The sequence below is a fragment of the Neoarius graeffei genome, chromosome 14 (genome assembly GCF_027579695.1).
Source record: "Neoarius graeffei isolate fNeoGra1 chromosome 14, fNeoGra1.pri, whole genome shotgun sequence".
NCBI classification, from domain to species: domain Eukaryota; kingdom Metazoa; phylum Chordata; class Actinopteri; order Siluriformes; family Ariidae; genus Neoarius; species Neoarius graeffei.
Genome location: NC_083582.1, coordinates 46,773,203 through 46,835,923, shown reverse-complemented (window position 1 = coordinate 46,835,923; position 62,721 = coordinate 46,773,203). Strand labels below are relative to the sequence as shown.

Below are 62,721 nucleotides of genomic sequence, written 5' to 3'. Positions count from 1 at the left end.
AGTTATTTATTTATTTATTTATTTATTTATTTATTAACTATGCAGTTAGCTAAGCCAACTACAATAAAATTAGCTAACTAAAGTAGAATATGTCAACAGCTCGGTAGCTAATAGTAATTACTTGTAACTTTCTGACAAGTAATCTACTCACTCTCAAGGTAACCTAAACATAATCAATTTTTTTCTAAGGTAATGTTAGAACAATTGAAAAACATTACTTGCATGTATTAGATGGGCAAAGGGCGCTGTGCTGAGCTGTGAAATGTCTGACACAAGCACAATTCACAGTTCCCACCAAACGCTGGAGTAAATGCATGCGGGTCGTTTCTGACCCATGTGTGTAAACTTGATGTAGAATTACAAAAGCTGTGCTTGTTCATAACTTAAGAAAGGAAAAATAAAAATGATGATTTGTGCTAAACAAAAACAAGATATTTACTGCATATTTGGAAAAGTAAATGACAAAATGAATTTATTTCAAAAGTATATCATAGAAACACTCAGCCATACATGAAATAACCTGGAAAATGAATGCAGGTCGTTTTTGACCCATGTTGTGCATTAGAAGGGTAGTGATACAAAAAGGGTTTTTATTCAAAAAGTAAGAAAGGAAAAAATAAAATAAGGATGTATGATGATCAAAAACAAGTTAATTGAGGAATACCTTGAATACTGAATGATGGAATTAATTTATTGCAAAGATATAGAAGATAAAAACTCAGCCGGGTCACTTTTGACCCATGTTTTGCATCAAAGGGTTAAAAGACATTTTAAGCACTTAAATGTTACAAGGACTTACATACTCATCCTCAATATTTAGCCAGGAGTCATTTGTAATCATAATCATGTAACAGGCCAGGGCATTAGGTTTGTATGATGTACTAAGTACAGAATGTTAAGTCTGTATAGAGAGCAATCCAATTTTGGATCACAACACAGTTTTTAAAGAAGTGCGTACATAATAATGTTTCAATATGGTATTTTCTTTCTTTCGTTAATTTAGTGTAGTTTATTTATTTTTATTTTAAAATGGTTTTAAACATGCTTTATTAATTTATTCATCCTAAATGTATAATTTAAAGCTAAAACAAAGTTATGGTCCTACACACTACTGTACATGCGTTTGAGGTGACAAGCCTGTGGCTCAAGCACACATGTTCTTCTGCATTAATGATGGACAATATCTACTTTTTACAGTAGATATGTTGGATTTGTATTCTTTGTGTTAAGAATATGTTCATGTTGTGGCTTGCACATCCATCAGCTGTGGATCATTGTAAGTCATGGAATAATGGACTAAAAGAGTTTGTTTTGTTTGTTTATATGCTGATTCTTTTGGTAAAATATATATAATTTGAGTGCTGACTATGAATTTATATGATTGCTGTCTATGATGTTTATATGTGATAATCAGTAAAGGACACAGGAGTTCTTTCTCTGTCAAAAAAGGAAAGTATTTTAGTGTTTTAGTCATTTTAATAGGAACACATGGACACACGCTCATTCCTGCAATTTTCCAAACAGCCAATCACGTGGCAGCAGGGCAGTGCATAAAATCATGCAGATACAGGGCTAGAGCTTCAGTTAGTGTTCAAAACATAATAATGGAAAAACAAAATGTGATCTCAGCAACTTTGAGTGTGGCATGGCTGATGGTACCAGACAAACCAACTCAAGTATTTCTATAACTGCTGAGCTTCTGGTATTGTCACACACAATAGTTGCTAGAGTTTAGACAAAATTGTGCGAAAAGCAAAAGAACATCCAGTAAGTAGCAGGGCAGACTGGTTTTATGCTTTACAACCATGTTGAGCAGAAAAGCAACTCAGAATCCAGAACACATCAAACCATGAGATGGATGGGTTTCAACAGCATAAGACTACATATGGTTCCACTACTATCAGCCAAGAATAGGAATCTAAAGCTACACTGAATGCATGCATGCTTTCTAAAACTGGGGCAGCGTAGTGGTGCAGTGGTTAGTGCTGTCGCCTCACAGCAAGAAGGTTCTGGGTTCGAGGCCAATGGCGGCCTTTCTGTGTGGAGTTTGCATGTTCTCCCCATGTCTGCATGGGTTTCCTCCAGGTGCTCCAGTTTCCCCCAAAGACATGCAGTTAGGTTAACTGGCTACTCTAAATTGCCCATAAGTGTGAATGATTGGTTGGGAACTGCTCTATGTCCTTTGCCCCTTTTCCACCAAATCAGTTCCAGGGCTGGTTCGGGGCCAGTGCTTAGTTTGGAACCGGGTTTTCTGTTTCCACTGACAAAGAACTGGCTCTGGGGCCAGAAAAACCGGTTCCAGGCTAGCACCAGCTCTTTGCTGGGCAAGAGGAAAGAACCGCTTACGTCAGCGGGGGGGCGGAGTTGTTAAGACCAACAACAATAGCAAGACCGCCAAAGCCAACATAACACCGGCTAACATTAGCTCATAACAAAGGCTAACATAACCATCTCACATTCAGTGTAAGTAAGAGTCAAAACGTTATTAGGTTATTACCTGTCTCCTAGAACGTAATCACCGTCCACTCAAAACCTGTCGATCAACACAAACCTATTGGATCTGCCGTTTTCTGATCTCAGTGAAGCACCGTAAAGCCAAGAGCAGCAGCTGTACAAACGCGAAGTCATCCATTATTGTTGTTGCTGCTGCTTCTTCTTCTCCATGCTGTTGTTGCGTCGATGTTCGCGCCAAGATTTATGCAAACGCAGCGACGTAACTGACGTATACAGTGACGTAATGATGTGGCTCCCCTTAGCACCCTGAGCAATGGAAAAGCAAACTGGTTCTCAGCTGGCTCGCAAGTTGAACGAGTTGTGAACCAGCACCAGCACTGGCCCCGAACCAGCCCTGGAACTGATTTGGTGGAAAAGGGGTACTTGAGGTCCACTCTGGGTAGCTCTCCTAAGCTAGCTAACAAATCTTCAGTAAACAGTCAACTACGACTAAGAGTTGAGAGAAGAAGAAGACTAAAACTGGACAGGTTAAAGCATATATGCAGAACCATGGCCTCACTTTTTGTTTATAAATGCCTTGAGATCTCAAGAATGACACAGGAATAGTTTTAAGCATGAACAATAAATCTAATATAGTAATTTTTATGATTAAAATGATTCATATAAGTAGCGGTCTGAGTGAATGACCTTGACGTCAGTGACGTCACAGTAGGAAGTCTATTGGTCTCATCACCATTTTCGCTATACTAAAACACAGAGCTGACTACAGCTTCGAGCTTCCATTTTGAGCTAATTTATCACCATGCCACATAGATGTGTTGCTAGCGGGTGCAGCAACACGACAGAAGGTGGATTTATGTTGCATTCATGGCCCAAGAATGTTCAAACTGCAAAGATTTGGACGAGTTTTGTGAGACGTTCACAGGCACCTTGGGCGCCTACAAAGTGGTCTCTCCTCTGCTCTGCACAGTTTACTGAAGACTCATACGAGACCTCTGATCTGTTGAGGAGCATTGGCTATAAGCCCGTATTGAAAGAGGATGCAGTACCAACAATTAAAGGAAAATAAAACTATAAGAAAAGAAAGTAAGTTCAGTTGCACCAGTTCTCCCGGAGCGTGAGCCAAGGGTTGTTGCTAAAACCTGGGACGGAACGGGACATATTATCGCTCGGGCAGTGACCTCCCCGCAGTTGTTGCTAAAACCGGTGACGTCCCATCCCGGGTTTTAGTAATTGCTTGAGCCGAGCAGTAATGGCGGAGTACTCAGTATAGAGAAAATGGAGAATGAGTGGACCAGCCGTCTGATTTCTCTGCTGGATATGCTTGCCTCAGCAGCAATGTCTCGCCCTTACGTGGAAGAAGCGAACAAATGGAGAACTGAACGAGCAACTGAAAGTCAGATTGTTTCAAAACAATCGGTCACAAAATCGGCCTTCAAGAAGCGAGAACACAGATCGGTAAGAGGCGACTCTCATTTGGATACAAAACAACAAAAACAACAACACTCGTTGTTTACCTGCATTTAGATTAATCCATGTAACTTGTATTGTGTATTTAAGTTACCGGTATAAGATGATTTAATGTGCTTCAGAATGTGATTGTCTCGGTTCATCTGATTATTTAATTAGCCTTTTACGTTTTATCAGTGAAAATGCATGCATGTACATGTATGTTGCATAAGTTATAACACCTATCCTGTTTTAATGAGAGTCAACCCACAATCAGTGAAGTCAAATCAGTCTTAGTTGAGCAAGTCGGTAATGAGATTTCTTACTTTCAGCATAAATTTTTATTTATATGACTTTGATCTATAGCTGTCAAAGGCCTCGGCCTTAAAACCGGTTACCGCTGTGACGTCTCGCACTCAGGGCTGGCTGGCTCAGCGGGGCAGCTCGAATGCCAACTTTGCGGTTGATTTTAACTCTCAAAAATATACATTTTTTTCCCATTTATGCAGCATACAAGAGACAAGGATGGAGATACTATCCACTCAGAAATGTATTTAAAAATAAAGGTCCTGTCTATCTCCTTTAAGGTTGGCTGCTCTTTTTCCAATCTTCAATACAGGACAGCTCTATCACTGGCTGATTGCTGGATAATTGCATGAACGAGCAGTGGCATAGATGTTCAGACTGGCCCAACTGACTAATACTGTAAGGGCATCTTACACAGGTGTATTAATGCCTGCTCTCAAGTCAAGTCACACATATTATCATATTGGCAGTAGCCTAGTAACAATTGAATGCCACAGGCTATTTGACTAGTGATTGGTATTAACGTACCCAAAGTGTGTCAAGAAAACATTTGCAACACCATTACACAGCCTGGACTATTGACACAAGGCAGGTTGACTCCATAGATTCATGCTGTTGGTGCCAAATCCTGACATTACCAACTGTGTGCCTCAGCATACAGTGGTGCTTGAAAGTTTGTGAACCCTTTAGAATTTTCTATATTTCTGCATAAATATGACCAAAAACATCATCAGATTTTCACACAAGTCCTAAAAGTAGATAAAGAGAACCCAGTTAAACAAATGAGACAAAATTATTATACTTGGTCATTTATTTATTGAGGAAAATGATCCAATATTACATATCTGTGAGTGGCAAAAATATGTGAACCTCTAGGATTAGCAGCTAATTTGAAAGTGAAATTAGAGTCAAGTGTTTTCAATCAATGGGATGACAATCAGGTGTGAGTGGGCACCCTGTTTTATTTAAAAAATAGGGATCTATCAAAGTCTGATCTTCACAACACATGTTTGTGGAAGTGTATCATGGCACGAACAAAGGAGATTTCTGAGGACCTCAGAAAAAGCGTTGTTGATGCTCATCAGGCTGGGAAAGGTTACAAAACCGTTTGGACTCCACCAATCCACAGTCAGACAGATTATGTACAAATGGAAGAAATTCAAGACCATTGTTACCCTCCCCAGGAGTGGTCAACCAACAAAGATCACTCCAAGAGCAAGGCGTGTAATAGTCGGCGAGGTCACAAAGGACCCCAGGGTAACTTCTAAGCAACTGAAGGCCTCTCTCACATTGGCTAATGTTAATGTTCATGAGTTCACCATCAGGAGAACACTGAACAGCAATGGTGTGCATGGCAGGGTTGCAAGGAGAAAGCCACTGCTGTCCATAAAGAACATTGCTGCTCATCTGCAGTTTGCTAAAGATCACGTGGACAAGCCGGAAGGCTATTGGAAAAATGTTTTGTGGACAGATGAGACCAAAATAGAACGTTTTGGTTTATATGAGAAGCATTATGTTTGGAGAAAGGAAAACACTGCATTCCAGCATAAGAACCTTATCCCCTCTGTGAAACATGGTGGTGGTAGTATCATGGTTTGGGCATGTTTTGCTGCATCTGGGCCAGGACGGCTTGCCATCATTGATGGAACAATGAATTCTGAATTATACCAGTGAATTCTAAAGGAAAATGTCAGGACATCTGTCCATGAACTGAATCTCAAGAGAAGGTGGGTCATGCAGCAAGGCGACGACCCTAAGCACACAAGTCGTTCTACCAAAGAATGGTTAAAGAAGAATAAAGTTAATGTTTTGGAATGGCCAAGTCAAAGTCCTGACCTTAATCCAATCGAAATGTTGTGGAAGGACCTGAAGCGAGCAGTTCATGTGAAGAAACCCACCAACATCCCAGAGTTGAAGCTGTTCTGTATGGAGGAATGGGCTAAAATTCCTCCAAGCCGGTGTGCAGGACTGATCAACAGTTACTGGAAACGTTTAGTTGCAGTTACTGCTGCACAAGGGAGTCACACCAGACACTGAAAGCAAAGGTTCACATACTTTTGCCACTCACAGATATGTAATATTGGATCATTTTCCTCAATAAATAAATGACCAAGTATAATAATGTTGTCTCATTTGTTTAACTGGGTTCTCTTTATCTATTTTTAGGACTTGTGTGAAAATCTGATGATGTTTTAGGTCATATTTATGCAGAAATATAGAAAATTCTAAAGGGTTCACAAACTTTCAAGCACCACTGTAAATCGGGATTCATCAGACCAGGCTACAACTTTCCAGTCTTCAACTGTCCAGTTTTGGTGAGCCTGTGCCCACTACAACGACAGTTTTCTGTTCTTGGCCAAGAGAAGTGGAACTCAACATGGTCTTCTGCTGCTGTAGCTCATCTGCCATCCACAATTGTACAGATTGATTGACTGATTATCTGAGTCACTGTAGCCTTTCTGTCAGCTGAAACCAGTCTGGCCATGCTCTGTTGACCTCTCTCATCAACAGTTTCTATCTCCAGAACTGCTGCTCACCAGATGTTTTTTTTTCCTTTATTATACAATTCTGAGTAAACTCTTGAGACTGTTGTGCATGAAAATCCCAGGAGCTCACCTATTTCTGAAATACCCAAACCAACCCATCTGGTACCAGCAATCATGCCATGGTTAAAGTCACGGAGATCAAAATTTCCCCCGTTATGATGTTTGATGTGGCGGCACGGTGGTGTAGTGGTTAGCGCTGTCGCCTCACAGCAAGAAGGTCCTGGGTTCGAGCCCCGGGGCCGGCAAGGGCCTTTCTGTGTGGAGTTTGCATGTTCTCCCCGTGTCCGCGTGGGTTTCCTCCGGGTGCTCCGGTTTCCCCCACAGTCCAAAGACATGCAGGTTAGGTTAACTGGTGACTCTAAATTGACCGTAGGTGTGAATGTGAGTGTGAATGGTTGTCTGTGTCTATGTGTCAGCCCTGTGATGACCTGGCGACTTGTCCAGGGTGTACCCCGCCTTTCGCCCGTAGTCAGCTGGGATAGGCTCCAGCTTGCCTGCGACCCTGTAGAAGGATAATGAGATGAGATGATGTTTGATGTGAACATGACATGAATCTCTTGACCTGCGGTTGCATGTATTTTGACCTGTTCTTTTACATCAAGTGGATAGCTGAGTGTGTGTGCCCTGCTTATTACCTGGGGAAGACATGGCACCAGGATGCACTATGGGCAGAAGGCATGTGTACAACTCTGGGCAATGTTTTGCTGGGAAGCCTTGGGTCCTGGCATTCATGTGGATGTTACTTTGACGTGTACCACCTATTAACCATTGTTGCAGACCAAGTACACCCCTTAATGGCAACAGTATTCCGTAAAGGCAGTGGCCTCTTTCAGCAGGATAATGCACCTTGCAACACGGCAAAAATTGTTCAGGAATGATTTGAGGAGCATGACAAAGGGGTCAAGGTGTTGACTTGGTCTCCAAATTCACCAGCTGTCAATCCAGTTGAGCATTTGTAGTATGTGCTGGACAAACAAGTCCGATCCACGGAGGCCCCACCTCACAACTTGCAGGACTTCAAGGATTGTCTGCAAATGTGCCAGATATCACAACACACCTTCAAAAGTCTTGTCGAGTCTATGCCTTGATGGAGCAGAACTATTTCGGCGACAAAAGGGGGACCTACACAATTTTAGGCAGGTGGTGTTAATTTTATGGCTAATATAATCTTTCAGTAGACCATCACACCCTTATGTAGTTGAAAACACAGTTGTATAGGATGTCTTTGTATGCTGTAGCATTACAATTTCCTCTCATTGGAAATATGAGGCCCAAATCCATTCTAGGCATGTGCCCCTGTGCATGAAGCAAGGCCCATAACACCATGATTTACCAAGGTTGGAGTGAAAGAACTCAGGTGACCTGAACAGAGCCCTGACCTCAACCCCACTGAGCACATTTGTGATAAACTGGATCACAGACTGCCCCTCAGGCCTTCTTGCTCGACATCTGTACCTGACCTGTCTACTGATCTTGTGGATGAATGGGCAAATCTTCCAATTTCCATATGTTGAAGCAACACTCCAAAATATTGAATGGAATGGGATGTTCAAAAAGCGCACGCAGTTGTGCTGGTTTGGTGTTCACAAACTGTTTGTCATAAAATGCTTTTCCGTGAGCCCTTGTGCCTTGTGTATGGGTACATTGCCATCCTGATAGAGACCACTCTCAGGATAGAAATGTTTCATCATAGGACAAAATGATGCCCACGCAGAATAACTTTATATTGATTTGAAGTGACACTTTCCTTTAAGGGAACAAGTGAACACACCATGTCAGCAAAACGTTGCCTACACCCTAGCAAAATTACCACTTTTCCTTTAATTTGTCGAACTTAAAATGTGTCCACTTGCAAGTATTAGCAGTTTTCCATTAGGTAACATGCTAAAAATATCAGGTCCAACATACTTCAAAAATATCATATATTTTGATCAGTGCATCATTCAGGAACATTTTCTTAAGAATACAAATCAATCACGTTAGAGGATGAATTTATGTGGGAGTAGCAAATAGGAAATTCAAATAAACGTGTTCCTTATTTAAAAAAAAAAAGTGCTTTGAGCTTAGTTGTTTTTCTTGTTGATTATGGTGTAATGTGGCCTGACGGAAACTTATTATAATGAACAGTAGTAAAGAGCAATTTAAGAACCATCTCTCTTTAAAATCAGTTGCCGCTAAAAGGTACACAACAACTGGTAAATAAAAAATGCTTTAAAATGTAATTTTCATAGAAATTTAAATTTCACACAAGTGGAAAACATGCACATATTATAAAGTAAGAAACGTATCCTTACATTTTAAAAGGTTTCAAAATGAGTACTACATATAAAATGCAAATCAGTAGTTATTGACAGTTAAATATAGATTATTTACTATATTCTGCAACAATAAGCAGTTAACATGGAACAAACATTTTATAGGTTACAGGTATGTACTAAGGTTGTCTACAGTAGCCAGGTGGAAATACTCAGGCTGCTCACTGTCAGTCATCTCTGCGTGAGCTCTGAGCTTCCTCTGACGTGCTGAAAGTGTCCTCCTCTTCTTAAGACTTGGAGACCTCTGCTCAAGACAAGTCTTTATCAACTCTGCCAGGTCTTGCTGTAGACGCTGGAAGTTTTCACTACCATCACCAGTGGAAGAATACAGCAGATTAGCTATATTTGTAACTTAGCTTAACTTCAATAAACCCCCCCCCCAAAAAAAAACACCGAAGTTCACTCTTAGTTTTTGAGCACTGAGCAGTAAAAGTGAGAATACAACAGACAAGCAAACTTACTCAAGATCAACAGACAAAAAGATTTACTCAATATCTTTTAGGTATTGTGAGTAGCTGCAGGCTAATAAAACTTCTGTAATGTCGAATTGCAAATAATCATATTTTTAACATGATATGCTAGCTACAACAAACTCCAAATAATAGCTTGGTGCAGTGTATAACACCTGAACAACCCCTTCTGTGTGTGCACATGCATGTTAACATATTCCAACAAGGTCACAAACTATGTTTGCCAAAACAGTGCTGCCATTCAACAGTCATTCCTTATAACCTTTCTGTTAAACCAGTGCAATTTCTGAATATCAGGAACCCAGGTTGGTTCATAGAAACAAAGTTACAGAACCTTTTCACACTGAATAAATGAACTTTATTTGACTGAGACGGCTGAATATTCATCTCATCTCATTATCTCTAGCCTCTTTATCCTGTTCTACAGGGTCGCAGGCAAGCTGGAGCCTATCCCAGCTGACTACGGGTGAAAGGCGGGGTACACCCTGGACAAATCGCCAGGTCATCACAGGGCTGACACATAGACACAGACAACCATTCACACTCACATTCACACCTACGGTCAATTTAGAGTCACCAGTTAACCTAACCTGCATGTCTTTGGACTGTGGGGGAAACCGGAGCACCCGGAGGAAACCCACACGGACATGGGGAGAACATGCAAACTCCGCACAGAAAGGCCCTCGCCGGCCACGGGGCTCGAACCCGGACCTTCTTGCTGTGAGGTGACAGCGCTAACCACTACACCACCGTGCTGCCCCGGCTGAATATTATTGGCTGCTAAATGCTAGTTGTAATCTTTAATAAACATTATGTAAAATGTTAAGTAATGAATGAATGTGAAAAGGTGTCTGACTCACGCTGTTGGGGGTGTAGGCAAGGTGTAGTTTTGTCCATGAACTCCTGTTAACCAGTATGTTGTCTCTTTGCCTTTACCCTAATGATGACAATGGGGTTGTCATAAAAATAATGATGTAATGGTAGACACATTCACTTGTGTGATCTACATTAAAAAACAACAACAACAACAACTATACCTTTAAATACGTCTCTCCTCGCTTTGTATATTCAAACTTGCAGTTAGCACGCTCGATGATGTTGATTGTTGACTGACTTACATGGATCCTCATGGCTGTTAGGTATGGACAATTAATAGCAATCTATAATCAATCTCCCAGACAGTTTTTAAACACATTTCTAGACATTTCCATGCGATAAATGGGAACATAAGAAAATCAGAAAAATATAATAGCAACACTAAATAATGCTTTTAGTTATGGTTTATTGGTGATACTTGCGTGATCCTGTAGACTCCATGCGAGAGGCAGTGTTCACTGTGTCTCCAAACAGACAATATCTGGGCATCTTAACCCCCACAACACCTGCAGCACAAGGGCCTTTGCATGCAAGAAGTAGTAGTTATTTAATTTAATTTAATTTAGTTTAATTTAATTTAATTTAATTTAATTTAATTTAATTTAATTTAATTTAATTTAATTTAAATGAACACCACCTAAATCAGAACTTGAGTGAAGAGTCAGAACAATAAAGCTCTGCACTATAAATCAGTTTGTACATGATTTAAAATTAAGTATTAACTATCTTTTTTTTTTTAATTAATAATGAAGTTTTTTAGCCTAAGTGAACAAATTATGAGTCCACATACATAAATAGTCACCTCCTGTCCAGCAAGGCTATCTTTAAGTGTGTATGAAAAGGGAAATTTCCCAGTGCCTTAAGCTTGGAGAGGCCCCACACTTACTATGAATCAGCAAGTTAAGATAAAATTGTGTAATTAGCAAGAAAAATGCAAAACAGCAAATAGTTTCCCTGATGGAAGAAAGTGGCAACAGTAAACAGAAACTTGGCAGATCTGTTATAGCGCATATGAGAAATTAGTGAATTGTGTTATAGATCACAGCAAATGAACTGTCAATAGAAAGAAATAACAGTGATATCAGTAATCACCTGCTGGCTGCTCTGTTGTATGTGATGTAAAGCTTAATTGTATTCATTTACTTATTTGTAATGCTGTTTTAAACTCAAACAATAGAAATGTTCTAGAAATATTGGGGATATATATATATATATATATATATATATATATATATATATATATATATATATATATATATATATATATATACACACACACACACTACAGTTCAAAAGTTTGGGGTCACTTTGAAATGTCCTTATTTTTGAAAGAAAAGCACTGTTCTTTTCAATGAAGATCACTTTAAACTAATCAGAAATCCACTCTATACATTGCTAATGTGGTAAATGACTATTCTAGCTGCAAATGTCTGGTTTTTGGTGCAATATCTCCATAGGTGTATAGAGGCCCATTTCCAGCAACTCTCACTCCAGTGTTCTAATGGTACAATGTGTTTGCTCATTGCCTCAGAAGGCTAATGGATGATTAGAAAACCCTTGTACAATCATGTTAGCACAGCTGAAAACAGTTTAGCTCTTTAGAGAAGCTATAAAACTGACCTTCCTTTGAGCAGATTGAGTTTCTGGAGCATCACATTTGTGGGGTCGATTAAATGCTCAAAATGGCCAGAAAAATGTCTTGACTATATTTTCTATTCATTTTACAACTTATGGTGGGAAATAAAAGTGTGGCTTTTCATGGAAAACACAAAATTGTCTGGGTGACCCCAAACTTTTGAACGGTAGTGTGTATATATATATATATATATATATATATATATATATATATATATATGGGAAAATATTTGTTCTTTCTACTGTCTTCATCCTGATCATGACATGATTATAGCTATTCACGCTCATGCACATATCTACATATTTCTGAGCCTTTCTTTTTTTTCTAAACCATATTGCAATTACAATATACAATTCTGCACTCAAATAGTAGCTTCTGCAAAAGCTGCACATCAGCATCCATGCATACTCAGTGTATTTCATTTAATATGCACATTGTTTACACCATTTACACCACGAAATCTGAGCAGAATGTACAGCTCAGCAGCCAGCTGACAGCATGTGAATAGTGTTCAGTCCTGCTATGCTGTCATTCACATGCTGGTTATCTCTACAACTTTGTATTTATATTTGCACACCACACGTAAGTCACCTTCCCTCAGCCTGTCCCCATAACAAAAATACCACCCTGAGCCTGGACACCTCTTGAGACAGACCTGCAGTGTGTTTTAGATGTCTGAACAATACCTGAGTGCACTCCTATACGGATCCATACAGGCAAGCCGGGCAGGTGGCGCAACTCAAAAGTGCCCATGAATGAGAGAATGTCAAGCGCCATATGGCAAATATCCATCACGTGTCTGTCTCCGTTCCGCCGTGGAAGACCCGACACCACCATGTATGCATCGCCTATAGTCTCCACCTGAATCAGAAACAGGCGAAGAGATAATGTCATTCAGTAGTTACTAAAGCACAAAATGGATTGTGCACAAGTACTGTCTGAATGTGATATAGATTCATCTGCAGAGGCACCTTGTAGACATCATGATGGTCAAGGATGCTGTCAAAGTTTTTGTAAATGTCACTGAGCATGTCCACCACCTCCATGGGTGTGCTGTAGTGGCAAAGGGTGGTGAAACCTACAATATCACTAAAGTAGATAGTAACCTCATCGAACAGCTCAGGCTCCACAATGCCAGTCTCCTTCAGAGAGTGTACCACTGGCCTAGAGCATACACATGATTTTAGCTCATGACTGTCATCATAAACTTTACGCAGCTACAACTACACACAAAACACTGAAATAGTAAGGCACACTATATCCGAAATAGAGGAAATATATCATTGGCTGTGTTCTGAACATGCAATCTGAGAACAGTCAAACTCTACAGTGTTGGACCTTACCCTGGAAGAAGCATGAAGTTGAGATTGTCTGCTCTATCTCTCTCTGCCTTGTACAGAGCGGTGCGCTCTTCCACCAGGTGCTCTAGGTTACGGGAATACATCTGTAGCCGCCGAATTAGGTTCCCCATATAACTCTCATTGGCCTGGTTGTGGAGACTTTGAACAAATTTAAAAACATGTCTGTTAAACTACATCAACCTCTATAGCAACTCTCATTTAGCATAATAATCAAAAGTTACTTCCTGTATCATTATGTAATCAAGACTTGAATGTGAAGTACGATGCCAGACTATACATTACCATATAGACTGTAAGCTATAAAACATCTACCTCTACCTCTTTTTTGCTACTAAAGAATAAAATAGTTATTTGTCATGTCTTTTTGCACTATGTACACTGCCTTACTTTCTGAATTGCAGTGCATGCTGTCTTGCACTACCTTTAGTTCTGCATCTGCCCCATCCTGTCTCTTACTGTGTATTTCAAGTTTGTTTTACCAGAGAGAACAGCTCTTACCTGACAATCTTTCCCAAAGTGCTTTCAATCTTTCTGAAATCTGGTCTTTTCTCAGGATCTTCATCCCAACAGGATTTGATAAGCAAGTACACCTGAAACCATGGATTATGAACAAAAGACACTGTAGGTCTTTTTTGTTTGCCCTGACGTTTATCAGAAATGTATGAAAATACCATCTTAACATAAGATACACAAACACACATATACAGTTGTGCTCATCAGTTTACATACCCTGGCAGAATCTATGATTCTTTGACCATTTTTCAGAGAATATGAATGATAACACAAAAACATCTTTTCCACTCATGCTTAGTGGTTGGGTGAAACCATTTATTGTCAAACAAATCATAATGACAACAGAAACTACCCAAATGACCATGATCAAAAGTTCACATACCCTGGTGATTTTGGCCTGATAACATGCACAGAAGTTGACACAAATGGGTTTGAATGGCTACTAAAGGTAGCATCCTCACCTGTGATCTGTTTGCTTGTAATCAGTGTGTGTGCATAAAAGCTGAGTGAGTTTCTGGGATCCAGACAGACTCTTGCATCTTTCATCCAACCACTGACGTTTCTGGATTCTGAGTCATGGGGAAAGCAAAAAATTGTCAACGGATCTACGGGAAAAGGTAGTTGAACTGTATAAAACAGGAAAGGGATACAAAAAGATATCCACGGAATTGATAATGCCAGTCAGCAGTGTTCAAACTGTGATTAACAAATGGAAAATCAGGGGCTCTGTTAAAACCAAACCACGGTCAGGTAGACCAACAAAAATTTATGCCAAACAGCACAGAGACAAGCCTCAAAACTTCTGGAACAAGGTAATTTGGAGTGATGAGACCAAAATTGAACTTTTTGGCCACAACCATAAACGTTACATTTGGAGAGGTGTCAACAAGGCCTATGATGAAAGGAACATCATTCCTACTGTAAAGCACGGAGGTGGATCGCTGATGTTTTGGGGATGTGTGAGCTACAAAGGCACAGGAAACTTGGTCACAGTTGAAGGAAAGATGAATGCAGCACGTTATCAGCAAATACTGGAGGCAAATTTGCACTCATCAGCCCAGAAGCTGCGCATGGGGCGTACTTGGACATTCCAACATGACAACGATCCAAAACACAAGGCCAAATCGACCTGTCATTGGCCACAGCAGAACAAAGTGAAGGTTCTGGAGTGGCCATCTCAGTCTCCTGACCTCAATATCATCGAGCCACTCTGGGGAGATCTCAAACGCGCAGTTCATGCAAGACAGCCCAGGAATTTACAGGAACTGGAGGCTTTTTGCCAAGAAGAATGGGCAGCTTTACCATCTGAGAAAATAAAGAGCCTCATCCACAACTACCACAAAAGACTTCAGGCTGTCATTGATGTTAGAGGGGGCAATACACGGTATTAAGAACTGGGGTATGTAAACTTTTGATCAGGGTCATTTGGATGTTTATTGTTGTCATTATGATTTAAAAATAGAAAACACAGTTGTTTATCAATAAATGGCTTCACCCAACCACTAACCATGAGTGGGTAAAAAAGTTTTTGTGTTATCATTCATATTCTCTGAAAAAAGGCCAAGAAAGCAAAAATTCTGCCAGGGTATGTAAACTTATGAGCACAACTGTACATCCATACATGCGGCGCACACACCTCCAATTCTTTTTCACTTGCAGTTTCAAAGTTTAGGTCAGGCCTGAAGAAATGCAGCATTCGGGGATACTGCACACAGTCCAACTTTTCTGTTCAAAGAGAAGAATAGTTGTATATTTTGTACTATGTAAGAATGGGTTACAAAGAAATATTTTCCTCTACCATGTAGGAAGACAATTACTAAAACCTCACTGAAAACTGAATAGTGTATGAACAAATCTAACTAGCAGATCTAACTAATAATTCTCCAGCAGGGGTCAGTATGTGTATGTTGAGGTGCAGCTTAGACAGCCTCACCAGCTTTGTCAGAACAGGCCTTGGTGTAGAATGTGCACTTTCTCAGCATGATTTCCTGTGCAATTATGGCAAAACTATAAACATCACCCTTCTGAGAAATGCCGTCCTTTCGTAAGTGCTCTGGAGCAGTCCACAGATCTATGAGAAAGAAAATATTTGAGGAAAGATGAAGAAATAATATTCTGGTCAGTGTGAACGAAATAACTGAGAGATCCTTACCTCTATCTGGACTTTGGATAGTATTAAAGCCAAAGCCAGTAATTTTTACTACCATTCGATTATCAATGACACAGTTGGTGGACTTCAGATGGCCATGGACTTCAATGTTGCTTGAATGAAGATAGGACATGCCCTGCATGGCACTATGTTAAAGACTTTTTGCCACACAAAACATTAAAAAATATGAACTCAAACAATAAATAAGTGTTAACATACCTTTGCAATGTCATACATGACAGAGATTTTGAACTCCCAGTCCATGAAGGTCTCCTCTGGGTATGAAATCCTATCATTAAGTACATACTGAAAGAATATAGATATCAAAAAAATGTGTGTAAATCTGAGCTAAACCAGTGGAATGTCAACTTTAAGGTCATGTGATTTGTGCTGCTCAACACACCCTTAGAGATCCTCGCTCTCCGTACTCAAACACTCCAAAGACTTCATGATCAATCTTTACCGTACCATAGAATTTTATTAGGTTGGAATAATCTATTTGTAATATCTGAAAAGAAAGAAGACCAAAGACAAAGTTATCTCCTGTTTAAAATGCATTTGATAGTTTCAAGACATATAAAAACAAGTGTTTACAATTGAGGCCAAAAGTTTCCATAGACCTAGGCTGAAGACTTTCAAAAGTTTCACAACTCCACCCATTTCATCTTACTTCAAGTCAAGTCAAGTCAAGTTTATTGTCAAATATGCTATACATGCTCGACATACAGCACAGATGAAATATCAGTCCTCTCTGACCCACGGTGCAAACAGGCAATGCAATAAATAAACATAGAATAATTGAAAACAAACAATATAAACAGTATAAACACTAGATAAGAACAAGACATAGACTAAACACTCAGACAATAATAAACAGTGTAAACACTAGATAAGAACTACACACAGACTAAACACTCAAACAGACAATATAAACAGTATAAACACTCTAGATATGAGCTAGACGTAGACTAAACACTCATATATATATATATATATATATATATATATATATATATATATATATATATATATATAAATAAATACACACACACACACACACACACATAAATTGGTTCAAATAACCAAACAGTCAAGGGCACTTGAGGTATAGCAGGTAAACATGAAACATGAAATAAGCAGTATAAACAAACTAGCAGCTGTTAAGATGAGGTAGTGCGGAATAGTGCAAATGAGCGAGGTAAAGTGAGATGTGCGGTCCCTGAGTTCAGTGTGTTAATGAACGATGAGATGTATGTATGTGTGTGTATATGTGTGTGTGTTGGGGGGGAACTGTGAGGATGACATGTCAGATGCTGAAGGGGGGTGTACAGGCAGAATCTGTGGCAGGGGGCAGAGGGGGGAGGAGGGGCAGAACAGGGAGGAAGTTGAGCCTCCTGACCGCCTGGTGAAAGAAACTGTTCTTGAGCCTGGTGGTTTTGGCCCGAAGACTCTGCAGTCTCCTCCCCGACGGCAGCAGGCTGAAGAGGCTGTGAGATGGGTGGGTGGGGTCACCTGCAATCCTGATGGCTTTGCGGGTGAGGCGGGAGTTATAAATATCCATTACAAAAGGGAGAGAGACACCAATGATCCTCTCAGCTGCTCTCACGATGCGCTGCAGAGTCTTGCAGCAGGACACGGTGCAGGCGCCGTACCACACGGTGATGCAGCTGGTCAGAATGTTCTCGATGGTGCCTCTGTAGAAAGTGTGCATGATGGGGGCCGGGGCTCTTGCTCTCCTCAGTTTGCGGAGGAAGTACAGACGCTGTTGGGCTTTTTTGGCCAGTGATGCGGTGTTGTTGCTCCAGGACAGGTCTTCAGAGATGTGCACACCCAGAAACTTGGTGCTGCTCACCCTCTCCACTGCAGCACCGTCGATAGATAGTGGAGCATGCTGGGTGTGCTCTCTCCTGAAGTCCACAACAATCTCCTTCGTCTTCTCCACGTTCAGACGGAGATTGTTGTCCTCGCACCACATGGCCAAGCGGCTCACCTCACTCCTGTAGATTGTCTCATCGCCATTGTTGATGAGACCTACCACAGTCGTGTCATCCGCAAACTTAATGAAGAGATTTGAGCTGGATGTTGGTGTTTACTTCAGCTCTTATGGAAATAAAGTAGATAACATACATTTCCTGTGTTGAATCAATTAGGGTATCTATTTTATTTCCATAAGGTCTGATTTCAAAATAATAGTTAAGAGATTTAGAGATTTATTTCAGCTTTTATTTACTATATCAGATTTTCACTGGGTCAAAACACTTTTAGTGGGTTTACACACACTTTCATAGTATATGGTGACATTGCCTTTTAATTGCTTAAATCTAGATGGCCTTTTGATTTCATAAAATTGGTGAAATTTAGTTCCTTCTGAAATTTGGTCATTCTGATATATGTTTATTTCTGTAATATCTCAAAAAAAAAAAACCCAGGCCATTCTGTGGCTTTGAAATTATTTGAGAGGATTCCCTAGCAAATAATGTGCATGAAATCGCCTGCTTCGTGCAGTCAAGCAGACAGAGGAAGTCCATGTTCGCATGCGCAGGTTTACCCTGACTGTGCACTGACAGTTATATCATTTTGTCGCTAAACAAACAACTGATCACACTGCAGGTGCTCACTGTCCGCTGATATATATTAGTTTGGTCCTGCGTTTCCTTTCCTTCGCAACATAATGTCTTTTCTTCTTACGGTCCATTACTGTAGTCGGTCTTTCACGTTTCATTCGCACACTCACGTCCTCCATTTTTCTCTCCTGCTTCAAATTTGTATCCCACAATGCCTTGCGAAAACGGGGAAAGTCCACCACATGATGCATGATGTAGTATCTTAAATTGAGTCATGGTGAAGCAGGAAAAAATGGTGGAGAAATTAGGGCCACGTGACCCTAAATTCATTAATTGTTCTATTTTTAAAAAGCTAATAAAATTGGAAGTCTGTGATTCGAATTCAGTAGCCGTCGGTCCACTAAACAAAAATAATTGGGTGTCAGGGAGAATTCTTTTTGTGACCTACATATGAAAAATCTGAAAGGCAGTCTACCTTTAACTTGAATAAAACACTTGGGATAGCCTTCCACAAGTTTCTCAAACCAGAATCACCAATATTTCCTGACAGATCTGTTGTAACTCAGTCAGGTTCATGGGCCTCCTTGCTCAGACACCCTTTTGCTGTTCAGTCCACTAATGTTCTATGAGATTCAGAGCCACTTTGTGATGGCCACTCCAATACTTTCACTTTAGAGGTATGCTTAGGATCATTGATCTGCTGGAAGACCCAGTTTGAAACAAGTTAACTTTCTGGCTGATATCTTGAGATGTTGCTAGTATTTCTAGATAATCCTCCCTCCTCATGATGCCATCAATTTTTCTGAAGTGAATCAGGCCCTTTTCTAGCAAAACACCACCACAACATGATGCTACCACCCTCATGCTTCACAGTTGGGATGGTGTTCTGAGAATGAAATCTTAAACTTCACCACTCAGCATTCATAATGCTGATCATTATGGCCAAACAGTTCCATTTTGAGAGTACTCCTTTGAAACTGGTGATCACCTACAAACTTCAGTCTAGCTTTTTTATGTCCATCTTGGAGGTTTTTCCTTTCACACAAACCTCCAGGCCACAGCATTGTAGATCTCCTAATGGTGGATGTCTTTACCAGTTTCTTTGTTTGTATACAGGCTCATGGTATCTTTGGTTGTTTGGAAATTGCCCCTAAGAAGGAACTGAACTTGTGGAGGCCCACAATAATTTTTTGTCTGACCTCTTGGCAGAGTTGCTTGGATTGCCCATGGTATCAGGGGCAAAAAGGTACTGGCTCTAAAGGTAGGGCATTTTACAGCCAATGTGACACTACCAATTAACTCCTAAATATGACAGTTGGCCAATCAGAAGCTTATGTTATTATGCAGATGTTATTACATCAATTTCTAGAGTATTCCAGACTGGTTTTAGAAACAGACAGCTTGGTGGATATAAAATTTTAACGCACTCATCAGAATTTTAATTCTGATATTCTGAATTAAAGACTGGCCAAAAAATGTTTGTAATATGAAAGGTGTGGAGTTGTGGAAAAACTGACATTGAATGTCTTTAGCCTAGGTGTATGTACAACTTTTGGCAAGTGGTTGTCGCAAATGGAGTCCAAAGCATCACAGAAAGGAAAAATAAAAAGGACATGCTTGCTTACTGCATTAAGTGCTATTCTCTGTCTTTCACTGAAGTAGCCATCAGAGTGCTTTAGCTGCTTAATGATTACAATCTACAACAAAAAACATACAGTTATATTGAAATAAAGTTTTTATCTGAATAGGCAAGTTGATGAGAGAGCTACTAGATGAATGACTAAGCACCTTTTTATCGTAGCGTGCCCAGCGAATCTTCTGACTCGTATCTTTCCAGGCATCCTCATCAATCTGAATAGATAGATCGATAATTATTAATAGTCTATTACCTTTATATGAATGATTAAATGTGATTAAATGGACTGAGTAGCTGTTTCTGTTCTGTAATTGTCATGTCTGCACCGGCTTGCACTCAAGACTCCAGTTCCCAGCATTCGCAGCAGTCTCCAAACATGGCCATATGATAACCAACCTGCACTGCCCTTCACCTCCGGAATACTGATTCGTACTACACCTGTTCCCCATCTCACATAATCACCACTGTGTAAATTATAAGGACTCTAGTTTGCAATTACCAACTGCAAAGTAAACATTCAGTGTTCCCTTGCCTGATTTTACCAAGCCTTATGTTATCGTGTTGATACTCTGGTTTTTAACTTTATTTGTACTTTGGATTTTGCCTTTTGTCTTTGCCACTGATACAGTATTCTGTTTGCGCCTCACCTGACTATTGCCTGCTCCTTGACATTGACATTGCTTCACAAATTAGAGTTGTTTGCCAATTTGCCCTTGTAAACACTCTGCCACTTACATCTGTCTGTCGCCTGCATTCCCGATAGTAATGTGTTGGGTTATAGGTATTATAAAAGCAAGTTATATGAACAGATCAGAACGGAAACCTGGTACTGTAAAAAGATAAACATCGTTCCTTCATAATCATTTCATCACTTACAGTACTTTGCTATCCAAACTTTGTTATAGATTTCTATTTGATGACTTCTACATTATCGAGTCGGTACAAAAACATTTTAGAGTTCCAAATTTTCGTTTTCCAGCACAAAATTAAATGTTACAGGAAAAAAAAAATGTTTGTATCTGAGCAGCATATTACATAAGAGACCACTTTTCAGATAAAAAAAAGAAAACATAATGAAAGCTGCTGGGTTTTGGTGCAAAATGAAGAAGCTAGAGTGACAGTCAAAGTGTCCAGAAGAACTGTGGCTGCTTCTGCAAGATGCTCAGTAAAACCTACAGCTCACTTCCTTATAAAACTGCACTCATTGTACCCGAGACTAGTATTGTTTTAAGCAAAGGGTCGTCTCACACCAAATATTGACTTCATTTCATTTATTATGGCTTACTGCTGTTTATAGTATTTTTTAATGTCGAAACATTTCATTTCATTATTTTTTAAGCCATTTTTGGTCTATAGCATTTCATTACATGTGCCTAAGACTTTTGGACAGGACTGTATATCTATAGCTATTTGGTTGATGTGCTTCAATGTATGAACCAATTAGGCCCAATGGAAAGGTACAAAGAAATTTTCAGTGTAAAAAAAAAAACTGTGAGAAACGCTTTGGAACAAATCATGTCTCATACAACGATGCGTTTGCATTATTTTTTTTATACAGATTTGTGTCGTTTGCAATGTCAAAATGACTAGAGCAAAGTAAATGAATCAAGGTACAAAAAGATGCAAAGTTATAAAGCTTAAGGCCTGAATAGATGGCAAACATTACCTTTAGAGACACTGTATTTCTCTCACTGGACTCTACAAGGGTAATGAGCTCTCCAGGGATGTGGGACCATCTCTTCTGTTTACGGCGGGAGGACCTGTTCTGCCTGGGAAAGCAGAAGTGTATATTTATTTATGTTCTCCAAACACAATTAAAACACTAAGTAGACAAGGAAATAATAAAATATGACAGCAGGGAGGAACTATGGTGGTCATGTCTGACGTTCTCACCGGTAAGAGACAAACGTAAATGTGACTATCACTACCAACACTAGGGAACACAGTATGACAATGACATGCTTCACCGGCCGACCTGCACATAAAAAAAGTGAGTTAGAAGTCATTGCTAAAGTGTCTGCAAATAATAACATTCATGCAGTTTTGCTGTTTAAGCATGGTTAAATTAAAAATTCATACTTTGTGCCTACTATATGTATGACTTAAAGTGTGCAACCTTCACAGTATTGAATATCATGCAACAGTGTCAAACTGCTAACAGCAAAAGCAACTAAATCAGAAAAGCCGTAACACCTGCATTATCAACAACAGGCTGATCATCAGGAAGTTGCTGTTGAGGCCAGATGAATGAAGGATTGACGTCGACCAGTGTTGTGTTATTATTGCTGGTGTCAAACTCATACAGGACTTTATACTGAAGAACAGAAAAGGGAACTTCAGCTTTTATGTCTGATAACACAAACTGATTGCAACCAGTTCCTAAGGTACTGTGTGCTCTCTGTGAGAATTAGAGTAGTGACTTTATAAACTATTCCCTCATTTCCATAATTCCCTTAGCAAATCAGTCTAATGTGTTCAACTGGAGGAGGTGAAGATTTATTGCTTACCTCATTGTTAGTGTTGGTATAAATCAGTGAAAACACCACATCTCTATCCCCATACTCATCTAATACATAATCTCCTGCAATACCTGTGATCATAAACACAATATAAAACAGGTTTATTTTACATGATGCTGATGTTACTAACTGTAACTGAAACTTAATAAGGAAGTCAACATTATTTTAAAGTCTCTATTGCATAAACCTTTAAATGATACATTTCTGAAATAGGTAATGTTGACACTGTTGACATCCAAGACAGGAGTCTGCCAGATTTTCCTCATCACCTGCCCGAACAGCAGCACCGCATCATGATATGCGGCAATATAATCATTCATCTACAGACAGCAAGACAGAAGAACAGACATGAAGAGACAGATACAATAACATCAATATAGTAAAGCTTGTGGCATATGGACTGGCAACAAAAAAGTGTGTAATTACTCTACACAGTACAAAACAGACATATGCATGATAAAGAAGCACAGAATGACAGACTTGGTGCTAAAAAAGAAAAGTAGAAACCCCCCTGACCGTGTTGTTGGTTATGGTGTAATTTCGAGTATTGGGCATTGTCAGGACCAAGACGTTCTTCATAGCATCATTGGATGGTTCAAGGTAATACTTGTCACTAAAAAGAGATGTATGGCAATGTTTAGTTTTCTATGTTGTTCCCGAATAAGCACAATGACAAAGCAAAAGACTCAAAGAAAAATAAAACTAAAAAAAGTGAAACAGCAGTGACTGGTGGATGACTGACTTGTACATATCGATGAGAATAAAAGCAATGTGAGGATCAGCATCCAGAGAGCCGTTCTTCAAATTCATGACATCATCAGGAGTTCCGCATAAAATAAACACTATGGGGGAAGCAGACACTGCTTAATGATGGACAAAAATGAGCCTGTTTAAAAGAGAAGGCAAGAAAACAAAATAATAAAACATGGAATGTATCCTTACAGTTACTTTCTCGATTATTTTTTAACGCAGTACTGAACTCGTCTTCTTTTCGGAGCACCACTCTTTTCTCAATACTGGAAGCAAAGGAGCCTGAGCCAACCTCTAGAGCATTGATGTACCTAGTCAGCAGGAAAAAGTAATATCTCATTAGCTTTTAAGCACTATTGTTACATGATAAGCTAATACATTCACTGTTAAAGCACAAATAACTAAAAACATTTGCAGGTCAACTTTACATGAATAGAACCAAACCTTCCATTAAAGTCTAGCTTATTTCATGCAAAGAACATTTCAGGTCACTCACCAAAAGCAATCCTCTGTGTTATTGTTTTTTTTGTAGATGTATGTCTTACTCCATGAAGGCTTAATATTGTCAGAGAAGTTCCAGAAGTTGATAAAGAAGTTGGAGACCTTGCGAGCTGGAGGCAGTAGGCGTGTCAGGTTAGCCTTGTAGTCACAGGACAGGCCAAAGCTCCCCGCTGAGATGACGGGCATCCTGAGATCCAGACCAACGTGAAGGCTGCCAAAGACCAGGTAACATACACAATAAAAGTAACTGCTTTCATGAAAACAAAGGAGTTGCAATCTGTAGCAATACTTTACAGAACTTGGAATAAAAAAATGTTACTAATGTGAAAGGCATGGAGGCGATACTCGGCACAACATAGTTTCAACAATAATAGTAAAAGAATGCCTTTCTTTTAAAGAGCATAGGGCTACATGGCAAGTCTAGCTATTTTCAAGTCATTAATTTCAAGCAAAGGGCCATATTTATTACCTTGCCTGCGATGGAGTAAGCGGGTGAGGTATTGTAATCAGTGCGGTTTGTTTGGTTGTTTGTTTGTGTCTGCCTGTTAACAATCTAGTGTCTAGACGGTTGCACCAATTGACTTCAAATTTTCAGGGTAGGTGGGCAATGGTCCGTAGATTACCTGATTAAATTTTGGGGGTAATCGGGTCAAGGTGACAGTCAAGGTCACTGGAAAGGACAACCTTTCGGTCAAAATAACATATTTTTCATTATAACTCAAAAACAGTTGCCGATAGACAAATGTTTACTGTTATGAGCATATAGGAACTCCCATATGGGCTTTCATTTGGCACCATGATCTTTGACCTTGAGTGACCCTGAAAGGTCAAACTCAAGGTCATAGATTTTCAGAGGGCTGTAACTTGAAAACGGTTGATTGTAGACAGATATTTACCAGTATCAACTTATAGGAAGTGCCATATGGGCTTTCATTTGGCACCATGATCTTTGACCTTGAATAACTTTGAAATGTCAAACTCAAGGTTATGGATTTTCATCGGACTATCACCTGACAGCTGATGATTGAGAAATATTACCATTATCAACATCACATCTCATCTCATCATCTCTAGCCGCTTTATCCTGTTCTACAGGGTCACAGGCAAGCTGGAGCCTATCCCAGCTGACTACAGGCGAAAGGCGGGGTACACCCTGGACAAGTCGCCAGGTCATCACAGGTCGCCAGGTCATCACACATAGACACAGACAACCATTCACACTCACATTCACACCTACGGTCAATTTAGAGTCACCAGTTAACCTAACCTGCATGTCTTTGGACTGTGGGGGAAACCGGAGCACCCGGAGGAAACCCATGCGGACACGGGGAGAACATGCAAACTCCACACAGAAAGACCCTCGCCGGCCACGGGGCTTGAACCCGGACCTTCTTGCTGTGAGGCGACAGCGCTAACCACTACACCACCGTGCCATCCCATTATCAACATATAGGTATAAAATAAGTGCTGCTGGGCGAGGTTTGTTTTGCCTGGCAGCACTTGTTAGTGTGGATTGGGTGGCAGTCGAAGCCAGGGGCCTCGACGACCTGATCCCCGGACACAGCGGCTAGCTGTTGGGACATGGAATGTCACTTCGCTGGGGGGGAAAGAGCCTGAGCTTGTGCGGGAGGTTGAGAGGTACCGGCTAGAGATAGTCGGGCTCACCTCAACGCACAGCTTGGGCTCTGGAACCCAGCTCCTCGAGAGGGGCTGGACTCTCCACTTTTCTGGAGTTGCCCATGGTGAGCGGCGGCGGGCTGGTGTGGGCTTGCTTATAGCTCCCCAGCTCAGCCGCCATGTGTTGGAGTTTACCCCGGTGAATGAGAGGGTCGCCTCTCTGCGCCTTCGGATTGGGGAGAGGGCTCTTGCTGTTGTTTGTGCCTACGGGCCAAATAGCAGTATAGAGTATCCGGCCTTCTTGGAGTCCCTGGGAGAGGTACTGAGGGGTGCTCAGACTGGGGACTCCATTGTGTGACTGGGGGACTTCAATGCTCATGTGGGCGACGACAGTGACACCTGGAGGGGCGTGGTTGGGAGGAACGGCCTCCCCGATCTGAACCCGAGTGGTGTTTTGTTATTGGACTTCTGTGCTAGTCACAGTTTGTCCATAACGAACACCATGTTCGAGCATAAGGGTGTCCATAAGTGCACGTGGCACCAGGACACCTTAGGTCGGAGGTCGATGATAGACTTTGTTGTCATTTCATCTGATCTCCGGCCCTATGTCTTGGACACTCGGGTGAAGAGAGGGGCTGAGCTGTCAACTGATCACCACCTGGTGGTGAGTTGGATCCGCTGGCAGAGGAGGAAGCTGGACAGACCTGGCAGGCCCAAACGTATAGTGAGGGTCTGCTGGGAACGTCTGGCCGAGCACTCTGTTGGGGAGGTCTTTAACTCCCACCTCCGGGAGAGCTTTTCCCAGCTTCCGAGGGAGGCAGGGGGCATTGAGTCTGAGTGGACCATGTTCTCTGCCTCCATTGTGGACGCAGCTGTTCAGAGCTGTGGCCGCAAGGTCTCCGGTGCCTGTCATGGCGGCAATCCCCGAACCCGGTGGTGGACACCAGTAGTAAGGGATGCCGTCAAGCTGAAGAAAGAGTCCTATTGGGCCATGTTGACCTCCGGGACTCCTGAGGCAGCTGACTGGTATCGGCAGGCCAGGCGTGCTGCAGCTCAGGCAGTTTGCTGAGGCAAAAACTCGGAACTGGGAGGAGTTCGGGGAGGCCATGGAGAAGGACTGTCGGTCGGCCTTGAAGAAATTCTGGCAAACCGTCCGGCGCCTCAGGAGGGGGAAGCAGTACTCTGCCAACACTGTTTACAGTGCGGGTGGGGAGCTGTTGACCTCGACTGGGGACATTGTCGGGCGGTGGAAGGAATACTTTGAGGATCTCCTCAATCCCACCGTCATGTCTTCCATTGAGGAGACTGAGGCTGATGACTCAGAGGTGGACTCGTCCATTACCCAAGCCGAAGTCACTGAGGTGGTTTGCAAGCTCCTCGGTGGTAAGGCACCGGGGGTGGATGAGATCCGCCCTGAGTATCTCAAGTCTCTGGATGTTGTGGGGCTGTCTTGGTTGACACGCCTCTGCAACATCGCGTGGCGGTCGGGGACAGTGCCTCTGGAGTGGCAGACTGGGGTGGTGGTCCCTCTTTTTAAGAAAGGGGACCGGAGAGTGTGCTCCAATCACACTTCTCAGCCTCCCGGGGAAGGTTTACTCCAGGGTACTGGAGAGGAGAATTCGACCAATAGTCGAATCTCGGATCCAGGAGGAACAATGCGGTTTTCGTCCTGGTCGCGGAACACTGGACCAGCTCTATACCCTTCATAGGGTGCTCGAGGGTTCATGGGAGTTTGCCCAACCAGTCTACATGTGCTTTGTGGATCTGGAGAAGGCATTTGACCGTGTCCCCCGTGGTATTCTGTGGGGGGTGCTTCGGGAGTATGGGGTTCGGGGCTCTTTGCTAAGGGCTGTCCGGTCCCTGTACAAACGGAGCAGGAGTCTGGTTCGCATTGCCGGCAGTAAGTCAGACCTGTTCCCAGTGCATGTTGGACTCTGGCAGGGCTGCTCTTTGTCACCGGTTCTGTTCATAATTTTTATGGACAGAATTTCTAGGCGCAGCCAGGGGCCGGAAGGAATCCTGTTTGGGAACCACAGGATTTCATCTCTGCTTTTTGCGGATGATGTTGTCCTGTTGGCGTCTTCAAACCAGGACCTTCAACATGCACTGGGGCGGTTTGCAGTCAAGTGTGAAGCGGCTGGGATGAAAATCAGCACCTCCAAGTCCGAGGCCATGGTTCTCGACTGGAAAAGGGTGGCTTGCCCTCTCCAGGTTGGTGGAGAAGTCCTGCCTCAAGTGGAGGAGTTTAAGTATCTCGGGATCTTGTTCACAAGTGAGGGAAGGATGGAGCGTGAGATTGACAGGTGGATCGGTGCAGCCTCCGCAGTGATGCGGTCGCTTTACCGGTCCGTCGCGGTGAAGAAGGAGCTGAGCCAAAAGGCGAAGCTCTCAATTTACCAGTCGATCTACGTTCCGACTCTCACCTATGGTCATGAGCTTTGGGTAATGACCGAAAGAACAAGATCACGGATACAAGCGGCCGAAATGAGTTTCCTTCGCAGGGTGACTGGGCGCTCCCTTAGAGATGGGGTGAGAAGCACAGTCACTCGGGAGGAGCTCGGAGTAGAGCCGCTGCTCCTCCACATCGAGAGGAATCAGCTGAGGTGGCTCGGGCATCTTTTTCGGATGCCTCCTGGATGCCTCCCTGGGGAGGTGTTCCAGGCATGTCCCCCCGGGAGGAGGCCCCGGGGAAGACCCAGGACACGCTGGAGGGACTATGTCTCTCGGCTGGCCTGGGAACACCTCGGTGTTCTTCCAGAGGAGCTGGCCGAGGTGTCTGGGGAAAGGGAAGTTTGGGCTTCCATGCTTAGACTGCTGCCTCCGCGACCCGGTCCCAGATAAAGCGGAAGAAGACGAGACGAGACGAGACACTTGTTAGAATTGAGAAAGCGCATAATGAGGATGTTATATCAAAATTGTACACACAGGCATTCAGACCTAAAATGTAACTACAGACTTAAAAGCTATTTAGAAATTGAGTGAGAGTTACTCACACAAAGTGAATTTTAAGTAAAACAGAGACATGTCTCGGTTATGCCTGATTCTGAACTTGAACTATAGAGCAATTCTGGCTTGAAAATGGCTCAAGCAAGGAGCAAGTGTTAAATCCAGTACCACTATCTGACAGTTTCATGTAACCACAATGCGACATGCTGAAATTCATTTAATTTCTTGCTTGTAAAAACACTCACAAAAGTATGGAATGCCATTTGAGGACAAGATTAAATACATAAATATGACCTTTGTAATTAATCGATAGCTATCATCCTTTAAAGAGCAGGAGAAGGTCCCCCCCCCCAGTGAGGACATCTGAGAAGTAAGCATCTGAATCAGCTACCTTATCTGGAGGACTACATTTTTTAATAAAATTATGAATGACACTTAAAGTGAGCTGTATGCATAGCAAATGAATACTTTGTCAGTTTATCCTTTGACCTGTTGCCATGTTTTCTTTCCAGGAGAACACAGTGAATTAAAAACACTGGCATGATTTTATTAATTCTTGGCAATTAACAATTCAAAACAGCAAATTAAATGTGCGATAAGAGAGATTATATCACATGCATGCTTTACAATTTCATGACATCAATTTAGTATCTCATGGCTTCAATAAACTGTGCACAAGTGGAATAATAGGATGAGCTGAATCAAGTGTTATTTTATGAGCTTGTGAATAATGAAGGTGGGAGCCATATTGTTAAATTAAATAAAATTTTAACCAAATAGTATATTTACAATATACTACACTCCTGTAAAATGGTTTACTGAATACTTGCCATCTTTTCATTCATATTAATCATTTTTCATTTTGTCTTTTATGTTTCATCAAATTACAGCTGACAGTAAGTAATAAAAGCCATTTTCTTCAGCCCATATTTTATATACCTAATTGTTTTAGGTTCAAAGGCTAGTTCTTGTGTTTATGGTCCATGGACTAGACACTATTGAAACCAGTTTCAGATGCTTCTACTCAAAAAATACTGGCAACCACAGATTCATGAACTAAGTGCAGATCATTTACATAATCTGAATGGGGGCCTAGGAAACTGATTTATGTAGATGTATCCATACATGTCAATTTCTCCACATAAATAGTCACCAACTCTGAATACAGCACAAAGTTAGGAATCTCAGTTGAACTCACTCCACCAGATTGAAGGTTGCAGTGGTACAGGTTGGTCCCAGCAGAGCACAGCCAATCATTTTTGAGTTCTACAACAGAATATTGGCTATGAGATTTACCAGTGTGAACAGAGTGATGACCATGTCTCAAGGTTAGTATGATCTGAAATGAACTCTCACCGTAAGATCTATCAGGCTCTCTATTCCTCCACAGGCACTACTGTGACAGCCTTTCTGTTGGTAATAAATAGTTTGAAACCCATTGTAGCTGGCAGTCAGATTGCGAGCCACCCCTAAAAGACAAAACACCAATGAATTTTTTTTTTTAAAGAAGCAACAAAAACATGACCTTATCTGTGTTTTTATCCCCCACCCAAACGAAGTTTGGTGGGGGATATAGAAACGGGTTCCATCCGTCCAGTCATGTTTTCGTTTCCGGGCCATATCTTTAAAACTACTGAAGATATCTTCATGAAAATTTGTATACATATCAAGCAACATGTGAACTGCTGCCTTTTGCTATTTTGGATTTTTGAAAAAAAAATTAAAATTTTTACATAAAAAAATAGATTTTGACTTAGTTTCTAAGAGCAATGTTCATTTCCGGAGCATATATCCAAAACTATTCATGATACGGATTTGAAACTTGCTATACATGTTAACAAGGTGATGTAGATGTGTCTTTTAAAAACGGGTTCCATCTGTCCGGCTGTCCGTCCAGTCACCTTTTCGTTTCCCGGCCATATCTTTAAAACTACTGAAGATATCTTCATGAAACTTTGTATACAAATCAAGCAACATATGAGCTGGTGCCTTTTGCTATTTTGGATTTTTGAAAAATAAGTAATTTTCAAATATTTACATAAAAATATAGATTTTGACTTAGTTTCTAAGAGCAATGTTTGTTTCCGGAGCATATCTCCAAAACTATTAATGATAAGGATTTGAAACTTGCTATACATGTTAACAAGATGATGCAGATGTGCCTTTTCATACTAAGAAATTTGAGAAATTTAAAATTTTCCATGTTTCCATGGAAACAATTTCAGACTTAGTCTCTCAGGTTAGTCTTAGGGGTAGGTTTTGTTTCCAGAGCAGAACTTGAAAACAATGTGTGGTCTTGAAAGTTGGTATATGTGCCTTTTGATACTAAGAAATGTGAGAAATTTTAATTTTTAGCTCACCTGGACCAAAGATCTGGTGGGTTTATGTCATGGGCTGCTGAGGTCAGTGTAAAGAGGGTAGGGTTGGTTTCCTACAGCAGAACTTGAAAAATGTGACAAATAATATCTTGAAACTTGGTATATAGTTGGCATATAGGGTGGGGGATATAGATGACTCTGTCTTCTTGTTTATTTTAATAATGCCCAAGTCTAGTTAAAGTTGATGTACCTTCTCCAGCATATCTCCCGAAAAGTTGAGAGTTGATATTATACTTCAGTATGGGCATGACTTATTTGACTGACAAGCTTTTAAAATGCATTCTTGTGTTCGCTGATCTGACAATAGTTATTGAGTAATAGTGTATAGCTAGCAGAAATCAGCTGTATTTTCTAGGGTTCATACAGCTGTATGAAAAAACTACAAACAGAAAAATTATGTAGTTATTTGAAAACCATAAGAAATCTGCTGCACTTTTCTGGGGGGCCTAGCCCATTAAAGTTCCTCTCTAGAATCACGTCATTTAGATCAAAAGCATATTTGGTACTTGCAAATGAATACATTATGCAAAAAAAAAAATTCAGAAGTAATACAAATTAAACATATCACAACATAGTAAGTGTTGTGCCACCAAGAGCCACCAGAAGAGTTTCAATGCTCCTTTGCAAAGATTTTACAAATCTCTGGAACTATACTGGAGCGATGAACACTATTCTTATAAAAGATATTCCTTCAGTTGGTATTTTGATGGTGGTGAAGAGTGCGCTCCAATGAAATGTGATAATCCTACATGATGCTGAAACACTAATACCAAATATCATAACCGCTACACTGGAATATTGTAACGTGTTGCTGGCTGGCATCCCTGCTGCCTGCTTAAGGAAGCTTCAGCTAGTTTTTCTCTGTTTATCTCAGTAATAACTGTTTCTAAATCCAGATTAAAACAAATTTGTTTAACTACGTCTATTCTTAGTCTCAAGACTTATTTTGTTAAATTGGTTCATTGAAACAGATTACTTCAAAGGTCATCGCATATCAGGGATTCTTGAGATGAGGGACAAAACCTGTCCGGGAGATAAAACTCATTGTAATGATTAAAATGTGTTTAGAAAATGTCAAATAACTTGATTAAACAATAAAACAACAACATATATATACTACAAAATGTTAATTAATTTTTTTTACACATATATTGTATTTTAAATAGCCTAGTGTGCTGCCTGAACCTAAAAATACCCATGTCCGAAAGCACGTTTCATGACTTCACAATACTTAAATAATTGTTTAAAGTACATTAAAACAAACAAAATTGCTACTGTGATCATGTATTTTAAATGAATATTCAACCTGCGTAGGAACCAACCATTTAAAAAATATATTTATGTACTTTTTACGGGATTGAAATCGTGTCTGGACTTTCTGTCAACACCATAAGATTTTTCTAAAAACGCAAAAAATCAGGCATTATAGTGGCCAACTCACATTCTAAGGACCCCTTTTCTGCTCCCTGTGTGGTGGACATGCCATGAGGGCTCTGCTCTGGTAAGTTAATATTTCACATATTTGTCTTAAATTATCTTCTTTTACAAAACCACCTATGTCACAACCATAGAGTGTCAACACCATGGTCGATAAAATTCAAGGTTTATGTGATTTTATTCAGAAATAAAAGTTTAATCTAACTTTATTTTGGAGGCCATAAGCAGCTGGTGAAAAACAAGATGGCTCCTGCAAAGAAAACACGTGTTATGATGAAAAGTTGAAGATTTCGTCAACTCCGTAAGACTCCATCAGACGTCAACTCCATAAGAAAATTTGTCTTATGGAGTTGACCACTTAACTTATGGTGTTGACAAATGGGACTTGAATGTATTATTTACCCATTTAATTAAATTTTATACATTGACATTGTAGTTTTATTATTTTATATTTTAATAACATACATTCATTCAATATGAAATACACAGAAGATAATTATTTCTTTTGTAATACTGAATTCAGTCTGTATGTACTGTGTGTGTGCGTGCACGTGCGTGCGTGTGTGTGTGTGTTCATTATGTGAGAAATAAGTAAGTTACAATACAATACACATTATGTTTTCCATTTAAGGTGCTTAAATAACAAAGAGCTTTTGTATTATTTGAACAATCATATTTGTTGAATATGGTATAATTATTATTATGCTGATTTCAATCTGCCTATTATAAGGAAAGTAAGTCAAGTACACACATGTATACATGTACATGTTTTGAGTCTCTCTCTCTCTCTCTCTCTCTCCCTCCCCCATCTCTCAGAGATGTTTACATTCAAAGGCTGAATTACTGAATGTTCTGAATGTTCTTTGTCCATGATCCACATATTTGATGAGATGGACTGTTCAAGAGATTAGAAAAGTCTACTGCCCAGTTACTGTTTTTAAAGTGGGTGTGAGTGCAAAAAAAATGAGTTTTTGAAGTTCAATGGTCATGGTAAATGAAGTTATACCCTGTTCTCTTCTAATCCGTCAACACCGTAAGATGTGTGTCAACTCCGTCAACAGCTCGTCAACTCCATAAGATGAGTTTTCTTTTCATTTTTGTTTTTAAAAGGAGATTTTATTATATTGTCTCAGATTCTCAATAAAAACACTGCATTTCCTAAATGAATTTGTAATTTTTATATAGCTGATGTATATTTACCCACTAATAATAAGCGATAGCTCCATAATTTATTTATTTTAAGTAATCGTAGTAGTTTGAAAATGTGGATAGATCAGCACAGATTAAAATTATCTCCAATATTCAAAAGAACTGCAATAATTTTATTCAAAATACATATTTTCTAGGTTTCTGTGTGTCTTATGGTGTTGACAAAATTCCATGCTTGTCCAGCAATCATGACAAAAATGTTAAAAATGTTAAACCTGGGAGATTGCATTTTGACAGCATTAAAAGGCCAACATCTGGGGCAACTATAATATATAAATATATTTTGGAAAAATCAACATTTTATTTTTAGAAATTAAAAACCCATTTTATCCCTTGTCTCAAGAATCCCTGATATGATTTACATCATTTTCATGCTCAGTAAAACATAAGTGACCATCATTCCTTGTGGAAGGTGAAACTATCATGAGTGCTCCAATCAGGAAAGAAAGGTTTCATCACAGAAAAAAATCTGATTAATAAAAATAACTTTGCAGTGACCCTTCCCTATAAAGGAACATGTAGACCAGCAAAAAGCCTCTTGTAGTATAACAGGCCCAACAGTTTTTCCTTTAGGTTTAACCACTTGTACAGATTAAATTATATGAGACTGTCATTTTTTAAATAAAAATTGTTTAAATTTATATTTCATTTGAGTCATGTAAATACAATGCAGATACCTTTAGCTACTAATCATACAGTGTCTTGCAAAAGTATTCATCCCCCTTGGTGTTTGTCCTGTATTGTCGCATTACAAGCTGGAATTAAAATGGATTTTTGGGGGGGTTAGCACCATGTGATTTACACAACATGCCTACCATTTTAAAGGTGCAATTTTTTTTTTTTTTTTGTGTGTGTGTGTGTGTGTGTGTGTGTGTGTGTGTGTGTGTGTGAGAGACACAAACAATAATTAAGATGAAAAAAAAAACCACCCAGAAATCTGGAGTGTGCATAGGTATTCACCCCCAAAGTCAATACTTTGTAGAGCCACCTTTTGCTGCAATTACAGCTGCAAGTCTCTTGGGGGTATTTCCCTATTAGCTTAGCACATCTAGCCACTGGGATTTTTGCCCATTCCTCAAGGTAAAACTGCTCCAACTCCTTCAAGTTAGATGGGTTGCGTTGGTGTACAGCAATCTTCAAGTTATTCCACAGATTCTCATTTGGATTGGTGTCTGGGCTTTGACTTGGCCATTCCAAGACATTTAAATGCTTCCCTTTAAACCACTCCAGTGTAGCTTTAGCAGTATGTTTAGGGTCATTGTCCTGTTGGAATGTGAACCTTCGTCCCAGTCTCAAACCTCTGGCTGACTCAAACAGGTATTCCTCCAGAATTGCCCTGCATTTAGTGCCATCCATCTTTCCTTCAGTCCTGACCAGCTTTCCTGTCCCTGCAGATGAAAAATATCCCCACAGCATGATGCTGCCACCACCATGCTTCACTGTAGGAATGGTGTTCTCAGGGTGTTGGGTTTGCGCCACACATGGCATTTCCCATGATGGCCAAAAAGATCAATTCTAGTCTCATTTGACAAGAGAATCTTCTTCCATGTGTTTGGGGAGTCTGCCACATGCTGTTGGGCAAACTCCAAATGTGTTTTCTTAAGCAACGACTTTTTTTCTGGCCACTCTTCCATAAAGCCCCACTCTGTGGAGTGTATGGCTTAAAGTGGTTCTATGGACAGATACTCCCATCTCTGCTGTGGATCTTTGCAGCTCCTTCAGTGTTATATTTGGTGTCTTTGTTGCATCTCTGATTAATGCCCTCCTTGCCTGGTCTGTGAGTTTTGGTGGGCGACCTTCTCTTGTCAGGTTTGTAGTGGTGCCATGTTCTTTCCATTTTGCTATAATGGATTTAATGGTGCTCTGTGGGATATTCAAAGTTTGGGATATTGTTTTATCACCCAACCCTGATCCATACTTCTTCACAATTTTGTCTCTGACCTGTTTGGAGCGCTCCTTGGTTCTCATGTTGCTTGCTTAGTCGTGTTGCAGAGTCAGGGTCCTTCCAGAACTGGTTGATTTATATAGACATCATGGTGCTAATGATAAATGGTGCTAGCCCCCCAAAATCCATTTTAATTCCAGCTTGTAATGCAACAAAACAAGACAAACACAAACGGGATGAATAATTTTGCAAGACACTATATGTGTCCATACAGCAGTTTTATCCCATTCGACTGGGTAGCAGTTTTAATCAACTAAGTACTGGTAATTTAACAGATCCATGGCCATATTTAGTTTTGAAGCTTCATATAATTTCTGCTCTCAACAAAGAGACACTTAAGACAAATAAAAATACATGTATACATCATTATTATAAAACTATTATATTAGTTTTATTGTGGTTATTGTTAAGTTATAAACTGACTGGACAATTTATTTGAAAAGGTTTTTAATCCAAACCTTGATTCCAGGTACACTGAATTCTGCTATAGATAGTGATCAGATTAGACAAAAATAAAATCTGTTTAAGAAAAAATTATCTCCATAAAAAACGTTAATCACTGATATGGTTCAGGAAATGATTATGGACCTATAAGGACCTCACAGGAATATACAGTACTGTGCAAAAGTCTTAGGCATCCTATTTTTTTTCATACAAACTTTGTTATAGATTTCTATTTTATGACTTCTACATTATCAAATCAGTACAAAAAACATGTTAGAGTTCCAAACAGTTGTTTTCCAGCACAAAATTAAATGTTACAGAAAAAAAAAAAATTGTATTTGAGCAGCATAGTACATAAGAGAGCACTTTTCAGAATAAAAAAGAAAACATAATGAAGGCTGCTGGGTTTTGGTGCAAAATTAAGAAGCAAGTGTGACAGTCAAAGTGTCCAGAAGAACAGTGGCTGCTTCTGCAAGATGCTCAGTACCTTATAAAACTCATTTCCTTATAAAACTCATTTCCTTATAAAACTGCACCCATTGTACCTGAGAGTACTATTGTTTTTTGTTGTTGTTGTTTTTAAAGCAAAGTGTCGTCTCACACCAAATATTGACTTTGTTTCATTTATTATGGCTTACTGCTGTTTATGGTATTTTTTAATGTTGAAACATTTCATTTCATTATTTTTAAGCCTTTTTTGGTCTACAGCATTGCTTTACATGTGCCTAAGACTTTTGAACAGTACTGTATATACTGACAGCTGACTATATGTGCTTGTTCATGAACACTAACAATGTGTAGAATATCTAGACTTCTCTTGGTCATATAGTTCTACAAGAAGAAAAAAGTCTACCAGATTTGTAGTTGATCTCCGTGTCGGTTTCAATCGCTTTCATCACCGCTGGCTTAACAAACTTTATATTCCAGGGGGACACGTCGTCCTGCAGCAACACCACGTTCATCAGGTATGAACTGTTTAGGCAAGACTGGTTAATCAAGTGACTTCCACTCGGAAGGGTCCACAACAAACACACAAAAAACCAGTAACGCATTATTCATTAGCAGCTGTTACAACACGACTTGTGTTAAATAAAAACGAATGATCCAATTCTCTCTTAAAAAAAAAAAAAGAGTCTAAATTAGCTCGACTGTCCCCAAACTGTCTTCATGGGATTTACCGCAGTGTCATATTTGTAGGAAGTAGGCCCCTCAGTCTTTTGAGGGTTAGTATCGTAAGTGGCTGGAAAAAAAAATATTTAAAACACAAGTTGAAGTGTTTAATGAGCAAAAAAAAAAACATTAAAAAAAAAACATTTACAACCTAATGCCAGTTTAGTCCACTCTGTGTCAGGTTCATCGTCGACTATTAGCCTAATCCGAGGACTACGAGAGAAGATAAAACAAATGGGGGGAAAAACCTCCTGCTTGTTACGATGTGAAAGCGAGTTGTGTCTGCTTTCTGAGACACCTCTGCTTGTTAATGAACTACAGAGGGAATGAGTTCTCGCAGTAATAAACCAGCTCTGTGTCTGAAGTGATTCTTAGATAAGAGCATGGCTCTCTGTTTGAACGTGTATCTCTTCATGCTCTCATCTGCTCAATCAGCTGAGCAGCACCACTGGCTATGCAGTTATAATGTAAGAATTAGCCTGTAGAGTGACACCCGGTCACCTGCTGGTGTGGCCTGTCAGTGAATACAGACCCAGACTATACTTGTGATTTATTCAGTCAGATACTACCTGGCTTGTACACTACCGTTCAAAAGTTTGGGGTCACTTTGAAATGTCCTTATTTTTGAAAGAAAAGCACTGTTCTTTTCAATGACGATCACTTTAAACTAATCAGAAATGCACTCTATACATTGCTAATGTGGTAAATGACTATTCTAGCTGCAAATGTGTGGTTTTTGGTGCAATATCTCCATAGGTGTATAGAGGCCCATTTCCAGCAACTCTCACTCCAGTGTTCTAATGGTACAATGTGTTTGCTCATTGCCTCAGAAGGCTAATGGATGATTAGAAAACCCTTGTACAATCATGTTAGCACAGCTGAAAACAGTTGAGCTCTTTAGAGAAGCTATAAAACTGACCTTCCTTTGAGCAGATTGAGTTTCTGGAGCATCACATTTGTGGGGTCGATTAAATGCTCAAAATGGCCAGAAAAATGTCTTGACTAGATTTTCTATTCATTTTACAACTTATGGTGGTAAATAAAAGTGTGACTTTTCATGGAAAACACTAAATTGTCTGGGTGACCCCAAACTTTTGAACGGTGGTGTAGTGAGAAATCAGCTCATCTGGATTGATTTTATTCAAAATGATTAGCATTTTACTTGCATTTGTGTAACAAGCCATGATTCTATTTGCAAGCACATAACGTCTCTAACATTCTTACAGTATAAAACTGTCCCAAGGTATTTGAAACACGGTTCCCTACTTTTCTACTATTTTGTAAAGTAGGATCATGTAAAATCATCTTACATTACCTTTATTTGTCTTTATTTATACCGGTAGGTGCCATTTCATTAGATATTTTAAAGTAGAAATACTTTCTGATAAAGTTTGCAGAAACCTTTCTGCGTAGCTTGCTCGTAGTCCGAGAGAAATTCCTGCTTACATCTCGTCCTGCCAATCTGTGATGTTAAAATCTGTGCTGTGATTTCAATAACATGGAATCACTACTGAAGTGTCCTACATTAGCCGACTTGAGTCAACTTAATTTCTTTGCCAATGACTGCAACCCAGCCTTGCAGCTCTGAGGGAAACAGCTGCTAGTTCTTTAGAAGGCAAATACTACTGAAAAAACAAATGGCTATAAAGAGAGATAATTATCTGCATGCATCATTTAACAGGACATATTTGAGTCCAGTTTTGATGCTCATGCACAACTTGATGTTTTCATTTTTGTTGTACAAGGTAGGATAAGTTGTTAATAAAAATTTGGAAACCTGTCATTTAGGAGGCTAAAAAAACAGCCTCATAGGTTTATTAAATATTCATATATAAAGGGAACACAGATTTTTATAAGTGGCAGATATAAATTAACATAGACTTTTGCTATTGTGGATTCTAATGTGTTCAGTTTGATATGCTTTTCATTCATTCCCTCATAAAATTTTCTTGCATTATATCTAACTTTTAATATTTATCCTTGTGTTAAAAAGCTTGGTAGAAAAAATATAGCAGTAAAGTAAAGAGAGAGTGAAACTCAAAGTCCAAAGGTCGATGTGCTGTAAAACCACTGTGCTGCTGATTAACTAAATGGTCATAAAATCATACGTGGTTTGCTGTTTTCAGAACAACTACTCCTCCTTATCTTGCTAAGTGAACACAGCTTTTGAAAACGACTGAGACAAAATTGATGAATTTGTTAGAAATCAAATTCATTGTACAAAATGTAGTAGTTTATAGATACAGTTGGATACAAACGCTTGGGCACCACCAACCAAACCAAATCATATATTTTGTTGATTTGACTATTTTTAAAAATATTTTTCAAATGTTAAGGCCCAGCTACATTACAGTGGTGCTTGAAAGTTTGTGAACCCTTTAGAATTTTCTATATTTCTGCATAAATATGACCAAAAACATCATCAGATTTTCACACAAGTCCTAAAAGTAGATAAAGAGAACCCGGTTAAACAAATGAGACAAAATTATTATACTTGGTCATTTATTTATTGAGGAAAATGATCCACTATTACATATCTGTGAGTGGCAAAAGTATGTGAACCTCGAGGATTAACAGTTAATTTGAAGGTGAAATTAGAGTCAGGTGTTTTCAATCAATGGAATGACAATCAGGTGTGAGTGGGCACCCTGTTTTATTTAAAGAACAGGGATCTATCAAAGTCTGATCTTCACAACACATGCTTGTGGAAGTGTATCATGGCACGAACAAAGGAGATTTCTGAGGACCTCAGAAAAAGCATTGTTGATGCTCATCAGGCTGGAAAAGGTTACAAAAGCATCTCTAAAGAGTTTGGACTCCACCAATCCACAGTCAGACAGATTGTGTACAAATGGAGGAAATTCAAGACCATTGTTACCCTAACCAGGAGTGGTCAACCAACAAAGATCACTCCAAGAGCAAGGCGTGTAATAGTCGGCGAGGTCACAAAGGACCCCATTGGTAACTTCTAAGCAACTGAAGGCCTCTCTCACATTGGTTAATATTAATGTTCATGAGTCCACCATCAGGAGAACACTGAACAACAATGGTGTGCATGGCAGGGTTGCAAGGAGAAAGCCACTGCTCTCCAAAAAGAACATTGCTGCTCATCTGCAGTTTGCTAAAGATCATGTGGACAAGCCAGAAGGCTATTGGAAAAATGTTTTGTGAAGGATGAGACCAAAATAGAACATTTTGGTTTATATGAGAAGCATTATGTTTGGAGAAAGGAAAACACTGCATTCCAGCATAAGAACATTATCCCATCTGTGAAACATGGTGGTGGTAGTATCATGGTTTGGGCCTGTTTTGCTGCATCTGGGCCAGGACGGCTTGCCATCATTAATGGAACAATGAATTCTGAATTATACCAGTGAATTCTAAAGGAAAATGTCAGGACATCTGTCCATGAACTGAATCTCAAGAGACGGTGGGTCATGCAGGAAGACAACGACCCTAAGCACACAAGTCGTTCTACCAAAGAATGGTTAAAGAAGAATAAAGTTAGTGTTTTGGAATGGCCAAGTCAAAGTCCTGACCTTAATCCAATCAAAATGTTGTGGAAGGACCTGAAGCAAGCAGTTCATGTGAGGAAACCCACCAACATCCCAGAGTTAAAGCTGTTCTGTATGGAGGAATGGGCTAAAATTCCTCCAAGCTGGTGTGCAGGACTGATCAACAGTTACTGGAAACGTTTAGTTGCAGTTATTGCTGCACAAGGGGGTCACACCAGATACTGAAAGCAAAGGTTCACATACTTTTGCCACTCACAGATATGTAATATTGGATCATTTTCCTCAATAAATAAATTACCAAGTATAATATTTTTGTCTCATTTGTTTAACCGGGTTCTCTTTATCTACTTTTAGGACTTGTGTGAAAATCTGATGATGTTTTAGATCATATTTATGCAGAAATATAGAAAATTCTAAAGGGTTCACAAACTTTCAAGCACCACTGTATATTTGATGAATGTAAATTATTACTAGAGCGGTGGCTACAATTATTGACAGTTCATAATTATCGACACCTTTTCAGATTTACCAATAAAAAACAGTTTTACAAAGGTGAGTTTCAGTTACAACAGTTATTATTGGTTAATTAATCAACCGGAAGACCCCCCTCGCGCTTTGATCTTGTCGTCTGATGACACAGCTCGTTACTTGAGATGGAATTTTTTTAGCATGATCAGCAATTTGAGGAAAACCCGGACGTTATCATCGCAGGTAAGCATGATGGAAAGATCATGGACATGTTTTTATTTATCAAATTCACCGATATTTCATGATATCCTTGTCGAAACCTACTTTATTTCTTACTCTTTCATTTGACAGTCCCCATTTTGTATCTAAACGCTCGTTTGAGAAGTCACGTGAGATGTCGATAATAGCGATCACTTTCACCGGTGTCCACCATTATCGACACCCTGTGGAATTAAGTGACATTTACAACCGTTATGGATCGATCTTTGTGTAACGTTGTTGAAGTAGATGAAGTACTTTAAAAAAGTGAAAGTGCTGTGATTTATAATAATTTTCTTTTCTGATTCATAACAGAATGGAATGTTTATAGAGTATTTGGAATCTGATTGCAATAAATAAAATTAGACCAGAATTAAATTCTGAGCATATAAAAAAATTACATGCTTGAAATATTCAGATTTTTCTATTCCATTCAGAAAATATATTTTTTTGCAGTTTGTTAGAAATATCTACTACATATTACAATATCAGTAGAGATTTTATATTTTTAGATGTGAATTTAAAATCTCAATTTAAAAAAATCGACCTTTGACCTGGATTTTCATGTGGTTACAATGTCAATTGCCTGTTGACATTTATTGGTAAACTACAAAACTAGAAATTAATACAAACAACAATGAATGATGAACAAAATGTGATCTACGAAAAACACTTAGAAAGTGGAACAAAAAGATTTTCTGACAGGTTAAACATTATCAGCTCATTTGTTTACAAACATTAGAATTACTTCCTCATTTATGTAAGCACCGACATCGATATATTTCTATAAAATATATTTTGTACTAAATATAAGTCTATATAAAACTAATTTTAAATAAAAAACTGTCTTGTTAACTTAATACCACATACCGATTCTTTATATATATATATATATATATATATATATATATATATATATATATATATATATAAAATCATCTGTGTGTCAATAATTGTGGAATGGTGTTGATAACTGTGGACAAAGGTGTCAATAATTGTGGAACGGTGTCACGTGATCTGATACACTAAGTAATTGGGAATCAACTCTTTTTTTCCCAGTGTAAGTTTGAGTAATTATTCATGCACAATTTACATATTGAAAGTCTGGTCTACTTTTGCAATGGCCAAAAGATTGTTAAGGTGTCGATAATTGTAGCCACCGCTCTATTATTATTATTATTATTATTATTATTATTATTATATGTGCAAATGTTTGGATATCCTTTCCAGTTGTCTCAGAATTTACTTGTTAGGTTTGAATTGGCTGTTTAACTCTTTACCCCTTAATGACGACATATGATGACCCCGTGTATATCCCTAAATGATGACATATGATGCCTTGTCTAAAACCTTGTCTTTAGACTTTTTTTCTTGTAAATATGTTCTCAGGGTGAACAGTATATACATATACAGTACAAGGGTGGCTGTAGCAACTGCTTTAAGGGGTAAAGAGTTAAGACTCATTTTCAGGTTTACAGTTCAATTCTCTGACTCTTTAAACATTCTGCTAACATTCAGCAACCATAGACTCCTCTGAGCACCTGACTGATCTGTAAATGAAGCTAACTAATGCCTACAAAGCAGAAGAAGGCTATTTAACAGTTATTCCACAAAATCGAGTCGTACATAACCTGATAGCTGACGAGGCGCATAGCACCGAGTTGGCTATAAGCCATGTATGATGAGACTGAGTGGAATAACTGGGTTTTTTTTAAAGATATTTTTTGGGCTTTTTTTCACCTTTATTGGATAGGACAGTGTAGAGACAGGACAGGAAATGAGTGGGAGAGAGAGAGAGACGGGGAGGGATCGGGAAATGACCTCGGGTCGGAATCGAACCCGGGTCCCCGGATTTATGGTATGGCGCCTTAGCCATGACGCCCCCTGGAATAACTGTTTTATTCTATCCACATTCACTGGATTTCGAGAAACAGAGCTTTTTTTTGCAAATTTGATAAATAAAAACTTTATACAAAATGTCCGACAAAATAATTTCCGCTTAGAATATAAACAAACCGGCAAAATGACAGTAGCAACTGGTGAAAAATACTATAGAAATAATTATTGAAAAATAAAAAAGATATGTTTTTACCATGAAATACGTTCATTCCATATTTTGTTGCTTTTTTTGTATTTTTGGGGATTTTGTTTTCGAGTAGAGTTTTTATTTTGTCCTCAGTTGGTTCAGTAACACGCTCCACCATTTCCTTCTTCTCTTTAGGGTATTTTGGCGGCTGGCAAACCAACTTAAAGGTGCATTACCACCACCAACTGGGCTGGAGTGTGGAACAGGAGATAGTGAGGGGGACTATATTCTTTTAGCTATTTCTATTTCTTTTAAATACTTCATAACGAAGTGATATATCTGACTTGATGCACGCCGCCATTCTGTTTTTCTCTACTCACGGTATATGAGCTGATAGCCTAGTAGTTGTCAAGTGTATGTGAGCATCAGGGTTTCCCACACTTGAAAGGGAAGGACTCGGACACAGGATTCCACTCATCTTGTATTTTATTGGTTTTCAGTGGAACTGACGTTAGAATCAGAAGTAGAATCAGAGGTAGAATCAGAAGTAGAAGCTAGAAGCTTGGAGCTTGAAGCCGAAGCTAGAAGGTGAAAAACCGGTAGCCTTTTTTGTCCTTTTTTCCCTGATGTGCTGTAAAGTTTGTGTTAGTAGCGAATTCTCTTTGCAACTGCTGCGCTGCTGCTTCGTTACAAACTGAATGTCAATTCTGCCTATCGTTCTAGAACGACCGCTGCCCTGCTAACTAGCGTTGTGATTGGCTGCCTGTTCAGCGCAGCGTGCGTGCGCTGGTAGCGCAGCGATTCAGCGTAGCAGGAAGTGGCGGAGGCAGCTGTCAATCATGTGAGCCTGCGTTCAGGCACTCCTTGTGGCAGGTCACCGCAACACCTCCCACTCGATCTTGGTGTGGCGCGACACGGGAAGATCGCACCCATCAGGCGAGCTGGTCTCTGCTGACTTGTTCCTCCACTGGGAGGAGGACAATGAGGCGTCGCACATCCCGATGCAGTGTGGTACCCTGTGGGTCCCAGGACTTTTCGGTTGGCTTTGGAGTCTTCACCTGAGCACGTCCACCTAGGGGGACTTTCACATGGACATCCCGGACAATGCCTTTGGAGTCTGCATTCACGCTGACCACTCTTGCAAGCTTGAATTGCCCCCTCAGTGCGTTTTGGTCGCAGAGCCACACCATGTCTCCGACGGCAACATTCCTTTTTGCAGTGTGCCACTTGCTGCGGATGAACAGGTTCGGACCTGCAAGTTGGCTCCAGGACCTCCAGAAGTGGCTAACTTGTGTTTGCATTTCTTGCAGTCTCTTGAAGGGGTAGGTGGTGTAGTCTACTGTTTTGAAGTTTCCAGTTTGTGTGGCTTGGCCAAGCAACAGTGTGTTTGGGGTTACGTAGTTGATGCGGTCCTCACAGCTCTGAACTCTGGCATCGATTGGCCTTTCGTTGGCAAGGTTAGCAGCTAGTTTAAGCACTGTCAGGAACTCACTGAAGGTAAGGCCTCCTCCGCCACCGAGGCTTTGCAGAGCTCTTTTCTTCTTGCAGATGATGCAGTTGTTGACAACTTTTTTGGGCCAGAATTCTTCGTCTGATCACCCAGGCTCTCTTTCGCATCCGCAGCAGAGTTCCTGCCACTCCGTCATGTCCCTCACTGTGTGCTTCACAGGCCAGGAGAGTGGAGACCCAGGCTTGGTATGGTAGCAGGGGAACAGCATTATGGTCCTCTTTGAAGGCCTGTATCCGCCCTCCACACATCAGGATCCCAGTTACTTGGTCTTTGTATACAACAAGCCTGTCAGTAGTTGTATTTGGGAAGTTCACACCTTCTTGCGCTGCCAGACATAGTTTCAGGAACACGTTTTTCCTTTCGCTGACAGTGATGACGCCAGATGAGGGTATTGCCTCCCACTTTGCTTCATCTCCCCTCTTGGCATGCAGGAACTTCTTAGCCACCCTCCAAATCCATGCAACCATCCCGACCAGCTGTCTTAGACTGCTGAAGCGCCTTTCGTCCAATAGATTTTGGACTGCTGCTACTGTTGGTGGCGGGTTTCTGGACTTGGATTGTGCTTCGTCCTGGACTGCAATTGGGCTTTGTGTCTTCAGCTGACTTCAGGTGAGTACAGCAGTGAATGTTTTCTTCTGCATTTTTGTGACGTTGTCTCTTGCCTGTGCAGCAACATCTTTCACTGACTTTTTTGGCCACTCACTCTCAGGAAGCTGAAGGAACCGCGGACCTGACTGCCACTTGGATTTCTCGATTAGGTCATCAGGACTGGCCCCTCGGGTGATAATATCTGCAATGTTCTCAGCACCTGGAATCCACCACCAATCTCGGATGTCAGTGCTGCTCTGGATCTCACCAACTCTGTTTGCGTAGAAGGTTTGGTATCCATAACTTTCACGCTGTATGGCGCCCAAGATGGTCTGGCTGTCGACTAGATGATACCACCTCTTGACCTCGATTCGGCAGTGCTTTTGGAAGTAATTCTTCAGCCGTGCTGCAAAGACTGCTCCGCACATTTCTGCTTTCACAGGGTCACCTTTATGGTCAAGGGGGGTCAGCTTAGCCTTGGCCTCAACTAGCCTTACTACGACACCATGGCTGCAGCTCCAACGCAGGTACAGCACAGCACCATATGCACACTCACTGCCATCAGAGAAGGTGATTGCACATGGTCTTTCACCTGGATCTGGCGGTGTGAGAGTTCTGGGAAATCTAACTTGGCTCAGCTCAGCGTACTCTTCGAGGAGCTTTATGGCATCGTCTCTGAGCTCTCTGGACAAGGCAGCATCCCAGGTGTCTTCTACGCAGTACATGACTTTTGCCTCTTGGAAGGCCCTGCGGATCAGGATGGCTCCCTTCTGTTTTGCTGGGGCCACAAGGCCGAGAGGGTCATAGAGACCAGAGACTTGGCTTAACAGCTCTCTTCTGGTTAGTGGGTCAGGGGTTTGTTCTCTCACTTGTTCTTTCAACAAGTCCTGGCCGAGGCGCATTTTCTTCTTCTTCTTGGAGAAGTTCACTGCAACCATGACATGTAACTTGTCATCGTCGACGGTGTAGCCGAGGCCCAGGGCTTTGTTATCCTCTTCGGTGAGTTGGTTTGGCAGGATCATGGTGTTTGACTCGATCTTCTCACCTCTCGACTCGCTCCTCCCACTTTGATCCGAGTAGATCCAGGGCTTCATGAAGAACCCTCCTGCTTGAAGGATCTGCTCAATGTTGGATGTGAGGCATTTCAGGTGGTCGAGGTTGTTGTGGGAAGTCAATATGTCATCGACATAGGCATCCTCTTCGAGGACACGTCTCTCCTCTTTGAAGTGGTTGAATGAAGGCAGGCTGGCGGTCTCTCGCATGGCAACTTGGGCTATGCAACCAGCAGGCTTGTCTCCAATGACAGCTGCAGTGAGCATGGATCTTGCAAAATGAGTCTTGGAGTTGTGGGCCATTAAGGTGACTTCTTCAAAGAGGTTCGGGTGTGTGCCTCCAATGGTTTTGCCAAGCGGGCCATCCCAGAGCACCAAGTCACCGACGGAACGAACCTTCTGGGGTACCAGCTGCCCTTCTTTGTGGCTGATGAGGAGTTGGATCTCCTTTGGTCTTGCCAGATCTTCCAGGGAGATGTCTGAGAAGATTTTCTGCAGTTTTTTCGCCGGGACATGTCTGTGGACTTCTGCTATTTTGTCAAGTCCATAGCAGATGAGTTGGTGTGCTTTGAGTGTCCCTCTTGGGGTGCTGACTCGTATCTTCAGCAAATAGCGCTTGGTTGCAACAGACACCTTCATCCCTCCAACGCCATGAACCTCCAGCGTAACGTCTTCACTTCTCAGGTTCAACTTGCTTGCAGCTTTGTGCATTATGTAGTTTGTGTCTGATGCCAGGTCGATGAGGGTCCCGACACTCTGTCCGTCATTAGCAGTGACATTGAGGAGCATTAGGATGACTGGGTACTCGGTGAGGCAGTGTTCATCTAGAAGACCTCTCTCAGCAGCACTGGAGTTGAATGCCCTGGACGCTATGTTGCAGAAGGCATCTCGACACTGTTGTGCCAGCTCTGGTGTGAGTTTGGAGAGGAACTGCTCCTGGGTTTCAGTGAGTCTTCTGCCCTCAGCCCTCACTGGACTGAACTTGGGTGTTCTTTGGGACTGGGGTCTGGCAACTGGACAGAGGAGGAAGTGGTGTTGATCTTTGCATTCTGGATTCCCGCACAGGTAAGTGGTTTTCTTGCAGCTTTCACCAGTGTGGACTTCGAGGCATCTTTTGCAGGCACCGAGTTGTTGTGCTGCATCCCTCTTCTCCGATGGCTTTAGGTCGGTTCTAAACTTTCTGCAGAAGTACAGTTTTCTTCTGTGCTTTGGGTCACCACAGACGATGCAGCCTGCTGCGTCACTGTTGGATGACACTGCCGGACTGTTGGTTGCTTTTGTTCTGGCTTGCTTCAGGAACTTGGTCTTGTCCTTGACAGGTTCAACGCCATCTTTCAGCTGGTCAAGTTGCTCATATATGGCTTCCTGTGATTTTAGGTAAGCCAGCAGCTTGTCAAAGCGGTTGTGACGGTCCACAGCATTACTCACGTCAGCAGCATAGGTGAGCCAGTCTTTCTTTAAAGTTTCTGGAAGCTTGCCCTCAATGGATTTGGTCACAATGGGGTTCTTTATGGCCTCAGCATTGTCCAGTTCATTTAAGTCGTAGAGAGCTTTTTCCACTGTTTGGATGAGCTCGATGACTCTTCTTGGCTGGCCGGCTTTGACTGCAGGAGTTGCTTGTAGATCTTCAATGATCTCGAGAGCAATGTTGGCTTGGTTCCCAAACCGGTTATCCAGGACTCTGAAGATTTCGTTTGAGGAGCTGTAGGTCGACAGGTGTAGGTTTCCGGCCACCTTTTCATCGATGCTGTCGAGCAGCTGGAATTTCTTGACCTCTCTAGACCCTGTCGGTTCACCCTGCTTCTGTAGAGCTTCCCACTCCTTCTTCCACCTGTAGTAACTTCGCTGGTTGCCAGCAAACTTTGGAAGGGCTGTGGCTTTCAGCTTTATTGCTGGCACTGGAGCTGTACGGTGGACAGTGGGCTCTTCAGATTCTGTCTTGATTTTTGCAGCTTTGATGAAGGCGGCCTTGCGCGACACCAGCTTGGGAAGTTGCACTTCGAGCTCTGTCATGCGGTGATCAAAGTCTCTTTGCTCTGCAGCGGGAGCCCAGCGGTTCCAGTCACGGTGCGCTTCTTTTGCCTTCAGCACCAACATCTCAAAGTGCTTCAGCATGAACTCATATGCCTCCAGAGTCACGTCGAGCTGGGCAGAGGAGACGCTCTTGCAGTCAGCTTCAGCGATGTATAGAGCAAGGGGCAGCTCTTTCTCCCCATACGATTCCCAGAGTGTTTGTTGAATTAGGAGCTTTGCTTCTTTAGTCCTCTGCTTACAGTATGCCTCTATCTTCTCCAGGTCGGCTTTCTTCTCGGCGCCCAGGTCCTCTACAGCGGCTGCGGCTGCTTCTGCCATGTAGGCGGCCTCAATCTCTTCGTTCGCCTCCATGAGTCTCGAGCTTTCTGCTGTAAGCTTGTTGAAGTTTTGCTTTAGCTCCTCCACAGTCATCTCCGAGTGTGTTCTTGCAGTGCAGTTAGCAAGACGGGAGAAAAGTCTTTTGGCTGTGGTTCGCTCTGTTTTCAGTTCTTCTAATGACTTTGCCATTTCGTTTCTTTTTTCCAGATGACTTCTAGCTTTATCCTCCAGGCCCCCAGGTGAAGTGTCTTCCCTCTCTGTTGGGTTGTGGCACGAGTGGAGTCTTGCTTCTTGGTCACTGGTTTCGGTTTGATGCACTGGTGCAGCGGTGATTCACTGGCAGTCGTCTGGCAGTCGTCAGTTTCCACTGGTGCATCGGTTTTTCACTGTCAAGTGTATGTGAGCATCAGGGTTTCCCACACTTGAAAGGGAAGGACTCGGACACAGGATTCCACTCATCTTGTATTTTATTGGTTTTCAGTGGAACTGACGTTAGAATCAGAAGTAGAATCAGAGGTAGAATCAGAAGTAGAAGCTAGAAGCTTGGAGCTTGAAGCCGAAGCTAGAAGGTGAAAAACCGGTAGCCTTTTTTGTCCTTTTTTCCCTGATGTGCTGTAAAGTTTGTGTTAGTAGCGAATTCTCTTTGCAACTGCTGCGCTGCTGCTTCGTTACAAACTGAATGTCAATTCTGCCTATCGTTCTAGAACGACCGCTGCCCTGCTAACTAGCGTTGTGATTGGCTGCCTGTTCAGCGCAGCGTGCGTGCGCTGGTAGCGCAGCGATTCAGCGTAGCAGGAAGTGGTGGAGGCAGCTGTCAATCATGTGAGCCTGCGTTCAGGCACTCCTTGTGGCAGGTCGCCGCAACAGTAGTAGAGTAGCCAATCACAGCGTGCGACTGCTCATATCCAGTGAATGTGGATAGAATAAAAAAAGATATCAAAACACTTCCAACTTATAATTTTCACTGTCTAAAATCTCATTAAGAATGGAAGTTAAGCAGAACTGTGGAAGTACAGGCAAGTTCTGGATGACCAACTAAACTATCAGATACAAATGCCCATATGCTCACCAGAAAGGCAAAACAAAACCCTGTATGACATTAAGGACCTGTAGGAAGGTTTAGCTGACACCAGAGTGGTGGTGCACTGCTCTATACACTGAAGTATTGCTTACACAAACATGATCTGCATGAAAGAGTCATCAGAAGGAAATCTTAACTGCGGCATCATCAAAAAAGTGAATGTCTGATGTATGCAAAACAACATCTAGAAAAGCCAGAGGCATTTTGAAAACAAGTGCTATGGACTGATGAAGTGAAAAACTGAACTATTTTGCCACAATCATGAAAGGTATGTTTGGAGAAAAAAGGAGCAGCATTTAATGAAAAGAACACCTTACCAGTTGCACAGGAGATATTGCACAGATAGATGGTAGAATGGATTCCAGTAAATATCAACAAATGTGACACAGTCAAGGAACTGAAGCTGAAGAGAGATTCTACAACAGAACAATGATCCAAAATTTACCTCAAAATCCACCATGAACTACTTCAAGAAATGCAGATTAAGACTTTTCGATCAGCTTTCATATTTCACTGACAAAAAAAAAAAATCTGTATGTAGATCTTAAACATGCTGTGTATGCAAGGCAGCCCAAGAAAATCTCAGATCTAGAAGTGTTCTGCAAGAAAAAGGAGGTTAAAAATCTCTAAACAAGAATAAAAATAGTCCTAGCTGGCTACAAAAAGCATGCACAAGCTGTGATATTTGCCAAAGGTGTTATTAAGCGCTCACTTAGTATAGTGTCCAGACTTTTTCTCATCTTACGTTTACTATTTTATACATATATATTTCATGATAATAGCACATTTCACGGGAATGTACAAATCTATGTGAGCTAGTTAGTTACCTAGCCGACATGCTCACTAACTGAACGTTAACTGAAGCTCTTGACCTCTAGTTTCATGATTTCACGCATTGTGCTGTTGCCACTTGATTGGCTGATTGGATAATTGCATAAATGAGTCGGTGTACTCAGCGGCGTAGCTAGGATTTTTTTTTTGGGGGGGGGTGTCACACACTGACTGGCAGCCTGAGTACATTATGTAACAAAAAATAATTACCATTGCTAGTTTTAGGTAGCTTAGAAACCGGTTCTTTCATTATTGCTGTTTCTTGCACGTTTTCTTGATGTTGTGTTCTAGAAACGGCACTGAAACTTAGCTTCGAAGCCACAAAATGCAACTTTGATGGAAAAAAATATATAGTAAATTGCTTACCTCTCTTCACGTCGAAAGAAGGAGGAAAGTTACGCTTGTTTTGACAGGGCGAATTATTAACACAAGAGGAAATACTCGTAATTCGCAACTAAAAAGACTGCAGCGACACTGGCAGGTTGAGCATGCTTTCTAGTGCGATCATGTTGCGCTTGCGCAGAATTGGGTTTTCGCGCCCAAACCACAGGAAGTCCATACAAGGTTATAGAAACCCTAATGAGGCTGAGGTGACAATCTAGTTTTAAAAAAATGTTAGATAAATTGCAGTGGGCACTTTTCTAATATTCTTATGCGGCTATTGAAAAAATGTATGGTCCAACAAAGGGGGGGGGGGGGGCTCACAGGCACCCCAGGAAACCCCAGCTACGCCCCTGGTACTATATACTGTGTATATATAGTTTGTATTTACTCTTTTTTTTGTAATTACAGAATTTGCATTTACTTCTTTCCACTTCCTGGCCATTAGTGACCAAATTTTGCATACAACTGTATATATTTATAATTAACTTATGTTCTGTATCTCTCAAATACGGTATATTTTCCTAATATCTTGATTTGATGAATTTGAGAGTTCATTGGGTCAAATCCAACACCCATTAATTTACAAGAAATGTTATTTAAGGTCTTGAAAACTGTAATATGGCTTTAAGGCTTTCCAGCAATTTGCAAGTTTATGAAATTATGCTTGAACATTCATCTCCTTATGGCAACCTTTGCCATCTAAGACTATATTTGCTCATTTACAAGTTGTTGTTTGGTCTTCTATGCAGAGTTTGTTAGAAATTGAGCAGTAAAGACAGATGGCAAGAGCATACTAAGGATGTATAGCATAAGGTTTGATTTGAAGTATCTGATTTGTCCATTGGTGCAAAATGCTTATAGAATTTGGTCAAAACACCTAAAACAATGTTGAAGTGAGTTAGCATGAGCAAAATATTCATTAAAGGTCATATTCTGAGCTGATGATTTAAGTCACCCTAACTTGTGAAGAAATTTACACACAATTGCTCTTATTCATGAAAGCTGTATGTGAACAAATTGGAATATAAAATGACCACTAGCAAATTTTACCCCCAGGTTCAGTATTCAACGGTTATATCTTCATTGTATCTGAATGATCAAACTCATGTATGGTCAGACAATTATAAATTCAAACAACCATTTTTTATTACATTGTAGATAATACAGTTACAGTTACACTGGGAAAGAAGTGAATATCAATGGCGCATTTACTCAAATGCCCATTGTTTATTTAATGTTCTTAAAATGCACAGTTTGTGACAGATGAAGACAATGCAATGTCAAAAAAACCCAACAACTGCTTTTCACTAATGAACAGCCCATTGTCAGTGGATGAGGTCTGTGAGCATTTCCAATGTTCTTAACAATCAACAAGTCTTTATTTTGAGCAGGGGTGGACAATATTTGAGTAGTTGTATTTTGTTACGATACTTAAGTATTATTCTGGTGTATTTATACTTGATTGTTGTTGAAATTGAATACTTCTACCCTTACCTAATTACAACCCCGATTCCAAAAAAGTTGGGACAAAGTACAAATTGTAAATAAAAACGGAATGCAATAATTTACAAATCTCAAAAACTGATATTGTATTCACAATAGAACATAGACAACATATCAAATGTCAAAAGTGAGACATTTTGAAATTTCATGCCAAATATTGGCTCATTTGAAATTTCATGACAGCAACACATCTCAAAAAAGCTGGGACAGGGGCAATAAGAGGCTGGAAAAGTTAAAGGTACAAAAAAGGAACAGCTGGAGGACCAAATTGCAACTCATTAGGTCAACTGGCAATAGGTCATTAACATGACTGAGTATAAAAAGAGCATCTTGGAGTGGCAGCGGCTCTCAGAAGTAAAGATGGGAAGAGGATCACCAATCCCCCTAATTCTGCGCCGACAAATAGTGGAGCAATATCAGAAAGGAGTTCGACAGTGTAAAATTGCAAAGAGTTTGAACATATCATCATCTACAGTGCATAATATCATCAAAAGATTCAGAGAATCTGGAAGAATCTCTGTGCGTAAGCGTCAAGGCTGGAAAACCATACTGGGTGCCCGTGATCTTCGGGCCCTTAGACGGCACTGCATCACATACAGGCATGCTTCTGTATTGGAAATCACAAAATGGGCTCAGGAATATTTCCAGAGAACATTATCTGTGAACACAATTCACCGTGCCATCCACCGTTGCCAGCTAAAACTCTATATTTCAAAGAAGAAGCCGTATCTAAACATGATCCAGAAGCGCAGACATCTTCTCTGGGCCAAGGCTCATTTAAAATGGACTGTGGCAAAGTGGAAAACCGTTCTGTGGTCAGACGAATCAAAATTTTTAGTTCTTTATGGAAATTAGGGACGCCGTGTCATTCGGACTAAAGAGGAGAAGGACGACCCAAGTTGTTATCAGTGCTCAGTTCAGAAGCCTGCATCTCTGATGGTATGGGGTTGCATTAGTGCGTGTGGCATGGGCAGCTTACACATCTGGAAAGACACCATCAATGCTGAAAGGTACATCCAGGTTCTAGAGCAACATATGCTCCCATCCAGACGACGTCTCTTTCAGGGAATACCTTGCATTTTCCAACATGACAATGCCAAACCACATGCTGCATCAATTACAGCATCATGGCTGCGTAGAAGAAGGGTCCGGGTACTGAACTGGCCAGCCTGCAGTCCAGATCTTTCACCCATAGAAAATATTTGGCGCATCATAAAACGGAAGATACGACAAAAAAGACCTAAGACAGTTGAGAAACTAGAATCCTACATTAGACAAGAATGGGTTAACATTCCTATCCCTAAACTTGAGCAACTTGTCTCCTCAGTCCCCAGACGTTTACAGACTATTGTAAAGAGAAAAGGGGATGTCTTACAGTGGTGAACATGGCCTTGTCCCAACTTTTTTGAGATGTGTTGTCATGAAATTTAAAATCACTTAATTTTTCTCTTTAAATGATACATTTTCTCAGTTTAAACATTTGATATGTCATCTATGTTCTATTCTGAATAAAATATGGAATTTTGAAACGTCCATATCATTGCATTCCGCTTTTATTTACAATTTGTACTTTGTCCCAACTTTTTTGGAATCGGGGTTGTACATTTTCATGACAAAAACTTAGTTTTTGCTCCTTACATTTTTATTTAAATCTTCAAAGTACAAAAATCTTCAAAGTTGTTATAAACCTCAACATTCTCATCCATCCATCCATTATCTTTAACCGCTTATCCTGTTCTGCAGGGTCGCAGGCAAGCTGGAACCTATCCCAGCTGACTATGGGCGAGAGGCGGGGTACACCCTGGACAAGTCACCAGGTCATCACAGGGCTGACACATAGAGACAAACAACCATTCACGCTAACATTCACACCTACGGTCAATTTAGAGTCACCAATTAGCCTAATCTGCATGTCTTTGGACTGTGGGGAAAACCAGAGCGCCTAGAGGAAACCCACGCTCGACATTTTCATGTTACACAAATAAGTTAGTGCTATAGCTACCTTTGTGTGTCTGAATATGGATACAATAATGCCGTGTGGAACTTGAGGATGCACACCGCTGGCCCTAATTATTTGACTTTCACTTGATTACATTTTTTGGCAGGATACGGACAATTTTAATCGAGTAACATTTTGACGCATTATCTATATTTTCATTTAAGTATAATTTCTCAGTACTTTGTTCACCCCTGACTGTGAGGTAAGATAATTAAAATTTCCAGTCACAGAAATTTTTCATTTGTTCTATAATTATTAAGAGTTCAATCATCCATAAGACGATGACATTTTGGTTGTCAGTAGTATGTAATTACAATGCACCAAAACAATGAAATCAACTTCACCCTAAAACAAACAAACAAACAAATAAATAAATAAATACAGACAGACATACAAACAGACTGACCAACGTCACTGCTAACCAGATGGAAACTTTATATTATTTCTACTGCCATTTTAAAACCTCAGTCAGACCTGCCAAACTAACATCTAACTCCAGTTAGTTAGACCACCTTCAAAATAGTTTATACCACATATTTTCCAAACTAAACACCTGGGAGTTACATAACCCCAATTCCATCCATAACCTACTTACACATAACACCATTCATTTCAAGCTTTTGTTCATAACTACTAGTATATGTATATTTAAAGCCTCCAGCTATTTTGTAAAATTGCATTCTCCTTCTCCATGTCAGAATTCAACCTGTCCAAATGTCTCTTCTTCATTCTAGCAAGAGTAAATGTCTGAGCTATGAACTGATAACTTGTCCAGACCATGTCTCATGCTTTGTTCCTGGTGTAAGGTTAGTGATTACCACTTCTACAGCCTGGAACTTCAGATTCTTCGGTGGAACAGGGCACACTTTGTAGGTCACTTCATCTCCCTCAACTGGTACATATTCACCCTCAATACTGATAAACAGAAGAAACATATAATTCTTCAGTATTCAGATACTGGTGAGCATTGCATTGCACAAAGAGTGCTCCGTTGACTTGTATATTTTACAAAATTATAAATATGCATTATTCTAAAGTCCGATGCAGCACAGTTATAATCATTTCTCTGATGGTGCACTCACTCCGAGATATGAACAAATATGTCCTCTCCTCCATGAGTAGGTCGGATGAAACCATGTCCTTGGGACCTAGAGAAGTTCTTGCAGACTCCCTTGAAAACTGGTCCAGACCTGGACCTCACAGTACTGATAAGACAGAGACAATAATTGAGAAAAGTGAGTCTAGGATGCATATTATTGAAAGCAAAGCAAAATTCTGCCACACTTTTAGAGATATGGCACAGTCAAGACTGTTCCAGCACCCAAGGTTCATTATATTTCTCTAACATGGAGTGTTTTGCTCCGACTTACGCAGAATAGGAGCGATTGCGCTTGATGGGAAGTGGACTAGGTGACTCCCCAGCTTGTGGCGGTTTCCTCTCCCAGACATGACTGCCCCCTCTCAGAAAAGGTAAGGAAAATGGGAGGGGAGTGTGCGGTTTGTGCAGCAAGGGATCAGATGAGGATGAAGTGTCTGAATCAGTCATTGTTCACAGGAGTCTGAGCCCTCTGAACCCGCAGGCTTCAGTGGCTGGAGACCAACCAGGTTGGCCACAAAGATGCTGAGATGCACAAATTAATCAACATAAGAGAGCGTAGATAACAATCCAGCATTAGCTACAATGTGAGCATCAGCAGTTATGACAATAAACACTTAGTAGAATGTTTAATAAGTATACCTACATTGTTGCTACACTAATGTGGCATTATATCAGGCACATAATGTGTGTACTGGCTGTAGCTGATCACCTGTTATACTAATGCATCTCAAAAAATTAGAATATTGTGAAAAAGTTCAATATTTTCCATCAGTTATTTAAGAAAGTGAAAATTTTATATATTATAGACTCATTACACATAAACTAAAATGTTTCAAGCATTTTTCTATTTTAATTTTAATCAGTATGACATACAGTACAAAAACATAAAAAAACCATCTCAAAATATTAGAATATTTCATTTCAAGTTTGAGTAAAACAGTATGTACACGGTGTATCTCTCGGTCTAGTTCAGTACACACAACCACAATCATGGGGAAGACTGCTGACTTGACTGTTGTCCAGAAGATGATCACTGACGCCCTCCACAAGGAGGGTAAGCCACAAAAGGTCATTGCTGAAAAGGGTGGCTGGAAAAGGTGCACAAGCAACAGGGATGGCCGCAGTCTTGAGAGGATTGTCAAGAAAAGTTGATTCAAGAACTTGGGAGACCTTCACAAGGAGTGGACTGAGGCTGATGTCAGTGTATCAAGACCCATCACGAACAGACATCTTCAAGAAAGGGTATACAACTTTCCCATTCCTAATATCAAGCTACTCCTGAGCCAGAGACAATGTCAGAAGTGTCTTATCTGGGCTAAGGAGAGAAAGAAATGGACTGTTGCTCAGTGGTCCAAAGTCCTCTTTTCAGATGAAAGTACATTTTGCATTTAATTTGGAAATCACGGTTCTAGAGTCTGGAGGAAGAGTGGAGAGGCACAGAATCCAAGGTGTTCGAAGCCCAGTGTGAAGTTTCCACAGTCTGTGATGATTTGAGGTGCCATGTCATCTGCTGGTGTTGGTCCACTGTATTTTATCAAGTCCAAAGTCAACACAGCCATCTACCAGGAGATTTTAGAGCACTTCATGCTTCCATCTGCTGACCAGCTTTTTGGAGATGCTGATTTCCTTTTCCAGCAGGACTTAGCACCTGCCCACAGTGCCAAAACTACTACCAAATGGTTTGCTGACCATGATATTACTGTGTTTGATTGGCCAGCCAACTTTCCTGACCTGAACCCCATAGAGAATCTATGGGGTATTGTCAAGAGGAAGATGAGAAACACCCGACCCAAAAATACAGATACGCTGAAGGCCACTATCAAAGCAACCTGGGCTTCAATAACACCTCAGCAGTGCCACAGACTGATCACCTCCATGCCACACCACATTGATACAGTAATTCATGGTAAAGGAGCCCCAATCAAGTATTGAGTGTATAAATGAATATACTTTTCAGAAGTTGGACATTTCTGTATTATAAATCCTTTTTTTGATTGATCTTAGGGAATATTCTAATAATTTGAGATACTGGATTTCTGATTTTCATGAGCTATAAGCCATAATCATCAAAATTAAAACAAAAAAGGCTTTAAATATATTTCACTTTACATGTAATGAATATAGAATATATGAAAGTTTACCTTTTTGAATTAAATTATGAAAAAAGGAACTTTTTCATGGTATTCTAATTTTTTGAGATGCACTAGTACATAATTAATCAGTCTCATTGCACTCTGTCCGTCAATGGAAGGGAACCACCGACAAGGTACTTTGTACACCTTGTAGGTGTGCAGTTACTGTCCCTAGCTCACATGTTTCATGCACAGTGTTTCTATAGGCTTTCATCAGTGGTCATATGACAGGACTGATGTGGGCAGACGATTCTCAACTCAACAGTGATACTGAGGTGTTTAAGAATTCCAGCAAAGGAGTGTACATGCTACATGACCTCAATCAGTGCCATGCAGACTACCATTCAGAATCACAGAGAATGGCCCACCACCTACAGTAGATACCACTGAGTCAGCAGTGGCCCTGGGATTTTCCCTTTTCATTAACACACAACATTGAGACGGGCTGACAAATGTGCATATCAACAGGCCAGTGCCAGCTGGTAGTTTTTAAAACAAAGGAAGCACATGAGCATTATATCGTAGTATATCTGTATGTGTCATGTCGGTTTCATTTGTGGGTGTCTCCTCAAGAGTATCAAAAGACTCTTTCAAAATCAGGTCAACAATATTAATCATGTTTGCCAGCTGAGTTGCTGACTAACTAACTCAACTGCATATAGACCAATGAACCTGACAAAAGAGCCAATGAGTCCAGCTAGAAGGCAGGTGCACCTGTAAATATACTGATTTGATTGATTGATTGATTGATTCCGAACAGTAAAGAAGATCTCATCTCATCTCATTATCTCTAGCCGCTTTATCCTTCTACAGGGTCGCAGGCAAGCTGGAGCCTATCCCAGCTGACTACGGGCGAAAGGCGGGGTACACCCTGGACAAGTCGCCAGGTCATCACAGGGCTGACACATAGACACAGACAACCATTCACACTCACACCTACGGTCAATTTAGAGTCACCAGTTAACCTAACCTGCATGTCTTTGGACTGTGGGGGAAACCGGAGCACCCGGAGGAAACCCACGCGGACACGGGGAGAACATGCAAACTCCACACAGAAAGGCCCTCGCCGGCCCCGGGGCTCGAACCCAGGACCTTCTTGCTGTGAGGCGACAGCGCTAACCACTACACCACCGTGCCGCCCAGTAAAGAAGATATAAAAAAAAAAATGCAATAATCAAAACATCGTCATAAACAAACAGAATAGCGTAGCCACAAGGCAGTAACATAATAATGTTCGGAAAGGATTAGGAAGAAGTAAATAACTTATCAAATCCTAACCCTCTATACCACCACTAATCAAACGTCACTTTCCGCCATAAACTATATATACAAAAGAAAACATACCAACATACCAAGACATACCAACATGGTATAATATCGACCAAATCAAATCATATATACAGATACATATGTTATGCATATATATACACACATACAATACATATACCTATACACATCTATACGTACACAGACACCCATAATATCATCTCATCTCATTATCTCTAGCCGCTTTATCCTGTTCTACAGGGTCGCAGGCAAGCTGGAGCCTATCCCAGCTGACTACGGGTGAAAGGCGGGGTACACCCTGGACAAGTCGCCAGGTCATCACAGGGCTGACACATAGACACAGACAACCATTCACACTCACACCTACGGTCAATTTAGAGTCACCAGTTAACCTAACCTGCATGTCTTTGGACTGTGGGGGAAACCGGAGCACCCGGAGGAAACCCACGCGGACAACATGCAAACTCCACACAGAAAGACCCCTGCCAGCCACGGGGCTCGAACCCGGACCTTCTTGCTGTGAGGCGACGGCGCTAACCACTACACCACCGTGCCGCCCTTATATTATCAATAGAACGTTATTGTAATTCCTCCTCCCTATACCTCATAAAGATCTGTTCCTTATACCTTTTTTCGAACTGGTTTATAGTTGTACATTTCATGAGCTCCACATTCAAACTGTTCTATAGCTTTACTCCACAAACAGAAATACTGAACATTGTTAACGTTGTCCGAGCACTGCGAATTTTAAATTTCAATTTCCCCCTAAAATTATAGCCTGTATTTTCACACAATGAAAGCTTGAGTAGCTTTTCTTTCAGTATTTCTGTATTTTCAATAAACTGAGGACAATTAAGGTGTAGCAAATGCTGGAATACCAACATGATGATGTTGCAAGTGTGGTAAATTTTCCACTCCATAATAAAAACTGGGCGTAAATGAGATTACCTCTAAATGAAAATGTATTGTTCTCTTTTTTGTATGGAGACTTAATGAAACGACCACATGCACAGAGCAACACACAGAGCCTAGTTGTCATTAGCCTGCCTTAAATGTATTATTATTATAGCATGTTTAATATTGATAGCCCAAATTCACACACTATAAAACGAGTAGCACCATAAAAACACCAGGCTAGGGCTGTGCAAACACCACAAGCTTTCCTTTCCCTTGTAAACATGAAGGCGTTATCAAACCAGCATGGCGTTTTATTTATAACGGTATGTGGAGCAGGGATGGACCAGACACCTGGATGAAGCTCTCTCTCTCTCTTACCGTATTTTCAAAAGGTCCCCGGGTGTAATGGGTCTATTCTTCACTCTGCTGCCATGTTTATCTGAAGCTGATTGATGAGCGACACACAGCTGCTTCTTCACAGGCTACACAAAACAGAAACCCCAGCAGAGCTCACCAAATAATATCCTGAAGGAGGCGACGATCTGGCTCTCTCTCTCTCTCTCTCTCTAACATATAAGCATTTTATTATTTATTAATCCAGTTTTTGGTCTACAGCATATACAGCGCCCTCCATAATTATTGGCACCCCTCGTTAAGATATGTTCTTAGGCTTCTAATAAATTCATTTTAAAAAATAATAATAATATAGGACAACAATGAAAAAGATGCACCTTTAATTCAAGTGCATTTATTCAGTAGGAAAAAAAAAATCCCAAATTAAGAAATAATTCTTTTACATGAAATCATGTGTGCCACAATTATTGGCACCCCGATGTTAATACTTTGTACAACTCCCTTTTGCCAACAAGACAGCACTTAATATTCCCCTTTAACATTTCACAAGATGGGAGAATACAGAGAGAGGGATATTCGACCATTCCTCTTTGCACAATCTCTCTAAATCATCCAGAGTCTTGGGTCCTCTCGTATGCACTCTCCTCTTCAGCTCACCCCACAGGTTTTCAACTGGGTTGAGGTCTGGGGACTGAGATGGCCATGGGAGGAGGTTGATTTTGTGTCTGGTGAACCATTTTTTGTCCAGATTTGGCCACGTTTAGGGGCATTATGTTGCTGGACGACCCATCTTCAGCTTTCGGGCAGAGGCGATTCTAGAGTCTGTTGTGGCCCCAAGCAAAAGTTTCCAGGGGGCCCTTCTGACCAGTGTTCATCACCAATATGTTATAATCTGACACCAATGAAAAATGTATGAAACCAAAGTTTTTTTAAATTCCAAATGTGAAAATACAATGGTAAAGAACAATAAAAATAAATAAATAAATAAATAAATAAACCCTCGGGCCCTGACTCTCGGGGGGCCCCTGGGCTAGGGGGCCCCAAGCAGTTGCCTGCCTTGCCTGTTCACAAGCTGCGCGTCTGCTTTCGGGCAGAGGCCACCAGATTTTGATTTAAAATGTCCTGGTATTTCAAAGAGGGCGGCACGGTGGTGTAGTGGTTAGCACTGTCGCCTCACAGCAAGAAGGTCCGGGTTCGAGCCCCGTGGCCGGCGAGGGCCTTTCTGTGTGGAGTTTACATGTTCTCCCCGTGTCCACGTGGGTTTCCTCCGGGTGCTCCGGTTTCCTCCACAGTCCAAAGACATGCAGGTTAGGTTAACTGGTGACTCTAAATTGACCGTAGGTGTGAATGTGAGTGTGAATGGTTGTCTGTGTCCATGTGTCAGCCCTGTGATGACCTGGCGACTTGTCCAGGGTGTACCCCGCCTTTCGCCCGTAGTCAGCTGGGATAGGCTCCAGCTTGCTTGCGACCCTGTAGAACAGGATAAAGTGGCTAGAGATAATGAGATGAGAGTGAAAATTATTAAATATTTTAAGATAGGTCATTGTGCATCCTGCTAATGGATTTATACTCAAGATAGATGCAGTGGTTTATTTCTACTAAAATGCAGTTACTGCAGGTGGTGTGAAGTTTCAACTAGTACGAAATGTATACATTTAATAAACGACCATATTTTCCCAAAGAAAAATAAACCTACAACTGTAACTGATTATTAGTTGTTTTGCTTACTTTGATTTAATAACATCATTTCATGATTTGTGCATCTCTTACATGTAAGCTCCTGTTTGTTAATAAATCCATATTGTATTTAACAATAATTCCTACTTCTTTTAAATAATTCCGGTGATCAGGTGAGTTAAGTTGAAACCAATTGGCTGAGGCACTGAAATTTCATAACATGGTCATGACATTTTAGCCATACTTATGACCTAAAGTTCAAAAAGACAAATCATATTGCATGCCAGCAAGCTGTATATGGTCTGGGGTCCTTTGGGCTCTCTCCAGTTCCTTTAATATGGTTTACCCAACAGTGGTGCCACCACCCTCATATAAAGGAAATATTCTTGAGTATACACAAAAACACCAAGCCAATAAATAAATGTTCAAATATAGATTTCCTATAGAACTTGAGTTTTAATAGATTTCTATCCTATAGAACACTGAGAAAAGCCGATAGAAACTTCGTTTTATAGGA

At 40.7% G+C, this 62,721-nt stretch overlaps 2 protein-coding genes across 2 annotated transcripts; both read right to left on the bottom strand.

Annotated features, from left to right (window-relative positions):
• Positions 1 to 9,151: 9,151 nt before the first annotated feature.
• On the bottom strand, positions 9,152 to 36,983 carry gucy2cb (guanylate cyclase 2Cb). The gene is made up of 27 exons (XM_060938970.1): positions 36,875 to 36,983; positions 29,965 to 30,077; positions 29,807 to 29,874; positions 24,041 to 24,256; positions 23,737 to 23,855; positions 23,537 to 23,636; positions 23,311 to 23,407; positions 22,982 to 23,114; positions 22,783 to 22,865; positions 22,467 to 22,589; positions 22,169 to 22,236; positions 21,942 to 22,044; positions 20,428 to 20,490; positions 20,265 to 20,336; positions 16,479 to 16,583; positions 16,295 to 16,381; positions 16,079 to 16,211; positions 15,860 to 15,997; positions 15,563 to 15,651; positions 13,912 to 14,003; positions 13,396 to 13,551; positions 13,024 to 13,216; positions 12,739 to 12,913; positions 10,839 to 10,937; positions 10,578 to 10,672; positions 10,401 to 10,477; positions 9,152 to 9,375 (listed from the first exon to the last, which is right to left on the bottom strand). Exons 1-27 carry the CDS (start codon positions 36,981 to 36,983, stop codon positions 9,177 to 9,179), a joined length of 3,105 nt encoding a protein of 1,034 aa, XP_060794953.1. The 3' UTR covers positions 9,152 to 9,176.
• Positions 36,984 to 55,510: 18,527 nt separating this feature from the next.
• Positions 55,511 to 56,304, bottom strand: csdc2a (cold shock domain containing C2, RNA binding a). The gene is made up of 3 exons (XM_060938969.1): positions 56,129 to 56,304; positions 55,841 to 55,963; positions 55,511 to 55,673 (listed from the first exon to the last, which is right to left on the bottom strand). The coding sequence occupies exons 1-3, from the start codon at positions 56,302 to 56,304 to the stop codon at positions 55,511 to 55,513; spliced, it is 462 nt and encodes a 153-aa protein (XP_060794952.1).
• Positions 56,305 to 62,721: the final 6,417 nt, after the last annotated feature.

Coding starts and splice junctions, on each gene's coding strand:
- gucy2cb (XM_060938970.1), bottom strand. CDS start 36,983: ATGAACGTGGTGTTGCTGCAGGACGACGTGTCCCCCTGGAATATAAAG. Junction 22,590..22,782: donor ATACCAACACTAACAATGAG/GTAAGCAATAAA, acceptor TCTGTTCTTCAG/TATAAAGTCCTGTATGAGTT. Junction 16,382..16,478: donor GAGAGCGAGGATCTCTAAGG/GTGTGTTGAGCA, acceptor ATATTCTTTCAG/TATGTACTTAATGATAGGAT.
- csdc2a (XM_060938969.1), bottom strand. CDS start 56,304: ATGACTGATTCAGACACTTCATCCTCATCTGATCCCTTGCTGCACAAA. Junction 55,964..56,128: donor CGCAATCGCTCCTATTCTGC/GTAAGTCGGAGC, acceptor CTGTCTTATCAG/TACTGTGAGGTCCAGGTCTG. Junction 55,674..55,840: donor ATATTTGTTCATATCTCGGA/GTGAGTGCACCA, acceptor TCTGTTTATCAG/TATTGAGGGTGAATATGTAC.